This window comes from Diabrotica undecimpunctata, chromosome 2 (assembly GCF_040954645.1).
Source record: "Diabrotica undecimpunctata isolate CICGRU chromosome 2, icDiaUnde3, whole genome shotgun sequence".
Taxonomy (NCBI): Eukaryota; Metazoa; Arthropoda; class Insecta; order Coleoptera; family Chrysomelidae; genus Diabrotica; species Diabrotica undecimpunctata.
This window is the reverse complement of record NC_092804.1, coordinates 10,143,085-10,215,173: the sequence shown is the minus strand read 5'-3', so window position 1 is coordinate 10,215,173 and position 72,089 is coordinate 10,143,085. Positions and strand designations below refer to the sequence as shown.

Genomic DNA, 72,089 nt, shown 5'->3' with positions numbered 1-72,089 from the left:
CATAAGAAAATTATATATTTTCGACAAATTTTTATCAATTATCTTGGTTCGCAGAGACAGTCCCTGACTAGTTTATTTACTAACCTAATAAGTAAGGAGAGAAGATCGAAGAAGATCTGATGGAAGATACGAGGCGTGTTTTTTAAGTAAGTACCGTTTTGGAATTAAAAAAAGACGTGCAAAGATATGGCAATAACTTTATTTTTACATGAAAGCCTGTACCTTAATCTACTTTTCTACATAATTTCCGTGAATATTGAGGCACTTGTCATAACGTGGCACCAGTTTTTGAATACCCTCCTGATAAAATTCTGCCGCCTGACTTGTTAACCACTGCATCACAAATGTTTTGACTTCGTTATTGTCTTGAAGACGCTGACCGCCCAGGTGTTTCTTCAAGTGCTGGAACAAATGGTAGTCGCTGGGCGCCAGATCAGGGCTGTATGGAGGATGATCTAGAGTTTCCCATTTAAATGATTTGATGAGATCTTTGGTCTGATTAGCCACATGTGGACGGGCATTGTCATGCAGCAAAACGATACCCTTACTCAACTTGCCACGTCTTTTGTTCTGGATTGCACGACGCAGATTTTTCAATGTCTCACAATAAGACGCTGCATTGATCGTCTCATTACGAGGCAGAAACTCCACTAGCAATACTCCTTTTCTGTCCCAAAAAACTGTGCACATGATTTTCTGGGCAGAAATTGTTTGCTTAAACTTCACTCTTTTCTTTGTGATGATGAATGTCGCCATTCCATGGATTGTTGTTTCAATTCTGGTGTGACGTAGGCCACCCACGTTTCGTCACCAGTAACAATTTGGTCTAAAAAATCTTCACCTTCACTGTGGTACCGCTCAAGGAAAGTCAATGCACTGCCTAAACGTTGGGTTTTGTGCAAATCCGTCAACATTTTTGGAACCCAACGTGAACACAATTTCCGGTAATTCAAGTTCTCGGTAACAATGCGATACAAAACACTACGAGAATACTGAGGAAAGCAGTCGGACAATGATGAAATTGTAAAGCGTCTATTTTCTCTCACCTTTTCGTCCACTTTCTGCACCAAATTTTCATTAACGACCGAAGGACGCCCACTCCGTTCTTCATCATGCACATTTGTGCGGGCATCTTTAAATGCTCTTACCCATTTCCTTACCATTCCATCACTCATAATATTTTGTCGGTAAACTTCAACGATCTCACGATGAATATCGATCGGTTTTACGCCTTTAGCACTAAAAAATCGTATAACAGCCCGTATTTCACAATCAGCGTGACTCACGATTGTTGGAGGCATCTTAAACACTGGAGTAAACAAGTATACAATGAAGAATCAGACTGTAATGGCGTCAGTGCGTAGACAAGAGATGTAGGTAACCAGCGCTCATGCGCGGAACGCCGACCGTAGCGCTGCGGCGGCGGAATCGCAAAACGGTACTTACTTAAAAAACATGCCTCGGACTTACGTAGAACACGTCAGTAAAGTTGTTGGCAACTTATGGGAAAATAGACAAATGGGAACAAAAGTAATGAGAGATTTAATTGAATCTGTCAATTTACATGTCTATTTAATGATTACTAATGTATCCAATTATATGACATTATTTATTCACGATAAAATGTATATTCACGATTTCATGAATTAATAATTTACTATCGAACAATGTTAAGTAGTAGTTTCATATGATATAATAAATGTTCATTTAAGTTTATTTCATTTTTATTTGATAAACCTTTGTTTGAAATTTCGTTTTAAATGTGCCATTTTATAGTACGTTATTTTTAATTTTCTAAGAAGATATCTTTAAAGCCTAATGAAATTGAATTTTCTTTTTAGTTCAAAGAAAAAAGAAAGACAAAGACACGACCATCACTTGAACTGTTGTATAGCATCCTTTTACAGAATGAAATCCTTTAAACTGAAATAGTTCTGAGAAAATTAAGGAGCTTAGTATTTTACTCTTATTTTATAAATCCTGATATAACGAACGTCATTTTAATTAATCAGCCTAATATAATATCGACGACAAAATAGGCTAGGAAGATTAATTTGATTTACTTTCTAAAGCAAAGGCTGATAATTTTTGAGACAAAAAAAATACTGAAAGATAGAACCTATTGTAAAAGACGAAAAAGTAACGAAAGTATTATTTTTTAATATTGGTACTAAAATATCAATCGATTTTAGTTTTTGAGGTTATGTGAGGTTAAATATACTATTTGTAAAAGAAAGATTTTTTAATTTAATTGATACAGAATAAAATACAGGTGGTAAAACAAGTCTGCAAAATAATGAATAAGGGTTACTATGCGATCCTTCACTTGAAAACTCTATTTAATACCAATCAATTGGTAAGTGTGTACTATGCATTGGTTTATTCATATATGGCCTATAATATTGATGTATTGTGAGAAAACTCTAGAAACTCTTCTAGAGTTTTTATAACTCAAAAGAGAATTCTTAGATTGATATTCAATATAGATAATAATTCAATCATGTCGTAAATATTTTATTGAACACAGACTGTTGACTTTTCATGCTTTATATATTTATAAGTGTATTATTCACGTCAAAACTAAATTTCAAAATTTTACCCTCAACTCTGACTTTCATAAGTACCCGACAAGACACGGGAGGTTGATAAGCGTGTGTAAACACTCCACAACTCTTTTTGAAACTAGTCCTTTCATTTTATTACAATTTCAGAAAATATAATTACATCTCTTCTCATTAATAATGTCGACAAAATTGCTGCTCTTCAGTTACAAAAATTATCCTTCTCCAAGCCAGTCCTTTTTACGTTCAGTTGCAGAAGAAGAGATCTATCAAATTCGTAAAGTCTCTTCACGACATTAATGGCAGGATTCTAAAAGAAACTTACCAAACAGATTTAATACCTTTCAGTCATATTATTAATTTAATTTTGTCAACTAGAGTATTTCCGGAAGTTCTAAAATACTCAAAAGTTCTACCCATTTATAAAAAAGATGATTCTTCAAAAATTGACAATTACAAACACATATGCATTGTTTCTACTTTTAAGAATGTGCTTAAAAAGGTTATCAAACAACAATTAAATTCCTATTTTGAGTCCAATAATTATTTTAGCAACTTATAACATGGATTCAAAAGAGATTCAGTTTGACTGCGTTTCACACATTTTTCTCCACAAATGAAATTACTATGGAATCAGATGCATCCCTCTTAAGTTATAACTTCTTACTATGTGGCAGACACCAGGCGGTAGTGTCTAAAGGTCATCTTTCCGACTTTCTATCCGTAAAACGTGGAGTCATATAAGGTTTGGTCTTAGGACCTTTTTTGCTTATTCTGTATGTCAACAATTTGCCCAAATTTAAGTTTCTATTAAATCTAGCACATGGTTTCCTGCAAATAAACTGAAACTTAACTCCAATAAAACACAAAAATTGTTATATCTTAAAGTAATTTACGTAATGATCCAGATAACAAAGAGACTTGTAACGAAATTATTTTGCTTACCATAGGGTAAGAAGATGGGGGTAGAAAAATTGGGGGCAGAAACTATGGGGGCAAAGATAAGGCAAGCAAAATAAACGTTACTAGTGCGACCGACACTCAGTTGGTTGTTGGAGAGCTGGGGTCGTGGATAAGTTGAAATAAATGGATCGGATTGGGGTATCTACACAATGAATGAAATAAAAAGGTTACTTACATAAATCTCCTGGACAAATGGGCAAAAAAAGACAAGAAGAAATACCTCTAGCTATTTAAAAGGGACGCCGCTTCGAGAAAACTTAATGCTGGAGGAAAGAAAGTTTCTTCCTTCCTAAAAAGTAAAACATACAAAAAGGTTAGGAGATTTTCTAAAATAAATACAAACAATGGATTTGAGAAACAAATCAAAACGTTTATTTTTGTCTCATACAAACAGTTATCAACACATAAATGGCATAAAAAATATACTATATAAATAGTTGCCAAATACAGAATAAAAAAAACTTACATGTGTCCGTTTATAAACTCCGTTTACAAAGGGGTTGGAGATACTACAAAAACTTACAAATGTTACCCCACAGAAATTAACCTTTGTTTAAAACAAACAAAACAAATAAATATCGAAACAAATGAAGCTAGCTGTCATATGTTAGCATTAAATTAAAAAAAACAATTAAAATGACAACTAAGTTAAACCATAAAATTTACAATTTATTAATTATTACAAAATCCTTTTAAATTTTAACGAAAGCAATTATTAATAATTATCAAAAATAACGTCTGTCTTTACTTTAAAATTAATATGTTAAATGTTACCTTGATTTCACTGTTTAGCACTTAACTTTCAAAAAAAACTTGTTAACATCTATGGGACTCTATCTGGACATATTCTCCAACAGGGACAAAACAAACCATTTCCATACTCAACGACGAACAATCAAGAGATGTAGAATTATTTTTTGTGGAGGAAGCAAGCTGACAACGGGGACATCCTATATAATAATTTTCCAAATTTCTTCAGTGCCGGTTCACAAATCTTATGGTGATTACTATGTTCTAAACTGCCATATTGCAGAGAGTATTATCACCTTAACCGGTCTTAAGACATAACACAAAAAAAAATCTTTCTACTCTGGCATCTCTTGCTTCACTCCATTGTAGCACGTCTGCTCTGCTTGGGGCTTAAATGTCGACTCCCCAATGCCTTACATTTTACAAATTTCAACGCAAAATAAATTTCCCTTTACGTCTCACAGCTAGTATTTGCCTACAAACTTAAAACAAACAATCTACCCTTTTTTGACCTCGTTCTTAGCAACGAACAAACAAAAAAACTTCTTGATTATTTACTTTTAAATTGGTTGGAAATTTTTTACCTCACAATACATACCGAGAATAGGGGAATATTAATGTAAACAAAGACAAAAAAAAATATTCTCAGTTAATACGTCTTAGAAAAACCGTATACCTGACTTGCAATATTATATTAGGGGACTCGAAACAACTTTTAAATATTCCAGTTTATTGCATTTTAACGACGCAAGACAAAAACAGCTGAATACCAAAACTTGATATTTAGAATCTCAACTTAAAATGCCATAATATATTGATCGTTTTAAAATTCATTTGCAAACAGAAAAACGAAAATATTCCACCAAATTTAAAACGCTACAGACTGTTAAACTATTAGCAATAACCTTAGATAATATGTAGGTTATCTATATTACAGAACATTGTCAACCTGTCTTTACTAAATTTAAAATTATACTGCTACCTACTCTGTTGATGTTTCAAGCTCTGACTAAAATCCGTAGAAAATGGGCCCATTTAATAAAGCAATCTGATGTTACTGCATCGCAAATAATGCTGTATATTTACAAATTTGACTCCAAATCATTGACAAAAATTAGTTATCTAACGAGCATTCATTAGCCATCTATTTATTTCAAAAATTTAAAGAGGGATGTTTTTCGACGTAATGAAATTGACTTTTCCTTAAACTGAAAGAAAAAGAAATAAACTCGGAAACCGTCACATAAACTCTTGAATAAAATCCATTTGTAAAATGAAATCCGTTAAACATGAATAGCTTAGAGGAAATTAAGTAATACTGACGGTGCGGTTCCTATCTTTGTTAAATGTGTATTTTAATAAGTCAGAGAGATGTTATTCCAGAGCAATAAGATATATAATATGTCTATATTATTATATCTCTATTAATTTCCTGGCTTCGTCTCTCTTTTTCTATTTTTCATACAAGGGTAACATAAGTATCGTAAAACATTCGTACCTGTCGATTGTAATGAGCAATTATTAATAAATAAAAGGCCACTTTTATTAGATAACAACGGTAAAACAGTAGCTTTGAAAAAATGACAGTTTCCATATTTTTAGCTTTTTAACCAGTCTGTGTGGCTTGTCTTTTATTTAAAACGAATTTTCTATAAAATAATTTATAGATATAATCTGGGTATTGATAGAAAGTTCGAGAAATTGCCTACTTGCATCCTGAATATATCAACAGCTATATCCTGAAAGGAGGAAGCCAAACGTAAGAACTTTTGAAATATTAATGAACCGTTTTGTTCAGACTAGGTCAGTTGTATATGAAAAAAATGGGAGAACCAAAACAGGCAAAGAATATGATAGTAGTACTCGTAGGTACTACTGAACACTCAACACTCGTGAAATTTTACGTAAACATGACATAAGCCAAACTTTGAAGGCAAAAATCCTCGATAGACATAAAACGCATTCCTACCGCACACAGTTACATCAAGAATTGACTGTCGATGATTATCATCGCAGATTAGCTTTTTGTCAATGGTCTCAGCAGCAAGTGTAGAGCAACCGATTTTTTTTTTTTTTCGATTATGTGCTTTTTGGAGATAATGAAATATCTGAAAATTTAATAATCTAGTATCACAAATGCTTAAAAGTTACAGATAAAAAAGTTATGAGTTAAAATACCCGTTGACCTACCCAAAACGGACGCCTATGAACGGTACCTTCAAAGAGCTCTAGCTCCCTTAGGAAATATTTTCGAACAAGGTGAATTGGGTTAAATCGTCTTAAAATTATCTGAAGGATCTGCGGTTTTCGTTTGTCAGGAGAGTTTCTTGACACCCTGTATTTTGTATTAGGTATTTATTGAATAAAAATAATTTTTTATATCAGTACCCAAGATTAAATTATTTCAACTTACAAAACTTGAAGATAATCCCGAAATTTGGAGAAAACTAGAAATAATAAGAAATGGAAATGGAAATTATTGGAAAGTTTAGGTATAAGAAATGCTTCGTCAATGATTTTTCAATAACTGTATTTGAAATCTAGATCATATTGTTTACCTGACTATGTAAAATAAATACTTATGTAACTTTTTCTTCTTTATATAATGTGTGTTTATTTTATAGGGATTTCGAAATAAAAATAACCATAACTCGTTAAATATCCTATACAGTTGTGTCAAATCCCTGTCGAAAAATTGTATGTTTACTTTACCACTTAGTTATCAATTACCCTGTGGAATTCGGCATATTATCTAAGCCTGTTTAATGTTGGTATGAAAGTTCAGTGAGATTTGTTTCATATAGAAAAGTCCCTTGACGAAAAAGAGGAAGTAATGAAGAGAATCCTGAAATTTCTAATGAAGTCTGGAACATCAGAAAATATATAAACAGATGTTGACAGTTTATAGGTTAGTGTTAAATGAAGTTATTTGAAAGTAGTTAAACAATAGTGATCAGTGTAGTAGTGTATAAGGCTCGGGAGTTTGAGACCCTCGGAAGCCCTGAAGAAGACATCGAAGAGGATTTAGAAAGTTCGGCGCAATGAAAACTGGCGCGGTTCAACCCGGAAGACTGTTTAATTCTTATACATATATATACATATACATATATATATATATATATATATATATATATATATATATATATATATATATATAAAATTGTGCACTCGTAAGTGAATGGGATGTTATCGGTCTGGAGATAAAAAAGACAAGAGTTGTGCTACTTTATCTATTTATTGAAGACGTTTCGCCTATTGTTCAATAAGCATCATCAGTTCATCTAAAAGAGTGTTATTAGCGATACATCTAATATGAAAAAACAATTAAGTAAATGATCTTACCTTTAAAAGATCTGTAGCATTACAATGTTGTTATTGCAAAGAAACATCAAAAAATTAATATAATAAATATAACAGCAAAAAATATAGAAACACAGAACGCTGGAAGATTCCCAATTTAACTAATTTGTTTTAAATTTCACTTTTGAAAACATTGATTGATTAAATCTATCAAAAAATATAATTGTCAATTTTGAATTGTTATATAAACAACGGCACGGCTAGGGTTCTTGACTGTTATGATCATATATCATGAAAATGAAGTATTTGAAAGCTCGACTGTCAGAAATGACAATCAGCTGGTGAGATTGAAGGAAAAGTTTTATAGATGTCAACATAAATGTTATGATATAATAAAAGAAGTTGAAGAAGAAAACAATAATTAAAAGTAGAATATTTATTATTTTTATTATATCATAACATTTATGTTGACATCTATAAAACTTTTCCTTCAATCTCACCAGCTGATTGTCATTTCTGACAGTCGAGATTTCAAATACTTCATTTTCATGATATATGATCATAACAGTCAAGAACCCTAGCCGTGCCGTTGTTTATATAACAATTCAAAATTGACAATTATATTTTTTGATAGATTTAATCAATCAATGGTTTCAAAAGTGAAATTTAAAACAAATTAGTTAAATTAGGAATCTTCCAGCGTTCTGTGTTTCTATATTTTTTGCTGTTATATTTATTATATTAATTTTTTGATGTTTCTTTGCAATAACAACATTGTAATGCTACAGATCTTTTAAAGGTAAGATCATTTACTTAATTGTTTTTTCATATTAGATGTATCGCTAATAACACTCTTTTAGATGAACTGATGATGCTTATTGAACAATAGGCGAAACGTCTTCAATAAATAGATAAAGTAGCACAACTCTTGTCTTTTTTATCTCCAGACCGATAACATCCCATTCACTTACGAGTGCACAATTTTTTATATTAAATTAAACGGTCATATACCTTAAAGATATATATATATATATATATATATATATATATATATATATATATATATATATATATATATATATATATATATATATATATATATATGTATATGAATTAATAGCTATATAAAAATCAGATAACAATAGAAAAAAAAAACATTTAAAACTCACCTTTAACAAGATCTGGATAGACCTCGATCTCCTATTCAGCTACTAGGCAATTGCATCCATATAGTTGCTCTATTTCCAATCCCATTTCCCCTAAACAGATTTCTCTGTGTATCCTTTTCGACCTTCGATTGGGTCAATCACTCCGGACATCTTCTGATCCCGGCGGCGACCAACTCATTCTGACATATATACACGCCATCACAAAACATTTTCTATAAGCCAACCGTCAGGTTATCTAAACAAAGAATTGTGATGATTTCTAAACGATCTAAAATAAACCTGCTTGCACTTTAATGCACCCCCTCTTCTATTTTCATTGTTGATCAGTTTTGTCCATTTTATTCATCTCCGTTTCTTTCTTCATATCAAAATTCTTTGTTTAGACAACGTTTAAGAAGTACTCGGATCAGCCTTGAACAACTAACCTAAGAGTCTTAAAAGACTCATAGATTAGTCGCCCTTATTGATCCAGAAATTATTAGTGATCCCATTTAACAATCGCATATATTACACTCACTCTCATATCTTAAAATATTAACTAAGTAATTTTTAAATTTCATTTTGGAATATTATTTTATATATTATCTTTTAAATCAATCTTAAATCTCTACCACAAATATACTCTTACCTTTCCCGAATATAACGACCCCGTAGTAACAACTCGACACTGAGTACTGAAACAAAAAGAAGGTTAAGTCTATACAAATAGTTTTAGAAGTAAAATTTGCAAAATTTTAATATGCACACAAATTTTATAGGCAGAACATTAACAAAATACATACAATACACTAAGAGATTGCACCCGAACTTTGAACAGTACATTCTTGTTATGCATTTTCATCCGACCACTCTTCTATTATAGTTGGTATAAAGCCAAAAGGCATAAAGGTACCATGGTATCAACATATAAATAAAAATAAAATATGATCCAAGAGTTTTCCAGAGGTTGTTTGACAATTTTCTGTTGTCTCTGTTAAAGTCAGATTCTGATGAAGAATACATGATTTCATGTGGATTTTTTGCACAGCCCAGTTGGAATGAAGTTTGCCTGCGGTTATGTCTCCGGTCTTTATCTATTTCTGCAATTGAATTGAGGAATTCATGGTTTCCTGTCAGTGCGAACAACCTAGTTAAAATGACGTATTTGTATGTCGCTCGTTGTTTTTCTGTTGTTGATCTGAATTTGATGTTAAAAAAGCTTATTCGGGGATAGCATCAGGATTAAATGGAATGATTTCTGTACTTCTGAATCCCGATATTTCGTTATCCGTCGTAGCTGCTTGTACTCATGTCTTTGTAAGCAGTCCTCCAAACACTAGCCTCGAAATTTTTTTATTGGGATTCATTTTAATGTAGGAATTACAAGCATTGTAATAATAGGATTTTAAAGCCTAAAAATTATCTGTCTATGTGACTGGGTAGACAGAGCAAAACTATCTTATTTTCCTATACAAACTCCAACGAATCCACACTGTTGCAATGGGAGCCATGTTTATCCAAAATAAGCACGACTATTCCCTCAGACTTCCTCGGTGCAAAATGGTTCCTTAGCCACAGAAGGAAAATGTCAGTGGTTACATACGCCAACTTTTGTGACATGAAAAATTTGGATCCAGGGCATACCATCCTTATACTCGGCTTTTTCATTTTTTGCCTTCAAAACACATACTGGAGGTAAAAACAGACCCACTTTATTGCAGCAAGCGATTACAGATATGGTTTCACAGATTCTCTTTACCTTTTATTAAACATAAGCATCTTTGCCTGAAACAATTATAATAGATGTTTTACTTATACCCTAGAAATATGAGTACAGTTTGTTTGTTTTTTCTAATCACTGATAAACCAAAGCAAATGGGACCGAACCAGTCAAAAACAATTGAAATTAGCGAATTTGAAACAGCGGCGCTAGAAATAGGTATAGACGTTTGAAAAGGCCTTGAGTACCATGGGTGAAATGATGAGTAGCACGGCAAGAAGACCACAATGTAGAGGCAACGATTTCTAAGCTATGTTGTATATAAACAGTCTAAGAAAGCAGAATATATCGAAAAATACCTCACAGACTAAGCTACCTGAAGCAATGTCTACAAATGCATGCATTGTATAAAAATTATTGAGCACCAATTTTGCACATGTATCATCTTTTTCATTTTTTTCCTCTTGCGTGTTTTGTTACCCATAAGAAGTTTCTATTTTTATCTTTTTTCCCTACATAATGCCATTTATTCTTAATTTTATTCTAAATTTGTCATGGGACGGGTGTAATTGCTTCAAGTTCACTAAAGTTCTGTTGAATATTAAGGTTGTTGCAAATATATGTCATGTTGGAAAACATTAAAACACTAAACAGTAAAATGTTTAATTTGATCCCTGATTGAATTTGTTTTGACCAATTATAAGTGCTTTCCAAATTTTACATACTTAAATGTATTTAATATTCATTATTATTACTTTCTCGTCCAAAAAGATCAATTATAATAACAATAGGTTGTTGCAAATATATGTTACTTTAGAAAGCATTTATCAGTAAAGTGTAAGTTAACCAAACAATCCAACGGTGCTATCAAGCTTGTGCTGCTAAGACTTGTATCAGCATTAATAATTAATTATTTGTGATCTCAAATTAAACAGAGCGTGGATAAACCTCTCGAACTTAGGACCTTATATTTAAATAAAATTATCTTTTAGAGTGTTTTATTTACTTCAAGATACAATATTTTATTGCAACCAGAGCACGTATCATACAGTTTACTATTTTTAGTTGTCTGCTCAACCATGTAGGACTAATTTTCTTAATTTGCCATGCCCAATTTTTGAGCGTAGGCAGATTCTTTGAATACATATGTGTTTTGTATCATTAAATTTACACAAATATACAGCACCTACAGTTTTACTCATCTACTATATTTAGTGTGAATTGATTGACTGAAAGTACGTTTTTTTGACGTTTCAATTGCCATTTCGGAAATCGTTCTCAAAATGAAGTTCCGAAGGGGACATCGAAATGTTAAAATAATCCTATTTCCAATTTAAATGGAATTAAGTTCCCTTAATTAAGTATATAATATAAAAATACCGTAAGAAAATATTTTAGGAACTACAATTTGACTTGAAATCAATTCCGAATGACTATAATATAGACTACGTACAATGGAACTGTAGTACTAGACCGATTATAGCTTCGAGATTTTTCAGAATCTTTGAAGCGATGATATAAACCAGGGATCCTCACTAGGATTTCATTGAGAGCCTAATAGGTTGAATGAAATTTTCCTCAGGGCCGCAAGTACAAGTGGTGGTATGAAATAACTTTAAATCTATATGATTATAATATAAGTTTATTACAAGTTACGTAAAAACAATATAATTATAAATTATATAGACTGTTTTGCATGTAAAAAGTAGGAAAATGTCTTTTACTTGACTCCAGGAATGTCAAGTCCTGAATTTGTTAATTCTTTGAAGTCGACGGGCAAAATATTCAAGAGCTCTCGAGAATGGCATCTATGTTACCAGGTTGAGAAGTACTTTTGAGCTCTGTATCATTCTCAATTAACTCATTTTTCAAATCCCTAGCTTCGAATCCAAAAATAGAAAGATGAGCTACATTTGCTGTTGTTATTGCCCATGGATTTTCCACCAAGCGAAATGGTTCTTGGAACTTCCTGAAGTCACTAAACCTCACAGATATTTCATCCTTTAGGTCTGCTAACAGCTTCAGTAGGTCAGAAATCTCTTGACCTTCATCTGGATTTTCATCGAACAGTGCTTTAACGGAAAGAAAGCTGGAATAATCTTCATTTGACAATTCTTCAATATACATATTCAGCTTCTGCTCCAGTGAAAACACAATATTCATCATTTTCGTTACAATGTTATTGTAGTCTCCTTGCAATTTGGTCAATATTTCATTCATAATGCTCATTGTATCAGTGAGAAACGCTACTTTAAGCCACCAACCAAAATTATCAGGAAACTCTTTATTCTTTTTAGCCAAAAACAGATTAATCTCATGTCGAATGCTGAAGAAAGGTTCCAAAACGTTACCCTTACTCAGCCATCTCACATCTGTGTGGTAAAGAATGTCCCCATATTGCGACATGCCCCATAAGTTCTTTCAAAAATTCTTGAAACTCTCTATGGTTTAGTTCATTTGCTCTTATGACATTCACAATCTTTACAAGTATTTTCATAACACAGCTGAAATTTTCACCAAAATTAGTAGCTAAGCTTTCTTGATGAATGATACAATGGAAACTCAATAAATTATCATTTCCCAAGTGTTTTTTCAACAGCTGAACAAACCCTATATTTCGCCCCAACATTGATAGGTAACCATCAGTACACACAGAAAAAACGTTTTTCAAATCAATGCTATGCTCGTTAAAAAAAATTATAGTAAATGGTAAATGTTTTTAGGGTCCGTTTATTTTTTCGGGCATGCGTATTTACGAAGTCCAAAAGGTTTTGAAACATCTTTACTGGCCAGCCAGTGCCCCTGTGGTGGGGGTAAAGATGACTAATGCGAAATGCGGTACAATGCATGGCGCCGCTCTACACTATTGTTCTTCTCTTCTTAGAGTGCCATATCCCTACGAAACGTCGGCGACTACCATGCTTATAATATTTTTATACTGATCTCGGTCTTGCGCTACGTGTAGCAATTGGTCCGCTGTCAAACCTGTCCACTGCCGCAAATTCCTCAACCAAGAGAGTTTCTTCCGTCCTATCCATTTCTTTCCTTCGATTTTACCGTTGAGAATTAGCCGAAGGAACTCATATCTTGGTCCTCTGATTATATGTCCAAGATATTCTAGTTTACGCCTCTTAATAATATTTAATAGAGTTCGTTGATGTCCCATTCTTCGAAGAACTTCTTCGTTTCTAGTTCTGCTAGTCCATGGAATTTTTAGTATCCTTCGATACAACCACATCTCAAACGCCTCGATTTTATTCATGATATCGGCGTTTAAAGTCCAAGTTTCACATCCATACAAAAGTACAGACCACACGTAAAATCTTGTAAACTTTTTACGGATTTTCAAATTTAATGAGTTATTGGATAATAGAGGCTTGAATTTTTGAAATGAGTTTCTTGCCTGTTCAATTCTACATCGAATTTCGAAGGATGGATCTAGATTTTGGGTAATCCAACATCCAAGGTATTTGAATCTCTGAACTCTCTGCAGCGGTTGTTGGTTTAATATCAGTTGGGTTGCGCCGATATCCACTTTACTGGTCACCATGTATTTAGTTTTATCGATATTTATCGACAGTCCCCAATTTGTGCATTCCATGTCAACTCTATTGATTAGCTCCTGCAGATCGCCTCCTACACTATTGTAATCTCATTAAATACATACAAAATGTGCATCCTAAGAAAATAGTTATATAAAATTTGGAATTTTCTAGAAAATTTTAAATTTATTGATAAGATGAAAGTTTTATATACAAACATTAAACAATCTAATTGGGTTATCAAGCCTGTGCCATTAAGACTCGTATCAGTATTAAGTACTTAATACCACACTTCTCAAAATAGATGGAACGTGGATAATCCTTTCGAACTTGGGACTATAAAATTCAAATCACATTATCTATTTAAGTACTTTATTTACTTCAAAATATAATATTTTAATAAAACCAACGCACATACAACAGTTTTGCTGTTGCTAGATAATCAAGAGAGTGCACGATTTAGGGAAAATTTCAAGGTTCTTGCATTTTTGGAATATTATCGATTTTTTTAAAAAGGTGCTATTAAGAGGTTAAGTCAAAAATGTTTTGATCAAATTTTAAAACGGTTCCATTATGTAAAAAAATGTCAAACATTAGATAAAAATTATCGCTGAATTTTGTACAACCTAATTAAACTCAATCAATAACGGTGTTACTCATTAGTTACTCCCATGAGTTTATAGAAGCCTTAGATTTGAATACGCAAGAAAAACATAGAAGTTCTAGAGAAACCGTATACTACCAAACTAATAAAAAAGTGATTTCGTTGATTAGTATGAGATTAAAGGCAAACAATATGCTCTCAGCATAATGAAGGAATAAATTTATCGGTTAAAAGCTACTTAAATAGTGTCCTGAACGAAAGAAATACGTGAATTTTGGTATATCGGTGCTGAAGATATCTCTAACTAAACTAAACTAGGTTACTATAGCTTTAAGCCGCGTTTACACGATGACAATTGGCGAGACAATTGTCAGAAGACAACTGACTGGGATGAAATTATTGTCTTCGTGTAAACACTTCAGACCAATTGCATTGCCAACTGCCCTCACAATTGGCCCAAAATTGGAGCCGTGTGAACGGTGTAGGTCAGTAGTTCTGTCTTGTTTTTTGCCAGTTCTCTCACCGGACAGAACAGATGACGAGCAGTCGAGCATGTTTTAACTGTCTACTGCCATGGCAATAGTTGGCCCTGTATAAACATCTTCTCGTCCCTGTATAAACATCTTCTCCTGGACTGGCCTCCGACAATCCGCAACCACGTGATGACAATTGTCCAATGACAATTGTCTTGCCAATTGTCATCGTGTAAACGCGGCTTTATAGCGATGCTGACAATTACTGGACAATAAATGGGAATTGAATCACTACCTCACCTTCTAACATAATTGGTGACGGTTTAATTATCAACTTGAATAAAAAAAATATATCAGCGCCAACTTAGCTGAAGTGACTATAGTATCTGTTTAAAATAAGTATCAATAGAACGTTGCCACATCCACTACCGCGATGAAGGTTACATTTATCCTCGCCCATATTTTGTAGAAAAACATAGGCCGTCTTATGAGTAGTACGACTGCCTTCAAAGGGCTTTTGGATTAAAATGCATAGGAATTCTAAAGCCGTTGAGTATTATGGGATTATATATATATATATATATATATATATATATATATATATATATATATATATATATATATATATATATAATATATATATATATATATATATATATATATATATATATATATATATAATTATATATATATATATATAGATATATATATATATATATATATATATATATATATGTATGTATGTATGTATATATCCTAAAATTCTGAGTGCTTAGTTTTTGCCGATGATCTGGCTGTTTGAGCTAATAATGTCAGTGAAGCTAAATTTCAATTGTCCAGCGTTCAATCTATTGTACAGAAACTGGCCTGAAAATAGCATTTTAAACGCTATTTTCTGACCAGTTACCCAAATCATTAAAGGCTTACCCATCAAGATTACCATCTTAATAAAAATGGACAAGCCAGGTAAAAAAAATTTGCAATAAGCGGAAATTTCATGTGGTGACTTCCAAGATCCTCAGGGACTTAGAGATAAGGTGGAATTAACTAAGAACACTAACTACTCTCACTAACCCAGCTTCTCACTAGCAAGTGATCACAAAAAAAGAAAGTGGAACATTTGATTAAAATAAAAACCTACTGGCAGAGGAGGAAAACTCAGTCATAAGAAAGATGCAAAATCTTAATAGGCCTTAGTAGGTCGAAATGGCAGAAAATATATATTTTTTCAGCAAAATCAGCAAATCAGTCAATATTAGATCTTTTGCAACATCCAAAATAACGTTCAAATTATATTTTTTTAAATTTACTGACTGATTATTTGACTTCTGTCTGTTGTAAGCATATTAAATTTATGTTATATTAAGAGGAGAAATAGTTGCTTTTGCTTTATCTTTCATACAGGCCATTATGTGAATTATATCTCTCTGTGGTGTTCTACCTAACCTCTTTTGAACAACAGTTGTCCAACGATAGCCGTCTATTTCTTTAAGTCCTGCTTTAGATATGCATCTCTGTTTTTCTGATAAAATATCTTTGCCTACCACATCTTCCACTTCTGCAACTTCATTTGTAAACAGCGGAATATCCCTTTTTCCCCAGAAATATGAATTGCAGCCAGTTCTTTTTCACGTTATCTTTTGTTATACTTTCATTTTTTTTAATGCATTGGCAAAACGTTTCTTCTTTGTAAAGTATCTCTGTTTACTTCATCTAGGTTCATCAATATTCGGCAGCAGCTGAAGAAGTCGAGCAAGATTTGAATAAATTAAGTAAAAGTTAATATTCTTCTAACACATTAGATATAAAAAGTATAGGCATAACCAAAAAAACATAATTAAAATTAACAATTACACTATTACAATCTTATCATAAGTTAAAACTAAAGAAACTGACACTAAATTGATTGATGTACCAAGCGTACTGCCATATCGATTATTCTTCGAGTACCGTAGATGATAAGATATACATATTCATCTATAGTATAAAAACTACATCAGGTAAATTATATTACACAATGTTTATCAATTTTTTCGGAAATTATACTTCGACAATTTTTAAAATGGAAAAAACGAGAGAAAAGTTGCATATCAAGGAATTTACCATATTTTGCACAAGTACCACTTATATTGAATTGCACTGTATTCGACCATAGTGCAATATTTCCATTATACGCAAAATTAGAAAGATTCTGAAACTATTTTCTTACGAAAAATACGAAAACGTGCAAAAAAACTAAGAAGAACGAAAGAGAACAACAGAAAGGTGTATACATTTTTTGGTTTTTATCTTTTACAGTATAACTGGTTAGTAAAATAAACATAACTAAATAAAAGAAATAAGATAATATAGGATTTTTTTTTCTGTTACTGCGTACGTTAGACTATCGCTATTCTTTATTAATCTTCTGGGTTATCTCTATATCCTATATCCTAGGTGCTGCCTGGGTCGTCTATGCATCGTCCTTACGTTTCCGTTTACGTACCTTAGTGGGACTATTCAGAGCCTCTCTGGTCATGAAGTTCTGGACGGTATGTATCCTTTATTTGTTGGTTTTACACGTATGTCCCGATGCTGCTGAGGCGTATGTTAGTGTTGGCAAAATTATGCAGTTTGCCATCCTAATCTTTGTTTTAAGTCTTAGTTTACTGTTTTGACCTATTAGTGATGAAAATTGACTCCTAATGATTTATCTTTGTTGACCGTTTTTTTTTAAATGCTCTGTGGAGATGAGCTTTTTATCCAACGTTATGTCTAGATATTTGGCTTGGTTTGACCATTAGATTGGGATATCGAATAAGGATAGTACCCAATACACGACTGCCTGTGTTTTGTCAGGGTTGGCGGCTATTTTCCACTGCACCCACCATGACTCAAGTTCGTTTTATGCTCTTTGTGGGTGTCTCGTAGCTAGAACTGGGTTAATACTGCTAGCAGCTATCGCTGTATCGTCTGCGTACAGGCTTAGCATCGAACTGGGTTCAGATGGTTTGACTGCCGTACATATGGCGACAACACCGCCCCCTGTTGCAGACTAGTTTCCATAATTCCGAATTGACAGGGTTACAATATAAAGAACATTGCAATCTGATCAAACAATACGATCAATAAGCAACTTTTCTCTATCCCAAATTTTTAGTAAAAGATTGAGACTGAGGGCAAACTCAATAGTATTCCTTTAAGTTATGTTAATTTATTGTACAAATAATAACCTTTACCATCACTTGCACTATAGTCTGCTTTTTACTTAACCAACAGGAAGTGTTTCTTACTCTTAAGTGCTCTAGCTAGATCCGTGTTGTCAAGGAGCTAGATGACCTCAACATTGACGTGTTAAAGAAGTCATTGTTCGAGACTCTTGGCAAATTATTCAATGGTCTTGTTAACAATATCCATTTCCAGCTCTGTAGGTCAATGTTCCTATAATACAATGCTTCTTGCATTTTTTGGAATCTCTGGATGATATATAAATTACTCTACTATCATATCCCACAGCCCGATACCATATGTTCATATAGATTTTAGAATATGTTAATATAAAAAAATTTGTTGTCACCAATAAATATCTTTACCGCATAATTTTCTTATAATCGGTATCCAGATAATTTTTAGGTATATTATAAGTACAGTACTTTTGCAAAAATAGCGTTAAATTTATGTTATTTAATTTTTTTAATAGTATATTTGATGCATAAACCTTCGTTGAAATAACGTTGATCATTGGTTTTGGAAGAAAAAGGCAGCAAACTACTTTTTAACGACTGCTGCGATGTCCACGATTGTAACTTATTCGTATGTTTTGCACTTTTTACGTGTTGGTTCATAATAACATTTTTGCTCGCATTAATCTGGAACAACAGAGAATGCAAATTATTTTTAGGAAACCACTAATTTCTATATAATTTCCAAATATACGATTTAATAATGAAATTAGATTGATCTTAATTAGCAGGACTAATAAGAGAAACAGTATCTTTTTTAATAGGCAAAAATAAATAATTACAAGAAAAACAATACCTAGTGAAAAGATGACGGTTTAACAACGTCCGTCATTATCAATTTTGTTAAAATTTTTTACTTTTCCTGTCTAAATGCCTATAATTTACAATAATTTAGAGATATTTTAATCTTATTTATGAACTGTTCCTCATTTTATTACTATACCATCTTACCTGCACATATATGTATATATATATTTAGGGATTCTACAGTATTCACTGCCTTCCCTCGCTCAACCGTTTCCATCTCTCTCTGTTGTTCCATTCTCCATCGTTTAGTCCTCTCTTACTCATGGCGTCGTCTACTTCGTTCCTCCAGGATTTTCGGGGTCGTCCTCTTTTCCTCCTTCCTATGGGGCTCCATTCGGTTATTCTCTTTATCCATCTGCTGTCGCTAGTTCTTCTTACATGTCCATACCACTTTACATATATGTAAAAAATAAAAAAAGCTTATCAGCTTCGTGTACACGGTGCAAAAAAATGTCCTCCTTCTAATCTCAGTTCTGGATACCGTTTGATCAACATTGGGTTACACTTTACTTTTGACATATTATTTAACAAACTCAAACAAATTCAGTGTATCAATACAGTCTATTCAGGACTGTATTTACAATTTAGTAGAAGTAACAAGTAACTATAAATTTGTTGCTGTTAGATTTTTGAAAAATAAAAAAAATTAAATATACTGAAAGCGCGTTGTGCGAAATAAAAGTGTTAAACATTTTTACCAGTGTTTATTCCGATTTTTGAGGTAATAGTGAGAAATAAAATCCAAACTATACGTGAAAAATTGTATGAGGACATAAACTCTCTGCAGTGCAAAGAAAATTGGCAAAAAGTGACCTGTAAGTAAGTTTTAAAACATTTTATTGTATTCAAAACAAAACGACATTTAGAAATTCCAGTTCTTTTAATAACAGATAAGAAGACAAGTCTTGATCAAATTGAATGCGACGTTGCCGGTTATCCAAAAAGTTTCAAAAATCCAAGAAAGGAAATCCGCTAATTAATAATATTAACTAAATAAACAAAATTTAGAAGAAATAAAATATTTAATAAATTTAAATTTCATACTCAATTATTGCTTGAGAAGTTCTAGAGCTTCTGACGGGTTGACCGGAGAACTAGAACTTACCGCTTGCTATAATATAGAGTAAAAAATACATAAAAAAGAAATAAAAATGGATAGCGATGATGACTACACCTCAGAAGACAATAAAAAAAGAAGTCGAAAGGAAGATGATGAAGATATTTTCAACAAGAGCAAGAAACTTACCAGAACACCAACCAAACAACAGAAAGATGAAAACAAAATAGATCAGCTTTTAAAAATGATGCAAAATTTAACAGATCAAACAAAACATCTAACAACGGAGGTAAAAGGAATAAAAGAAGAACAACGAGAATATAGAAATGACCTCAGAGAATTAAAAAAAGAAATAAATGAATTCAAACAAAGTAACCAACAACTAAAAAAGGAAAATGATGAAATGAAGCAGGAACTAAAGATAGTGAAAATGAAGGTAGAACAGCTCGAGAAAGAGAGAAAGGCTAACAATGTTATTGTCCAGGGTCTACCGATGGATACAAATAACCCAAATGTAGTCAACGAGATTATGGCAAATTTCGTGGAAAAAGAATTAGGCATTAAAGTAGAAATAGAAGATGCTTATAAAATAGGCGACAAAACATGTCTTGTAAAACTAAAAAACAGAAATGAAAAAATTAAAATCATGAAGAACAAAAACAAACTAAGGGCATCAAAGCCAGAAATATACATCAATAACGATCTAACGCAAGAAGAGATGAAGATCCAACAAGAAATACGGAAAATTGCAAAATTTCAACAAGAAAAAGGTATGAACACCAGAGTAGGTTATCAAAAATTAAATATTGACGGGGCTATATGGAAATGGAACAAAGAGAAGAATGAACTGGAAAAGGCAAACCAAGACACGCCAAAAAACCGATAAAACAACAAATATCGTACACACAACAAAAAACGGAAACGAAAATGACAAAGGAAAAGGACATGAATAGATTAGATAAGATAAAACAGACGAGCAGGAAAAAATATAATAGAAAAATGAAAAAACGCGATGAACTAAAAATAAGTACGTGGAACATCAGAACAATGCTTGAACCAGGAAAAATGCAGGAGATTGTCTCAGAACTAGAAAGATACCAAATTGATATTGCAGTGATTCAAGAAATTAGATGGGCAGGTCAAGGAGAAATAAATAAAAAAAACTACACACTACAGTATTCGGGACATGGAAAACAAGGTCAATATGGAGTTGCTTTCATAATTATGGGAAAAATAAAAAATAACATTATGCAATTTAAACCAATAAATGAACGTATGGCTTACCTGAGAATTAACGCCAAACCATTTAATATATCAATCATAAACGTATATGCTCCAACTGAAAGTGCTGCTGCGGAGGAAAAAGACAAAATGTATGAGGAACTTGAACGAGAAATGGAGAATTTACCTAGAGAAGACAGAATACTGGTAATGGGAGATTTTAACGCCCAAGTAGGTAAGGAAGACTACATTAACCAAGTAGCAGGTAAACACACATTACACGAAAAAACAAATGACAATGGTCAAAGATTATGTAACCTAGCAGCTAGTACCAATATGATTATCATTAGTACAAATTTCGAACATCCTAAATACCATAAAGTAACATGGATTTCCCCAGACCAAAAAACATGGTCCCAAATAGACCATATTCTGATTACAAGAAGGAAACAAACATCGGTTACGGACGTGAGAACTTACAGAGGTGCGCATGCAGACACAGATCATTTTATGGTGACTGCAAAGGTAAAACAAAAAGTCAAAAGAACTCTAAAAAACACGACAATGAAAGACAAATGGTACGTAGAAAAACTGAATGCTCCAGACATAAGGATTAAGTATGCTGATGACATGAACAAAAAACTAAAGGAACAGTGTAAATATACAAAGGATATAGAAACAGAATGGAGAAATTTAAAAAAATGTATAAATGAAACAGCGGATGTACACATAGGAATAAAAAGAAACAAAAAAAAACAAGAATGGTATAATGAAGAATGCCATAACATGCTAAAAAAGAAGATAGAAATTAGACAAATGTGGATAAGAACAAATAGACAGGATTATAGGGAAGAATACAATAGAATAAGGAATGAATGTAAGAAAAAAATAAGGAAAATTAAACGTGCCTGGTTAGATGATAAGATAAAAGAAATAGAAAAAGAAAGTAAGAACAGAAACACAAAAGCATTTTATAAGAAAATTAGCGAGCAAAACAAAACTTTTAAAGGAAAGATAAAAGGCATAAAAGATAAAAATGGAAAAGTATCAGAAAATGATGAAGAGTATAAAGAAATTTGGACTCACTATTTTAAAGAATTATTAACAGAGCAAGAAGATCAAGACCTAAATGAAAACGTAGAAGAAGAGACAATGATGTTAGGAAACCAGCTAGAAAGACCAACAAAAGAGGAAGTTGAGGAAATTATAAATAGCAGCCGTAATGGTAAATCTTCAGGATCAGACGGGATCAATATGGAACTTATAAAATATGGTGGTGAGGAATTAAAAGAAAAACTGTACAATTTAATAAAAGACATATGGGACGAAGAAAAAATGCCGGAAGAATGGAACAAAGGACAAATTATCACGATTCATAAAAAAGGAGACCAACAAATGTGTAATAACTACAGAGGACTGACGCTATTAAACACAGCATATAAAATTATGTCGACCTTAATACATCGAAGACTGACCAACGCTATGACGAATATCATAGGACACTATCAATGCGGATTTATTAAGGGAAAGTCTACAACAGATGCCATACATACAGTTAAACAAATTATGGAAAAAGCTCATGGATATAAAATAGAAATTGAACTGCTTTTTATAGATTTTCAGCAAGCATTTGATACAATAAAAAGATCAAAATTAATGGTAGCTCTGAAAGAAATGGGAATACAAAACAAATTAAGACGATTAATAAAAATGACAATGAGTAGAACTGTAGTGAGTATAAAAACTCAAGTAGGAGACACAGAAGAATTTGTCATAAATAAAGGGGTTAGACAAGGAGATTCGTTATCAGCAACCCTGTTTAATCTTGCCCTGGAATACATCGTCAGGAAAATAAACAAAGGTACCCTTAGAACTAGAGAAGGACAAATAATAGCATACGCTGACGATATTGTGCTAATAACAAAAAATAGAAAAACAATGGAAAAAATGTTAAATGAAATGGTAACAGAAGGAAAAGTAATGGGATTAAAAATAAACCAAGAAAAAACAAAAATAATGAGATTTGATAAAAACTTCGAAAACAAAAAGGTTAGACTAGGCGAATACATTTTTGAAGAAGTCGAAAAATTTAAGTACTTGGGAATATTAATAACAAACAATGGAGAAAGAGAAACAGAAATCAAAGAAAGGATTATTACAGCAAATAAGACCTTCCATGCAAATAAGAAATTACTAAAAAATAAACTATTGAGTAAGAAATCGAAAATGAAGGTATACAAAACAATAATTCGACCGACGATGATGTATGCAGCCGAAACCCTCAGCATGACAAAAAAACAAGAGGAAAACCTTAGAATACAAGAAAGAAAAATACTAAGAGCAATACTGGGACCAATAAAAATAAATGAAAATGAATTTAGACAAAGAACGAACCTTGAGCTACTGGAAGAAATTAAGGAAGATATAGTGTGTAAAATAAAACAACAAAGAGCAAAATGGCTAGGACACGTATGGAGATCAGGATCAACTACGACGATATTCTCAATATTGGAATGGACACCAGCTGGCAAAAGAAGACGTGGAAGACCAAGATCTACATGGTTACAAGAAGTTGTAAATGATCTCAACAAGGCGGGCATACGACAGTGGAAAGGAAAAACCAGAGATAGGACACAATGGAGAAAAATAACTGAGAAAATTAAATAAGGAACATGAGGACTGATCTACCTCAAAACATAGATCTAGAGAGCGTAAGCGGCGTAACCCCTAAAGGGGTGTTTAGCCACATATATATATATATATATATATATATATATATATATATATATATATATATATATATATATATTTAACAAACACAACTAACTACCTCAACTTTACTACTGAAACTAAAGGTTTCACAGCTTTTAATGACTGAGAAATTTTTATGATTTAATAAAATATCAGTGTACCATTAAATGTCTTCGAAGATAGGGGTACTAATTCCTTAATGACCTACAGATATTGTATTCTAATTATTTTGAAGAACTACTAAGAATGAAATTTTAAATAAAGTCTATGCACTCTTTACGGAAAAATCGTAAACGCGATTTTGAAAATGTTTATTGTGCCATCATTAAAAACTTAAATATATTAAGGGATTTACGATAGTAAATCTATTATTTCGATCGATAGTAGACCTATTGTTAAACTAAAATCACAGATTTTACGAATTCACAAAAAAAATGCAAAAAATGCATTAAAATGCAAGTTGCATATTACCCGCGCTTTAGTCTAAAAAACTCTACTGGCATCAACGTGCAAACATCAGGATTGGTCAAGATAATTCTAAAAAGCTTTAAATGCGAAGAGCTGTAAGACAGGGCTGCATTTTGTCCCCACAAAGATTTAACCTCTATTCGTATTTCGTTTTCAATAAAGCATTGGATAGTGTTTAATGGGAATCAAAATTAATGGCGTCAATATTGATAATTTGAGTACGCGAATGACATGGTGTTAAGGGCAAGTAGTTACAAATAACTTCAACATCTAATTAATGGGATTAATACAACGGTAATCAATAAGGGCTGAACCTAAACATCATAAAGACAAAGATGATGGTTGCCAGTAATATGACAAAACAACCAGAAGTGGTAACAGCTTATGGAAAACAACTAGAGAGAACCAACAATATCACTTACCTTGTTTGTAATCTAAAGAGCACTGGGACATAAGCAAAGAAACTAAAATACGTATAGGAAGTCCAGCGCTGCATTTTTTAAGATAAAGAGGCTGAAAATTAGATTAGTTATAAAAATAAAAAAGATGTTATGTGGTCTCCATTCTTTTATATGGTGTCGAAGGTTGGACTTTAAGGGATACTTCTTCTTCTAAATGTGCCTATCTTCTAGAGATGTTGCCGACCACATTGACCCATCTTATTCTATTTACAGCAGCTTGAAATAGGTCAGTTGACGTTAGGCCAGTCGGGATATACATCTACATTTAGGGCCTCTCTTACCCTCAATCTTGCCTTGTAGAATCAACTGTAGAACTCGCTATTTATTATTACGCCTTATATGGCCGAAGTAAGCCAATGAGCCAGTCTCGTAGATGTTGTTGAATAGTTTCGTAAGAGCTGTGATTTGTTGTACTTCAAATAGCTTTAAAACTTCACTCAACAGATCCTGGTGACTTCCCATCTTTAATTCGCTTAATGGCCATGGTTACTTCTTCGTTTATTATTTCTGGGCCGTAGGGATTGTTTATTTCAGTGGGACTTCGTGCTGCATCTTCTAATAATTATTGCACAATATATTCTTTCCCTCTTCGTAATTTATCTTTAATAGTAGTCAAAATCTGGCCTTCAATGTCTACAACTTTGTCTGTATGGCGTTGTTTTCTGGTGGATGTTTCTTTTTTTGCATATGGAAATCATCATTTTTGCATTGTAGTTTTTCAATTTCCGTACATTTCTCCATTAGCCATGGTTCTTTTGCTTCTTTTATCTCCTTTAGTATGGTCTTATTCAACTTTTTATATTCGTTGTCATTTCTACTTTTTAGTTTTCTTCGCTCTTCTATCATCTGCAATATTGTGGTAATAGTCTTTATTTCGTTTCACTGTTCTTCTATACCCCTAGTAGTGTCTTTAACTATTTGCGAAAAAATTTTATTTATCTCTGTTTTTATTTTTTTTTTGGATTGCCATTTTCTTTTAGTAGTCTTATATCTATTTTTGGCCTCATTTTCTTATGGATTATTTTGAGTCGAATGTTTATATTTGCAACCTGATCTGAGAAGACATCTGCGCCTGAATATGTTTTTGCTTATGCCTGATTTTGGTGCTAGAATCTCTAAACCTTTTGTTTATGTTGACAAAATCAATTTGGTTTCTTATGATTTTCCCTGGGGTATCACCGGGTGCTTTTCATGTATAAAGCCTTCTTGGGTGTAATTTCAAGTGTGTATTCGTTACAGCATATCCGTTTCTTGGCAGAATTGGATCAGTCTTTCTCCTCTTTCGCTTCTTATGCCAAGATCATATGACCGCACGACACTCTCGACTCTACCTTGTCCATTTTGGCATTGAAATCGCCCATGATAATAGTAAGTTCATGTTTTTTGATCAATTTTAGAGAGTGTTCTAGAGTTTGGTAGAAATTTTCTATTTCTTCTTCAGTGGATTCTGATGTCGGTGCGGAGACCTGAATAATATTTATATTAGAGAGACTTCAGTTAATTTTTAATAGCACAACTCTGTATGATATGGGCTTAAATCCTATTACTGCTTTAGCTATTTCCCTTTTTCCTATTATCGCTAATATATTTAATAGATATGGTATTCATCTATAATTCTTATTCCAGAATTTGGCCATTGGCGAGTCATTTCTTGAATACTATTTGCTGCTTTACCTGCTTGGTACATGCTTCGAATGTTCCACGTACCGATCTTTTTAACTTTTGGGACATTATTTTCTGACCGGAGGATTCTTAGCGCCCTCTCCCCACTTAAGGGGTCCTTTTTCCAAGCTGCCTTCAACAAAATTAGTCAGCGCACGATAATCGACCAAGGCACAGGAAGAACAAGAAGAAGAAGGAGTATTATTATTCCTCTTAGCATTTAAAATGGCATATAAAGAACTAACGCTTGTTATATTTTTACATTATTTAAAACCCTTTTTGTTTAAAACACAACATTTACAAATATTTCAAATTTATTAATAAAAATGGCATAATAAACAATGCAAATTAACTTTTTAAATAAGATAACCAAATGCTGGCTCTTTAATGAAGATTTATTGTATGTTAAGTACATGCCGATCACACTTCAGCGATAAAAAAAAATATATAAAAACAATCCAAAAAAAATTCACTTCACTGTCCTGTGTATACAGCAGAGACAGGTAAGTAAGAATTATATTCATAACATTAACATTTTCGTCAACTTGTTTTCATAATATTGAGTTTGGTACATTTTAAAAAGATCCACTTTAGATTTTGATGATAGTGTTTTAAATATTTTTATTCTTGAAAGTTGTCTTCTTGTAGTAAACTCTAAATGAAATTGTTTTCTGAATTTTTTAATGTGCTTTCAATTGTTTTCCAAATATTTTCCAAATCAAACAAAACATTATGAGCAGCCAATTGTTCCTTGCAAAGTGCTTCATAGTATGAGTATAAAATGATTTTTGATTTTATTTTTTTACTTTTTAGTTTTACAATTTCATTTTATTTTTTTACAAATTCCTTTTTATAAATTTCTCGCCGCTGTTTATTTAACTACAATTTTTAATTTTTAAAACGTATAAACTTCATAATTTTGTAGTGGCGTTAATTTTTTTTAAATAAAACGTTTTAAAAATAAATGGACACCGATTTGGTATTCTTTGTTAATTATTTTTTTATTATTTCATCCATAATAAGGTTGAACAATAGAGGACTCTCTCTGTCTTATTCCATTGCCAGCTTCAATAGTTTTAGTTATTTCTTCTTCTACTTTTACTTTTATTATGTTGTTTTGGTAGATATTTTCGATCGTTTTGATTATTCCCAAAGGTATATCTCTTGCTACAATAAGTGGATAATGTCTGTAAGTTGACCCAGTCAAATGCCTTCTTATAGTCCACGAAACATAGATATGTTTGTTGCATTCTAATGATTTCTCTTGCACTTGCCTCATTAAAAATATAACGTCGGTGCACGATCTTCCCGACCTAAAACCTTGTTGTTCTTCTGCTAGTGTTATAAATTCATTCAGTTTATTTATTACTTTGTGTTTAATAAATTAATTCCTCTGTAATTTTTCGGATCCGATTCAAGCATCCTAACACTTCTCTTCAAACAGGTCTCCCTATTTGAAGAACTGTTAGGATGCTTGATCTAAATTCTTGAGGAATTCTGTTGTGTTCTATTTCAATTTCAAGTTCAAAATATCTATTTTCCATTTTTACTGGAACCGAGTAAGCCACAATTTTACTTTAAAAAAACATAATAAAGCGAAATGCGAACAATTCACGAAGTATGAATTGAAAGGTCAAAATAAACAGATCTTAAACTAAAATTTTGGTTAATTTTCAATAAAAATAGTAAATAGTATTAAGATGACACAAGAAAATAGATTTAGAGTAATATTCAAAATATCGACAAACTTTTCTAATCGTTGAGAGGTTTCTTATAGGGTTTTTTCTATATTATAATCTGCCAAGAGATATTACATAACAGCAGAGATAAAAGATACTGTTGGCATTTCTACCTTTTTAATATTAGGATAATCCTGTTTGATTAAAATACAATTTTGTTTACTTTTATTACTTTTAGTCTTAAGTATTTTCGGACCAGTTATTTTCTTCTAAGTTGATTCGTAGGGTTAACGAAACAATTCTAAACAATTAAGTACTGAAATGGTTGAAACATCTCACCAGACTAATTGCACCAAATATTTCTCAAAACTCATAAGTTTCTTTGAAAAAAAGTATTTAACAGTCTTTGTAAAATAAACTGACATCAACTAATTAATAATTTGGTTGTTACAGAATGAAGTTGACAATAGCCATATTGTTGGCGGCTGTGGCCCACACCGCCTTCGCCGGTGTATACACCGATCGTTTTAACATACAGTACCAAAAAATGAAGAACCCAGGCAGTGGATACTTCTCCAGAGACGGTGTTCCATACCACTCAGTTGAAACCCTTATTGTAGAAGCTCCAGATCACGGACACGAAACTACATCCGAAGCCTTCAGTTACTACGTATGGTAAGTTAGCTCATTCTATTTAACCATTAAAAATTTAACCATTAAAGTTTCTACATTCAAAAAACAACCCTAGTAGTAGCAATTTTTTTAACTATTTTTATTTGTTCTAGGTTGGAAGCTTTACATGGTAAAATTAGTGGTGACTTCTCTGGATTTAACCAAGCTTGGGATACATTGGAAAAATACATTATTCCACCAACTGGTAGTCAACCTACGAACAGTTTCTATAATCCTGGCCATCCAGCTACTTTTATTCCTGAGGAAGATCAGCCTAGCCAATACCCATCTCAAATCGATACTAGTGTATCAGTAGGTCAAGATCCTCTTCACCAAGAGCTTGTCGCTGCCTATGGTACCAGTGATATCTACGCTATGCACTGGCTTCTTGATGTTGATAACGTATATGGTTTCGGTAACACTGCTGGAAACTGCCAACAAGGACCAAATGCTCAAGGACCATCATACATTAACACCTTCCAAAGAGGATCTATGGAATCCGTATGGAGAACTATTCCTCAACCAACTTGCGATAACTTCCAATCTGGTGGTCAAAATGGTTTCTTGGACTTGTTCACAAAAGATAACAGTTATGCCAAACAATGGAAATTTACCAATGCTCCTGATGCTGATGCTCGTGCAATTCAAGCTGCTTTCTGGGCAGGTCAATGGGCACAAGAACATGGACAACTTGGAACCATCCAAGGTACTCTTGCTAAAGCAGCTAAAATGGGTGATTACATTCGTTATTCTTTATTCGACAAATACTTTAAACAAATTGGAAACTGCGTGTCTCCACAAGGTTGTCCAGCTGGTTCCGGTAAAAACAGCGCTCACTACTTGTTGGGATGGTACTTTGCATGGGGAGGTTCCCTCGATACTAATGGCGGTTGGGCATGGCGTATTGGAGATGGTACAGCTCACTTTGGTTACCAAAATCCATTGGCTGCTTATGCTTTGGCTAACGATCCTAACCTTAGACCCAGAGGAGCTACCGCAGTATCTGACTGGCAAACTTCTCTTCAAAGACAATTAGAATTATACCAATGGTTACAAACACCCGAAGGTGCATTCGCTGGTGGAGTTACCAACAGTATCAATGGTCGCTATGATGCTCCATCTGGAGAGCTTACACAAAATACTTTCCATGGTATGTTCTACGACTGGGAACCAGTTTACCATGACCCTCCATCCAACAGATGGTACGGCATGCAACCCTGGTCTGTTGACCGTTTGGCTCAATACTACTATGTTACTGGAGACAATCAAGCTAAAGCTCTTTTGGATAAATGGGTTGCTTGGGTCCTTAAAGAAATTAAGGTTATTCCAGGTACAAGTTACCAAGTTCCTGAACAACTTGAATGGAGTGGGGTTCCACCCAACGTACACGTGTCTGTAAAAGCATATTCCGGTGACGTAGGTACTGGAGCAGCTACCGCTAGAACTTTGTCCTACTACGCTGCTAAAGCTAACCATGCTCAAGCTAAAGAAGTTGCTAAGGAAATTTTGGACATCATGTGGTGGAAGCACCAAACCGATAAGGGTGTAGCAGTTGAGGAAGTTGCAGACACTTATCATCAATTCAACGAGCCCGTTTATGTACCCCCTGGTTGGACCGGTAGATACCCCAACGGAGATGTAATCCAAAGTGGAGCTACTTTCCTTAGCATTAGATCTTTCTACAAGAGAGACCCCAACTGGTCAAAGGTAGAGGCTCATTTGAATGGTGGACCAGCTCCATCCTTCACTTTCCATCGTTTCTGGGCTCAAGCTGATATTGCTCTTGCTCAAGGTTGTTACGGTATTTTATTCAATGAATAAATAATTATGTGATTTGTGATTTGTTATTCTTAAATATATTGTTAAATATACTACTTTTGTTTATTTTTTTAACAACTGTTTATGATAACCAATTCATTAGTCAATATTAATGGAAAATGACTAGAGCAAAGTATGAAAAACTAAGATGATCTGAAAGAAAAATAATTTTCGGACATTATTTGATATAGAACGATTTCCAAATTGCAAACCGAGACGTCAAATAAACTTAATTTTAAGTAAAATTGTGGCTTATTTCCATAAAAAATAGTAAATTATTTGATATTATCACAAACCAGTTTATAATAAGAACAAATACCAAAATTTAAAAAGATTTATAATGATGTTGTTAAAGGAATTTAAACCCAATTACTATAGTGTACAGTACTCTCAGATAAACTTCATAATGAGGAACTTGTGCAATTGGTTTTGGATGAAGTTTGTACAGAAAGAACTACACTTCAGTGTTCTTGAACTTAAAGTAAAGTTCAAGGGAAGTTCTTGAAAATCTTGAACATCACTTTTTAAACGTAGTAGAATACCATGAAGATAAAGTTTTTACTTCACTTTACTGTGGGAGATGGAACACCAAGCTAATTGGAAAAATGTTATACAGTCAGCCAATGCCTACATAGGGTTCCAGTCGTCAGAGACGAAAATGTCACTGAACCTCCAAAAATCTTAAGAACAAGCTGAATTTTACTAAGAATATTAATGCTTTGACCCCAAACAATATTCAATAAAAGGTTACTACTTCCCTCGAAGGAGGGTGAAAAGAATCCGATTTGCCAAGAGTCTCTACGCAGAAAATAAAAAAGATTTCAAATAAAAAATGTAGCTGAGTCTGGACAAAAATTTTTATTAGCCCTTTGGTGACCCGGTGTAGAATGAACCGTTCTCTCAGAAAAAAAACGCCGGAATTGATAAATTTTATTGATCTGATGAGAAATGTTAAATAGAGGCAAAAATCGCCAAACGGTTATTTATTTAACACTCTTATAAAAACTGACATTACTTACGACAAAATACAGAAATTGCATACAAAAGCTGCTCTCTTCACCTTTAAAACGCATTTTGATTTTTGTCCCTAGCACACTCTGATCAAAAAACAGGTATCGAATTTTTATCGAGTGGACTATTAAACGATTTTACCTATTAAGCATTTGGGAATCGCTGTGTTGGGAATTAGAACTATCCTATCCTCGTGGATATTTAGGCATACAACAAACCAATTTTTTTGGGCAGTTGCAAAAAAAATAAAGTATGCCAAATTGATCTCGAATATCTAATGATAAGATCGAACTCGATGAAGAAAAAGAAATTAAAAAAAAAATGTGGAAAAAATTACAAGCTTTGGAGTGCTTTTTAAGTTCCCTTTTTAGTTCAGAATCAATTTTATAAGTATCCTAATTGTAGTTTTTTGTTAATCAACAAGTTTGGGTATTATTTTATTCACAAAAACTTTCATCATACAAAAATATGAGCAAAAAACCGTCGTATCCTGTACTACTGCTATACTAAAGATAGATAATTGACATCGATGTAAAAAAATATCAAACAAATCAAAAATACTTACAAATACAGTAGGAGTATACTGTAATCGGTAACGCCATAGTCCATCCATTGTGACTAACAGTAATAGCCGGTAATTGCAAAGCGCTAAGCTATTATATAAGAGGTAATTGTTGTTAATTGTACAAAATAATTTCCTATGTACAGTAAACTCTCTTAAACAGACAGCAGATAAACCGCATAAAGTTTCTGTCGAATGTATGTGTCCATTTAAAACACTAGAAGCACCAGAGCGGTCATTTTGACTGCTTTTCATTTTTGACACTTTGTATTATCTATTCATAAATGTTTTAGAAACTTGATAATTTATGACTTTTCCTAGATCTATTTGAAGATTATAATTTCTCTTTTACAGGTACTTAGCGTAATTACTTTTTAAGATATGGTAACGTATACCTAGAACTACCATATAGCAGTCATTTTGACTGCTTTCTATTTTCGACCCTCATTAGTCTAGAGTATTACTCATTCATATTTATTTTACAAAATTTATGATTTGGGACTTTATTATTTACTTGAGGATTATAATTTCTCTTTTATAGGTACTTAGTATAATTACATTTTAAATATATTTATGTTGATGTCTACCTAGAAAAATGCGGTCCTAATGACGAGGTAGTCTAATTTTTGTTCTACTTTTCTGGGAAGTTTTTACTTATTTTATGTATAAAATACATCGAAAATATTTGTTATTATGTAGTTTGAGTATACTTTTTGCATGTTCTATCTGTATTTTGATTAATTTTACATTGTGATTTTTATTATTTCTGCTGTTATCATGTCTCGCCGATATTTGACTCAGCAGGAGCTATTAGAGTGTCTATAGAATTTGTGAGAAGATGAATCTGTAGCAGAGTTATCTGATATCCGATAATGAAGTTGACGAGTATGTGCCTAATACAGTTGATCAAGGACATTCATCGGGCAGTGATTCTGAAGGTGAAGTTAAGATTGAGGTGATGCCCAGTACTTCTGCTTCAACTTCGAATGCAGACTTCAATAAATCTTCAGAAATGATTACCAACCAGGTAAGAGGAATAATTCGCAGAAGCAATTTAGAAAATTCTTCCATAGATACCATAGGATGGGAGTTACTTGACAACAATGCTAGTACACCAGGTAAGCAACTATATTATATTAGTAGCTTCTATTTATGTATTCACTTAGGTGTATAATATTTTTGAGCATATTCTTCTTGATGTCACGAATATTGGCGATAATCATTGCAATATTTACCTTATCTGCAGGATGTTTTTCTTCCTGGACCCCGTTTTCCAAATATTTTTCCTTGCAGGATGGCTTGTAGAAGGGCGCATCTAGATTCATTTCGCACAATGTTTTCGAAATATTGTAACTTTCAAGATTTGATAGTGGTCCACGGGATTTGAAGTGTTCTCCGATATAGCCACAGCTCGAATGCTTCCAATTTTCTGCATATATCTTCGTCAAGGTCAACTATTCAACACCATAAACAAGAACAGAGAAGACGTAGTATCGCAGCATCCTTACTTTTATACCAAGAGAGAGGTTATGGCTCTTGAAGAAGGCCCCCATCGGGTTGAAGGTGGATCTAGCTTTTCCGATGTGCGCTCTTATTTCTTGGTTGTTGTTCCATTCTTTATTTATTACGGTGCCATTTATTTAAATAAATAAATAAATGAGTATATACCTGCATACTAATTTATCTCGTTCATTTTAGGAAGGCGTACCAGTCAAAATGTTCTAAAGGAAGCTGCTGGACCAACCCATCATGCTAAGAGAAGCATTATTAGAGATTCTGCAGCTAGTGCATGGCGGCTGTTGATTGATGAATGCATACTCCGTAACATAAAATCATGTACTGTTGCTGAAGGTAGAAGAAAACTCAAAGATGAAAATTGGCAAATTTCTATTGAAGAAATCGAAGCATTTATATCCTTACTGTATGCTAGGGGAGCTTATATGGCACGAAATGTTAGCATAAAGATGCTGTGGTCTGGTACATGAGGTCCAAAATTGTTTCAAGAGACGATGTCTAGAAACAAATTTACACAAATAATGAGTTTTATCCATTTTGATATGAGAAATGCCAGGTCTGAGTGATTATCAACAGATAAATTTGCACTTGCGTCGGGAATGTGGAACCTATTTATAGAGAATTGTATATTATGTTATACACCTGGCGAAAATATAACTATCGACGAACAGCTTTTTTCCACGAAGGCAAGATGTCGCTTTACCCAGTATATGGCGAATAAACCCGATAAGTTTGGAATTAAATTCTGGCTTGCAGCTGATGTCGAGTCCAAATATTTGTTGAACGGATTTCCTTACCTAAGGAAAGATGAACAACGACCAGCCAATCAACTTCTGGGGGAACATGTTGTTAGCCGTCTAATGGAACCATTTATAAATAACGGAAGAAATGTCACGACGGATAATTTCTTTACGTCCATAAAGTTGGCAAAAGAATTACGAAAGAAGGCTACCAGCATTGTTGGAACAATCAACCGAACAAGAAAGGATATTCCACCGTCAGTAAAAAATGAAAGGATGGAATTGTACAAAACAAAAATTTTCAAACACGAAGACTTGACACTAACGGCGTACCAGGGAAAAGTTAACAAAAATGTTCTAGTGCTGAGTTCTTTACACTCGAATGATATTAAAATGGGCACAGATAAGAAGAAAAAACCGGAAACCATCATCTTCTACAACCAGACAAAATACGGAGTAGACGTTGTAGATCAGATGGCTAGACTGTATTCAACCAAATCTGCTTCAAGAAGTTGGCCGTTGCAAGTTTTTTTTTATATTTTAGATATGGCAGGAATAAATGCTTGGGTTCTGTATAAGAAAGTTACGGGCAGTCAAATATCTAGGCAGGATTTCTTACTTCAGTTAGCAGAAGAATTGCGAGAAGATCACATGACTAAGGGCAGGACAACATCAACGGATACAAATCCAAGAGGTACAAAAAAACCACCAAATAATAAACGTAAGCAGTGTCAAACAGGGAATTGCAACAAAAATAAAACATTTGAAATTTGTCATATATGTAAAAAATTTGTGTGTGGGTCATGTACAAGCAAAATTGAAAAATGTTGCTACTGCATAAATTGTACTTAAATAATTAAATAATTTATTTAAATATATTAAATATGTCTTTTATTATTAGTTTAATCTCAATATAGGTTTTTATCAAATAAAAAAGAATACGGCTGGTAATAGAAAATTCTAATATCCGTCATTTTGACCACCGGTGGTGCTTCTAGGTATGCACAAATGCTGGTGCTTTTAGTGTTAAGGGATATAATCACGGAAATAATATTTTATAATGTAAACTACATAGAAATATTTAAGCATATATAGGGGCTTTCTTTGATTACGGCTAAACTATGGAGTATGTAACAAGGTATGGAAAATGTTTTAAACAAAACTGATGTATATCAACGATATCTACGATTTAACATTATTTTAGATTATACAGGGTTGTTAATACATTTTCATACACAATTATGCGCGGTTTGTGTTCCAACAGACAACCTGACGGGATCAAGTCGGCAAGTGACATAATATTGACATTGACATTAACCTAATAATATCCAAGAAGACATCACGTTTTCCTATAATTCACAAATTCACATGTTGTTATAATAAGTAGTTTGTAAAAAGTTAATAAATATAATTATATTTATTCACACAAAGATAATTTACAGTCCACACCAGTTTTAATTTTATTTACCATAAGATAATCCAACAAGGGTTAGTCAGAACAACGGAATGAACCAAAGTTCTGTTTTTTAAATAGACCACCCTGTATATTAAAGCATTTTTGAATGTATTTTTTAAAAATATGAAGAGTTTTTAAAAGAATTTATAGGCCCAAAGTTATTAATTTTTAAAATATTTACACTTCTCTTGAGAAAAAGGGTAATATTTAAAGGGCTGTGGATTTGGTTTACAAGGTAATAAAAATGTTTACATAAGCAACTAGGTTAAAGAAACTAGTATTACTTACGTAAACATGTATTTTCCCAAATTCAAATAAAGTAATTTTCTTCTTTTTTTAATCCAGTGCAACTCGACGAGACAAACCTAACAAACTTTGCTTATAAACCTAAATAAGTTTGCTCCAAACTTATACATTTGGGGGTTTCCTCCTAGGCCATATATTTGGCCATTTAATTCAACAAAGCGATAGCAGCTTTTTCTAAAAGATTTAATCTTTTACACATTTCGTATAGCCCAGAAGACAGAAAACGATATTATTAAATCGTTTTCGTTCATGGCCGCCAAAGCAGGTGGCACCTCTGTACGCTAACCACTGCAGTAGTCAAGTTTTAGGAGACATTCGTTGAACTTTCCGAGTTTGAATTTATATCAGCCTGCGTGTGTAATGATGCAGGGATATTCTGAAATGAGTCATAACACTCTAATGATACCGATTCGAGCACGGGAAGTTTAACGAATTTGTCCTCCTAGGCTATATATTTGCCGATTTAAGTCAACAAAGCGATAGTTGGACTTTGCGAGCTTGAATTTGTGTCAGCCCGAGTGTTTTGTGAAGCAGGGATGCTAAAATGAATCATAAACTCTACTTATTTTCCTCTATTTTTTTCGGTTTCTTGCTTTCTCTCTCCAATTTCTCACGCCTATTTCTGACAAGTCTTGCTTTACTGCTGCCAACCATTTCTTCTTTGGACATCCTCTTCTTTTTTTCCATTTTTCCCTCCTTCAGTATTGTTTTAACATTTTGATTCTCTGACATTCGTATAATGTGACCAAGCCATCTAGCTCTTTGGGCTCGTATTTTTGCCGTAATTTTTGGTATTCCATACAGCCTCACTATGTCTTTAGTTTGTCGACGACTAGTAAGTTGCACTGACAATTTGTGAAATATTGGAAATATTTACACATTCTTCTAATTACAGTGTCTTGAAGAAGGAATAAAAACAATTCCGAAAGCTAGACCACAAGTCAAAAGAGTGTTTCTGTAACATCCCGGACAAACTTTCTGACTGCTGCCCTAATAAACTGTGTTGTTTGTTTATATCGACAGTCAATAATATCCAGTATTTCTTGTATATATATATATATATATATATTCAGGGATTCTACAGTATTCACTGCCTTCCCTCGCACAACCATTTCCATCTCTCTCTGTTGTCCCATTCGCCATCGTTTAGGCCTCTCTTACTTATGGCGTCGTCCACTTTTCCTCCTTCTTATGGGGCTCCATTCGGTTATTCTCTTTATCCATCTGCTGTCGCTACTTCTTCTTACATGTCCATACCACTTTAGTCTTTTTTGTTCTATATATGTTAGTATGTCTGTTTCTATTGATGTTCTTTGCTTTATTTCGTCATTACTTCTCCTATCCATTCTTGATACTCTGCAGCATCTTCTCAGGCATTCCATCTCTGTTGCTACTATCTTACTGCTGTTTTTCTTGTTTATGATCCAATTTTCAGCCCCATATGTCATAATAATTTGCACTAGTGTTTTATAAATCTGTGTTTTTGTCTTCATATTTAGGTGTCTATCCCACCATGCTGAGTTAAGTTGTCGGATTGTTGTTTTGTTTGTCCTAATCTTTGTGTAATTTCTTCCTCTATTGTTGCCTTTTTCATGATTATATACTCCAAGTATTTGAATTTATCCTTTCCTTTGATTGTTACGTTGTCATCAATCTGTAGATCTTCTATGTCTTCTTCACTTGTAGATAGGTACTCTGTTTTCGCGAGGTTAATATCTAGACCAGCCTTGTTATATTCTTCTTGTAGTTTCTTCATCATGTAGCTGAGGTCGTTTTGGTCTTGTGCACTACTTGATCGTCTGCAAAGCTTAACGTATATAGGTATTCGTTCCGTACCGGTACTCCCATGCCTTCGCATTTTCTTTTCCATGTAGTCAAGGCTTTCTCTAAGTATATTTTGAATGGGTTTGGAGATGTGGAACAAACCTGCAGGAGCCTTTTTGTTGTGGTGAAATCTTCTATGATTCTTGTTCTCATTTTAATGGACACTTTATTTTCTTTATACAGAGCTTTTGTAACTTTTCTTCTTCTATTTTTATTTCTTCTTCATTTTAATATATTTGTTACTATTTGTTATGTCTCCTCTTATTTCCATATAAATATTGCGTTTTTGTTTGGTTTATTATTAATCCGTATCTTTTCGGTTTTTCTTAAAATTTCTGTAAAACTTTTTCTAAATGTTTTTTTGTTTTCGCTAGTATTACCACATCATCCGCTTACGCTATGCATTGTTCCCTGCAATTGAAAATAGTCCTGTTTGTGCTTATATTTAATCTTTTTACGATTTGTTCTAATAGGAAGTTGAATAAATTCGTTGATAGAGGATCTCCTTGTTTTAAACCTTTATTTACTGTGAACTGTCTTGAAAAGCTTTCTTTCATTGTTACCGTATTCAAGTATCATTCTCACTAGCCTTATAAGCTTTTCTGGTATTTCTAATATTCTCATGGCCTCATATAGGATCGTTCGATTTAGGGAGTCATATGCTAATTTAAAATCGATAAATAGCATATGTTTTGTTCGTACCTAATATTTTGTATTAATTTTAACATACTTATTTGATCAGTAGTTGTTCTTCCTGATCTAAAACCTCCCTGGTATTCCCCAATTACTTTGTTATCGTATTTTATTAATATTTTCCTAATAATGGTTGCAAGTATTTTATAGACTACTTCTAATAGTGCTATACCTCTATAGTTTTCACATTCCGTTTTGTCTCCTTTTTTATACATTACAATATTAGCAGTTCACCAATGCAACGGAATTTTCTCTTCGGAAAGGAAAAGTCTAGAGTTTGCACCTTATAATTAGAAACCTACAATATGCTTAGAGATATCGGTATAAGTGAAAAACGATTATGAGGTCCAAAGGTTAGACCTGGAACCCGATTATCTTGACCCAACAACCAGATTATGAGTAAAGATCTTTGTTTTATCTAGTATTTTTAAAACCCTTTCTTCTTTAAAAGATAACATTTGCAAATGTTACAATTATATTAAAATTAGTGGCATAAAAAACAATGCAAATTGATCGTTTATTCAAGATAGTCAAATATTGACACTTTAATGAAGATTTATTGCATGTTAAATACAAGTCAATTGAGCTCCAGCGATAAAAAAAAGGTATAAAAACAATCCAAGAAAGATTAATTTTACTGTCCTGTGTATGCAGCAGAGACAGGTAAGTAAGACTAATCAATACTGTGTTACCCTTTTTTCATTTCTTTTCACAAAGTTATTCAATTTAGAAAAACTGCATTTTAACTTTTATTCTTATTTTATCTTATTTGTATTTTAGATTTTGTGCTTACGTTCTACAGTGTTATTTCTTTTATTTTACTACTGTAGTATTGTGCCCCGTTGAATCTGATTTACTCTTACTCTATTTCTAATTATCCGCGTCAACCACGAGAGAATATTGCAGAATTTACACCGTGTAGTTTGTGTATTGAGATACAGTAAGGGGTTATTTTATCCGAATAACGATGGTACCACGGAGGAATACCCTTTCGACAAATATGCCCCTGGTTTAACCTTGGAAGCCTTAACCTAATAATTCGGAAGTTATTTTAATCGTTTTCAACTGATTCTATACACATTCACATTTCGTTTTTGTTGAATTACCATTTAGACTTCATCTAAACTTTACAGTACTTGCCACAGATTTCACAGGGATATTATATCATAAGCTTTCGTCCAATCCACAAATTATAGATAAGTCGATCTATGCTTATCCATTTTTTTTTTATTTAGTTGGGTTAAAGGGTAGATGTGGTCGATGCAAGATCGTCCAACTCGAAATCCTGCTTGCTTAGTGGTTTATATTCGTTTTCGACTAGGGTTTACATATTTTTTCCATATAATCTACTAAGAGTGCTGCAACGGTAATTCTTGCAGTCTACCTTATCCCCTTTTTTATGAATCGGTGTATTCCATCCTTCTTTCCAGCTTAAGGCATATTATCTCTATTTAAGTATATAATAAAAAAATCTGTCAGTATGTTAACCAGCGTTGGTGTTCCATTTTGCAGAAGTTTAACAAAGATTCCTTCTAGTCCATAAGCTTTTTTATTTTACATGGTTTGTATAGGTTTGGCAATTAGGTTGTCTTCGTTAATAATTTCTGGTCCAAAGATTTGTTTTATCTGAATCCTTCTAGATCTTTTGCGCAGTGACTTTTAAATATCTTTATGATAAACATTTGCCTAAATAAATTATGTAAAGTAAAAAATATTGACTAAGAAACTCAAAAAACTAAAGAAAGTTATTTATATATATATGAGTTTGCATACTCTTTTTCCCTAATAAATGTTAATCAACTAATTAATAATTTGGTTGTTACAGAATGAAGTTAACAATAGCCATTTTGTTGGCGGCTGTGGCCCACAGCGCCTTCGCCGGTGTATATACCGATCGTTTTAACATACAGTACCAAAAAATGAAGAACCCAGGCAGTGGATACTTCTCCAGAGACGGTGTTCCATACCACGCAGTTGAAACTCTCATTGTAGAAGCTCCAGATCACGGACACGAAACTACATCAGAAGCCTTCAGTTACTACGTATGGTAAGTTAGCTTATTCTATTTCCCCATTAAAATTTCTAAATTTAAAAAGAACTATAGTAGTAGTAAATTGTATTTAATAATTTTTATTTGTTCTAGGTTGGAAGCTTTACATGGTAAAATTAGTGGTGACTTCTCTGGATTTAACCAAGCTTGGGATGTATTGGAAAAATACATTATTCCCCCAACTGGTAGTCAACCTACGAACAGTTTTTATAATCCTGGTCACCCTGCTACTTTTATACCTGAGGAAGATCAGCCTAGCCAATACCCATCACAAATCGATACTAGTGTATCAGTAGGTCAAGATCCTCTTCACCAAGAGCTTGTCTCTGCCTATGGTACCAGTGATATCTACGCTATGCACTGGCTTCTTGATGTTGACAACGTATATGGTTTTGGTAACACTGCTGGAAACTGCCAACAAGGACCAAACGCTCAAGGACCATCATACATTAACACTTTCCAAAGAGGAGCTATGGAATCCGTGTGGAGAACTATTCCTCAACCAACTTGCGATAACTTCCAATCTGGTGGTCAAAATGGTTTCTTGGATTTGTTTACAAAAGATAACAGTTATGCCAAACAATGGAAATTCACCAATGCTCCTGATGCTGATGCTCGTGCAATTCAAGCTGCTTTCTGGGCAGGTCAATGGGCACAAGAACATGGACAATTGGGAACAATCCAAGGTACTCTTGCTAAAGCAGCTAAAATGGGGGATTACATTCGTTATGCTTTCTTCGACAAATACTTTAAACAGATTGGAAACTGTGTCTCTCCACAAGGTTGCCCAGCTGGTTCCGGTAAGAATAGCGCTCACTACTTGTTGGGATGGTACTTTGCATGGGGAGGTTCCCTCGATACTAATGGCGGTTGGGCATGGCGTATTGGAGATGGTACCGCTCACTTTGGTTACCAAAATCCATTGGCTGCTTATGCTTTGGCTAACGATCCTAACCTTAGACCCAGAGGAGCTACCGCAGTATCTGACTGGCAAACTTCTCTTCAAAGACAATTAGAATTATACCAATGGTTACAAACACCTGAAGGTGCATTCGCTGGTGGAGTTACCAACAGTGTCAATGGTCGCTATGATGCTCCATCTGGAGAGCTTACACAAAATACTTTCCATGGTATGTTCTACGACTGGGAACCAGTTTATCATGACCCTCCATCTAACAGATGGTACGGTATGCAACCCTGGTCTGTTGATCGTTTGGCTCAATACTACTATGTTACTGGAGACAATCAAGCTAAAGCTCTTTTGGATAAATGGGTTGCTTGGGTCCTTAAAGAAATTAAGGTTATTCCAGGTACAAGTTACCAAGTTCCTGAACAACTGGAATGGAGTGGGGTTCCACCCAACGTACACGTATCTGTGAAAACATATTCCGGTGACGTAGGTACTGGAGCAGCTACTGCTAGAACTTTGTCCTATTACGCTGCTAAAGCTAACCATGCTCAAGCCAAAGAAGTTGCTAAGGAAATTTTAGATATCATGTGGTGGAAGCACCAAACCGATAAAGGTGTAGCAGTTGAGGAAGTTGGAGACTCTTATCATCAATTCAACGAGCCCGTTTATGTACCCCCTGGTTGGACCGGTAGATACCCCAACGGAGATACCATCCAAAGTGGAGCTACTTTCCTTAGCATCAGATCTTTCTACAAGAGAGACCCCAACTGGTCAAAGGTAGAGGCTCACTTGAATGGTGGACCACCCCCAACCTTTACTTTCCATCGTTTCTGGGCTCAAGCTGATATTGCTCTTGCTCAAGGTTGTTATGGTATTTTATTCAATGAATAAATGATACAATGATTTGTTATTCTTAAATATATTGTTAAAAATACTACTTTTGGTTATTTTTTTAAACAACTATTAAATACAAAATTTATTCTTATGCAATAACAATTAAGTCATTAAATGCCATTATATGATATTTCTGATTTGATGATTTGTCATTCATTAATATTAAGATTATTTATTCAGTATTTTTTAAATTTTTTTTAAAAATTAACATTCATCAGCTAAAAATGACTTCGAACTGCTCATGCTGAAGTTAGATATTTCAATTTCAATCTCCTTTTTGAAATATGCTTCCAGAATATTTAAGTTTCATTGCTTTTTTATGATAGGTACACTTCAGTTTGATTGGCACTATTAGAATAATATCAAAACTTAACTGGAAATGATCAAAAAGGAATAAAATTGAAGAGAGATTTTCAGTAGAAATTAGGTGATGCGACGCTTTATACTTTTTCGCCACATCTCACCGCATTAAAGTTACTTTCTGAAACAAAAATAGTAATCTAATGTTTAGAAATAATGCCAAAATGCTATATGTTCCGAACTTTACTACATGATTCCAAATCCTAGCGATAGTGCGTCCATATCATGTCAGCGTTCGCCAGCTCTCTGGGGCATCAGTTAGGCAAAACGCACCCTGGTTTAAGTCTAAATTGTGTCGAATATTTTGAAAACATTGAAATTCGGCTGTCTACAATTCACCAATACTTATTTGAAAGATCTAATTTTATTAGTTGTAACAAAAATTAACCCCAACATTCAATATTTAATTTAAAAAATTCAGATTCAACAGCCACATTAACCTCATAAATTATAAACCTATCTATATTAGCAATTATGCGAAATTTGTACACTTATTTTTTTTTAGAATATTTTTTTGGGATGAATACTTTTTTAAAATTAAAATAAGTTTAAGTAACAAGCAAATATCAGAAAATATTATCTTATTCGATTGTTACCATCAGTAATATATCATGTACTTGCTCCGTTTCGAAAAGGTTTGGAATGATATGAGATAAAATATTGGACGTTTACCACCACTGACAGGTGATAAATACGAGTTCAGCAAACATTTAATAATGGAAGGAACCAAAAGGAAATATAAATAATTAACTTCAGTAAAAAATGGAAGGTTTTCAAAAAGGAGACGTAGATACGAGGCGATTGAAAAAGTGATTGTATATGTGGAGTTGAAAAACAATTTTAGCGTTATAAACATTATTTTACTCGTATAATATTCTTTAATGTTTTTGATTATATATGCATAAAAGTTTATAGAGTGGTTTATCAAGATGATTAAGTTATGTAAATAGGTGTTGTTCAGTTAAAATTAACTTAAGGGTTTATGTTTCAATAAAGTGCTCATTTTTTCGTTAAGCTTCTAGTCTCTGATACTAGTATCTGTACATATATTTCTAAGTTAAGTTGTCGTATACCGATTCAGAGATCATTTTAGATATTATTAACCAAGTAAAAATAACCCTGATCCATCAGGGATCAGAGGGATCAGAACAAGATCAGGGACAAGATCAGAACAAACAGAGTATAAGAATGAACACACGGGGAAGATCAGGCTACCATGGATAACGATAAATGCAGATCATTACGTAGAATTTAAGAATACGGTCCTCGTGATTAGAGGACCGATCATGACGATCGCTAACCTTCGAAGATAAACGGCACTCTAAGAAGAAGTTATCGGAGGAAAATTCACTGGAACTAGAAGAAGAGTTCAAACACATAAAATTGGACGTTTTAATTCTCTGTGAAGTAATACATAAAGAAGAAGAATGCATAACTCTGAAATTAGATATAAGTAGTAAGTATTAGATAAGTTTTTCTATATGGGAAACAAAGAAAAATGGGAGCTGTTTTATTTATAAAACATAACAATCACACTAAGAATATTCAACAACTGAAAGGAATAATACTTATCATCATCATCATTCTGGCTTTATAACCCAGGTGTCCTAGCCTCCTCAAGGATTTCTCTCTAGTCGTCCCTATCCATCGCCTTACTCCAAGCACGTATTCCCATATTCCTCATGTCTTTATCGATGTTATCAAGGAACCATGTTCTAGGTCTTCCTCTTCTTCTCTGACCAATGAGTCTATCAAGGATCGTTTTTCTAGCTGGGTCATTTTTTCTAACCGCATTACATGCCCTATCCACCTCAGACGTCCTATCTTAATATGTTTTACGATATCTGATTCCTGGTATATTCTATAAAGTTCGAGGTATCATCTTCTCCACAATCTATTGTCATTCACTGCTCCATAAATTCGCCTTAGTAATTTTCTTTCGAAACAACATGTTTTTATTACTTTTTGTTAGAGTCCAGGTCTCTGACACATATGTTACCTGGGCGTATTATTGTTTTGTACAGTTTTATTTTTGTATTTCTCTGCGATTTATATCTGCGGTAGTATTATTTTTAGTGTTAAGGAGCGCTCCCAGGTATACGAATTCCTTCACTGCTTTAATGACGTCGTTTTCTATAACAAGTTCACTACTTCCATAACTAGTGGTCGTATGATTTGTGGTTGCGTGCTTATTTTTATATACTTCGTTTTGTTGTTGTTTATTATTAAACCCATTATTGTAGCTGATTCTTTTAATGCTACATACGCCTCTCGTACAGCGTTTTTCGTTCTCCCAACTATATTGATATCATCAGCATAGGCAAGGATTTGCACTGATTTATTATATATACCAATGGTTGTGATTTGTGACAGGCGAATTACTTTTTCTAGAGCCAGATTAAACAGCATACAGGAGAGAGGGTCTCCCTGGCCCTGGTCTTTTGTTTTAAAAGGTTCAGACAGTTCTCCCTGAATTCGTACTATACATTCAACTTTCTCAAGAGTTAGTTTTGTTAAATTTACCAACTGATTTGGTATTCCTAGCTCTTTTATTGCTTTAAATATTTCCTTTCTATTCAGAGAGTGGTAGGCTGCTTTGTAGTCTATAAAGATGTGATGAGTATATATGTCATATTCCAGTGCCTTTTCTAAAACTTGTGTTATAGTTGCAGTCGGATGAATTGTCTATTTACCACCTCTGAAACCAGCCATTTACACATTGTCTACAAAATAATTTACCATGTTCGAATGTTAACTCTTTATGTTCGTTTATCCATTCAGTTCTGGTTGGTTTTGACTTTGGCACGTTAATTCACAAATATTTATTACAAAAACCGCTGCAATGCGTATATGAAACGACAACAAACATAATAATATAGTCTCAACAGGGATTTACCTACAGACGAAACGACGCGGACGGGGCAGTCCCGGAAGTATCTCAATATAGGTGCATAGATATAAGCAAAAATATTGACAAATAAAAATTAGCAAAAATGTCGATATAATAAATATTTTTTGACAGGCTTTTATAGACTGTATTTTGAAAAATAGTCATAAAAATGATGATAAATGCAAAAATGATAAGAATATATATAAAAAATAGCATCAAATAAGAACAAATATTCAAAAATGCATATAAATTTTTAAAAAAGCAAAAAAAGCATAAAAAATTGGTGTCAAATGACTTATTTTGCATATTTCTTTTATATTGAAAAAGACAATATTTCTGCTTTTATTATTTACTCTTCGCCGTCTTTTTCTTGTTACCTGTTTACAGATATATTATGTTACAGATAAAAAAATTGAACCCTAAGTATATTGTTATTTTTGAATTTTATTTTAAATATTTGGATTCATTTAGTTTCCATAGGTTGTTTCTAAAAATTTATTTCATTAATTTCCAACAATAAATAATCCTGGTGTAGCTAAATAAAGATAGAGTTTATGCAAATTATGAATGTCGAATATTCATCAACAATAAAAATAGACAATATTTTATCAGTTTTTTAAGTCAATATAATATTTAGTATTTTCAAAAATAATAACAGATGATTAGTGACGTTATTAAGTACTTATCGATAATAAAAATCAAGGTAATAGAAATGATGAGATTAAGGTATACAGATTTTAAGATAAGATATTAAAGTATAAGTTTAGTATATTTTTGGAAATTTTAATATTTTACCAGAAAACTAAAATTAAACTAAATATAAGCGAAGAAGACAGATGATTAAGAAAAAATCTAAAAATATACTAGCTTGATAATGATTAGAATCCAGGTTTTCTTAGTATGGGTTCCAATTTTGAAAATCGCGCAACCTTCTCCCATACTTTTTTTAATGGCATTTGAAACAATGATATTTTCATATATGAAAACTAGTTTACAATTTTTTAAAATAATTTTTTAAATTCAAAAAATATTTGTTAGTAAATTTTTGAAACAAGTTATGTTTTTTATAATAAATTCTTGCGTGATCATAAGAAAAGTATAGGTGGTCACAGCAACATATATAAAAAATACATAAAAATTTAGATTGGCGTTAAAAATAAATTATATTCAAACATATTACAAAACCATTCGTCACTGAAATGGTACGACTTTTTTAAATTCGGCAACTAAATTATCTTTATCTATGTTTAGAGCAAGACCTTATTCAAGAAGAAGCTCCATCAGGTACTCAACAACTCAACTACAACAGTCTTGCAAAATTATCGACCGAAGTATCGATTTTATTATGCTCAGCTTAGAAAATCTTTTCTGACAAGTTCAACTTGTTACAGAAATTGTGGCAAATTTTACCATTAGTTGGTTAAACACTTTACTTAACATTCATTTTCTATTACGCTGAAACAACCAATCGAGCCAGTCGAGAATTTTCGAAGAATTCAAATCAAAATATTCTGAGGTGTATTTTAAATCTTAATATCCTAGCTCATCTTTATTTAGCGATGTGATTTGCTTACTGAATCAATATTTTTTTAGTCTTGGTCAAATTTATCATGTAATGACTTTTCACTTCTTTTTTTATCGTTAACTTTAAATGCATTTCCAGCAGTACTATTTAATCTAGTAGAACCTTGACGTCTTCTCGGCGTAGGAATGCCAATTTAAAGCACAACTGTCTTTTACTTTGAAATAAATATTATCAAATATAGATGGTTCGGTCCTTATTCTTCCGAAAAAACGCTAATTTAAAGCTTTTTCTACATCTAATAAATGTCTATGTCTGGATATTTGCTCTAGCTTTTGCGTCAGTTGCATCATCAACTGTCTCTTCAATGACTTCTATAATGCTTCAAGCTGAACTTTGACCACAAAATCCAATGTGTTTCAGAAAAAGACGTCAAAGGTTTTACTTATTATTTGTCACCTATATAGGAACTAATTGAAAAGAAAAAAAATCTTTGGATTTTCAATATGATTGGCAAAGCGGCTACCAATGCTAAATTAAGGAAATGTACATAGCAATGAATATATTATACAATTCTAATATTTTTTTTTACATAATTCCTGTACCTACACCAGCAAATTTTACTTACATCGCTGAAGCTCCGTCAAAGCATACAGATTCAACATTCTCCCACGAAACAATCTACATTTTTATAGTTTTTTTATTGTTTTTACATTAGTTAAATTGAAACGTTTTAATAATACACTAAAAACAGTAGCAATCTGCTCGTGGCGAGTGACATCAGAGGTCTCGTCTGCAATCACATAAAGAGGCTACCTTTCACTTATTTCTGAATATTCCTTACCTTACAGTTTTGACAGAATGTGAAACATCATTTTAAATGTAGTTGCTAAGATATCTGCAGTTTGTTGAGGCCGATTCCAAGTATGCCTTAAATGTGTAGCATTTTTAAATTCTTTGGTATCATAATTTGAAATCACCCCGTATGTATTAAAACAGCAAAGAATATTTTCAATCCTTTTTGCGTCGACGAGTTGATAATAAACACATTTTTAAAGTTTGTTTATATATCACAGATGCATATTTCCTCGGCATTCTTTGATCGTTAAGCCGCCTAATATTGCGCTTTAAATAAATATTCCCGTTTATATGTTTTGTTTATACCAAGTTGGGTGAATGAATTTTAAAGATAATTACATCACTCTCCGTAAAGCCGCTGTCAAGCGCAGTTGGTTTGGTTGTAGTCCGGATCTTTCTCCTTATTCGTAAATATCTTTTCGTGTTTCCTTTTTGCCATGGAAATGTAGTATAAAGTGACAGTAGCAGTTAAATGTGTAGTATTGAGCAGTTAATAGTTACAGTTTAAGTAAGGTTTGGATGTATCGTTGAACAGTCAAGACGCTGTGAGTGTCGGCGTCAAAAACCGGCAAATTTGTTGAAAAAAGTGCATTACACTCAATCTAATGTGTCAATTCTGAACGAGAAATCACTGTGTTTTATTTTCCATGCCGTCTCTTATCTGAGATATTTGTAAAACGGCGTATACAACAACTTTGAAGGATAACCACATGTTTCCATTTTGCCCATCAGCTTCCATCCTCGATTAGGTTGTCCCTGGTTGTCATCCCAGGCTTTTTTGCAGTGGAGATGAATTTGTTCGTGTGGCAGAGAGTGTAAGTCCAGTTTCGACCCCCAGAAATTTTAGTAAGTTCAGTTCCTAACCCCAGAAATTTTAGTGAAATCCAGGTAACTTTTGTGTTTGATTTTTAAAGGAAAAATAAACATTTTCTAATAATAATTTAAGGAATTGTAACATAACAATTTAAGAAATTGTAATAATTAAAATTGTAGATGCTAGGGTGTGGTCTGGGTCTAGCTATCATATTATTTGTTCTATTTCAATTGACATCTGACGGCTAGCTTTATTTTTTTTTGGCATTTGGTAAATACCTAATCATAATAGAGATTTTGTTTTTACAAAGGTTAACCTCTATGCATAGTTTCACTTAAGATATTTCTTCATTTGTAATAATTTATTTGTGCTACAAATTGTCGCCAATTAACAATTGTAAGTTGTGTAGTATCTCCAAACTTCTAGAGTTTTGTAAACGGATAGAACATAGTAAGTGTTTTTTCTTTGTTATTTTGTATTTACTTTTGTAACTATTAAGATAGTATTTTTGTACTATTTACTTTTGTAACTATTTGTGGTGAGACAATAATAAATATTAAATTTTTCCTTAAACCGTTTTGTTTATTTCTTTTAAATAACTCTCTAAATCCTTTTTTGTGTTTTTAGAAAGGAAGATCCTTTTCTTTCATCCAGCAGGAAGATTCTTCAAAGCGGCGTCCTTAATTTAAATAGCTTGGGAACCTTCTTGTGTTTTGTTTGTTCAGGAGACTTATGTAATTACCCCTTTGTTTCATTTTTGTAGTTGCCCCAATCCAATCCCCTTGTCATTCACTTATCCACGACCCAGTTTTCCAAATAAACCCTGAGTGGTCGTTCGCATATGTTTCGATTTGTTTTGCTTACCCTATTTCCATTCCAATAATTTCTCTCCTTAATTTTCAACCCCATAGTAATACCCTATGTGGTAGGCAAAATAATCTTTCCAAATGTAAGGTCATATTTTTTAAGAATTTGTACAATTTCGGGAAACAATTCTTTTGTTACGTTTCATCATGACCACGAAGAGGTTTTCCACCTTTTACTAGAACTATAATTATATCAAATAGTTTTTTTCGTATAAAATCTAAAAATTTTGGACGCTACTTCTCTCTGGCTTTCAGTTCGGCTTCTTTTTTTTTGGAAACTTAAAGATATACGGACTATCTCACGTTATAACTGTTTCTGTGCTAAATATATGGCAATTTGTATTTTATTGCATTTTAAATCATTCTGTATATTCTGTTTTCATCATTCCATGATGAAAATCCACTAGAAATATACGCAGCCTCTATCAATCCAGGCTTAGTACGGTCGTGCATGCCAAAACATCTGCACGAAAAACAGAAAGCTGCATCTTTTGTTGGACTATATTCCAACCATTTAAAGTTGGAATACTAAGTAGGTAAAAAGACCGACACATTATGTCAGAATGAAAGATGGAATAAAGGCATTGGTTATTAGAAATTATCTCTTAGAAATTAGGTTAATTATTTATATATATATATATATATATATATATATATATATATATATATATATATATATTAATCTAGAACCTAATAAATTAGAGTAACGATAATACTCTAATAATCAATAATCGTAAAAAAGTTTTTGAGATCTATAACTTTTATTTAAACTGTTTTTTTTTCTAAAATGCATAAGAAAAGTTTTGTAGTCAAAAAAATAGATTTTTTACCTTTTATGATGTTTAAAGAGCCGTATCTGGAGAGTAAGCCATGGGCCTTCTAGGCCTGGAGAGCTAAATTATATATCTGGAGAGTATGATGTCTAAATAGTTCATTTCCATGATCTGTTCAAATAAAATTTAGAGAGATGTAAAAAAGACATATGTTGGAAATATCATTGAGAGACAAAGAAAATAATAGGGCATTTGGTGCAACACCAAAAAACAAACACCATCGAATACGATTTAAAATAAAAGATGGAATAAAGGAATTGGTTATTAAAGAACAAATACTGCAATAAAATAGAAATGTCGGCAGCAAATGAGATGGAACGATATATTAAGCAAACTGCAGGCACAGTATATTGCTTAAAAAGAATCCAATACGGAAGAGACAAGCAGCGGATAGAGACAAATGAAGCATGTGAATATAATCTGGGTTGTAGATAGACATATGTAGCTTAGGGAACCTTTCTCTCGCTTACGGTAATTACGGCATTGGGCATTTACTCAACCCTATAGCTATTATAATCTTAACGTTCTTTACAATTCATAGAACATGACTTACAGTGTAGATAGTGAAAAACCACTTCATTCAATTGAAAAAATGATATATACTATTAGTTGCATTTTTTAACAAATCTATGAATGACGATGTATAAAATTATCGACCAACATCCTCCAGTTACTTTTCTAGATATATTTAATTACGTATATAGATATCTAGTTTTAGTTTTCCTGATAAAAGTAAGTGAACTATTGAGAATACCTACGTCAATTTGTATATAATTTTTATAGTATTTTTATATTCTAAATCTATTTCAAGTATTTCATGATAACAGGATAGTTTATAAAACATAACATCTGTATATCCAAACTAGTTCCTTTCCTGTTTTGATGTTCTCAGGAGGTAAGAAATATATTTATTTATAAAAACATATTTTAAAAGCATAGATACATTCCTTTTTTGTTTATATACTATTAAGTATTTTTTTACTCATTTTTTATTATACTTATTACGGGTATATTGGATTATATTTGTGTAATTAAATTTGAAATGGTTCTAAAACTGTTTTCTTTTGGCATGTCTTTAGCCAGTTAAATCTTACGTTTATATGAGATTGAGCCCCAATTATTTGTAATAACAATTACATTTTTTTATTTTTTAATAAAATACCTCTTCAGTCGTGTGTTTTACACTGCAATCTGATCAGAAAGATCAATTAGCAGTTCTGTTCCGTCCTAAATTAATACTAATAAATACGTAAAACTATAGTTACATTCAATCATGTTTCGACATGGTCTCACACAAGTTAGAGAGACTCGATATTCACATGCTGATACAATCTTTGCTCGCGATGGTTGGCACAATTCCCTATTATCTCTTCAACAGTCTCCATCTTCAAGTCTCGGTGAATGAAGCTCTTTTTAACGAAACAAGGGGCATTAACGCTGCTCCTTAATACTTTCTTGTGAAAGCGTTGTATCTTTAAAATATTGTTCTTGCTGGCACAACCACAAATCTGAGGACCGTATAACTATACGGTTCTGAGTATTTGTTTATAAATCAAAAGTTTATTATCTATGGAGATCTTTTAGTTTCTTCCAAGCAACCAGTACAATTTTTTGTATTTTAGTTTAAGTTTTTCTAGTTTTTTCTTTATATGGACCTTCTAACAAAGTCTCGCATTAAGATGATTAGCCAGATAATAATACGAATAGGAATGAAAGAGAAATATTTTGCAGTACTTCCATACAATACAGTAATACCTCGACTTACGCTACCCCGACTTACATAAACTCGGAGTTCGCGATTTTTAAATCTCATCGATTCTTCTTTTGTTTGAGCGTTACAGACTCTCTCGATTATCGATTATAGAGTTACTGACTTCACAATATTGCCCAGCTAATGTACATCTTCGGACTTGTTGAGCGAAATCAACGCATAGCTACAATTTATTTTGTGTTGCGTATTTCTTATGAATGGTTGTTTCTACAGAGACCTACTCTGGTGTAATAAGCTCAAAGCTTATTAAACCTGACGATCCTTTGAATACCTACATACAGTAATGAGAAAAACAACGAGCTCCTTGTTAAAGACTTTTGAAAAAAATTAAATCTTTTGGATGCACTAAGAATCATTGGATAATCTTGAAATGAAAAAACGATGGCCTTTCTATTTCATCACTGATACATACTGATTCGGTGGAATCGACGCCAGAGCCTGATGAAACTGGTAATGCGATTAAATGATGAAACTGGTTGTCGAAATCGCCATGTGAATAAATTTGAAAGTTAATAATGATGACGTTTAGGAACTGCTGGATTCCCACAATCAGGATCTGATTGATGGGCTCATAGAAATTCATGAGCAAGAACAAGGCATTGAAGAAGTTTATTGTTTAGATCCAGTTCAAACAGAATATCAAATGGCGGTTGGAAACTTGACTAAAGGCCTCAGTTCAATTAAAAGGGGTTAAAAATTTTAGAAAATATAGACTACAACGAAGAGAGCATTTCTTCTACAAAACAAGGGTAACACAAGGAATTACAATTATTATTACAATTAACCATGACTGTCATGTAATTCAAAGGTTTTTACAGCTATTTTCGTAGCTAATTTTAACTACTTTAGAAATTTAGGTAAAGATAATTAAGAATAAGTCTTACTCACAGTCAATTTATTCTACCACCGACGACTGGTTTCGCATATTACAATTTTCTATGCATCCTCAGGTCAACGTGACAAGGCCAAAAAAAATATATTTTAAGATTTCTAAACCTTTTGGATAAATTTTAAATATTTTTAATAGAATATACCATTATACACCTTTAGTCTTTACTTCTCTGTAAGTTTTTTAACTATGGTATACAGCCTACCACTGGGATTTTATAGTATATGAGGACAGTTTACTGGAGAAAAAATGTTCGAGTCGTCAAACTACTTAATTAGCTAAAATTGCTGAGTTAGAAAATTGCAATTTTCTTTAGTTTCCGGCCCGAAAATTGCTATATTCTTTATTACCAGTTTATTACCATCCGAACTTATACCCCGACTTGGGGGGTGAATTCGGGGTATTACTGTATTTTAAATGAACTGTAAATATGGTTAGAATAACTATGGTAGTAGTTTAGATAAATAAGCGAGTCAATTGAAAACAATTTTATTTCATTTACGATGTATTTGGGACTGTAAACATTATTGCAATGACCTCTATTAAAATATTAGGGTAAAAGCTCCTTATTCGCGCTTCCTTCATTCGAGTTTTCACTATTCCCGGATTGAAAAAATGCGATCCAATTCCTATATTCTCGGCCCAAGATTTCTTTATTCGCAGATCGAATCGGAACATAAACTAAATAAAAAGCATTCGTCAGCAAGTGGACTAATAAAAAATAAAACTGACCTTATTACAACTACGCCTAGTCTGTGTTTTCAAAAGCTATTAACGTTGTATGTTTGGTTCGGCGGTTCCTTTGAGATAAGGCGCTTTTGTTGCTGTAGGTGTTTTTGAGAATGTGAACAAACAGAATTTTTAAGAAATGTAAATAGAAAATAAACTTATTATTCAAAATAAAGTAATAAATTCTGCCCCAATTAAAAAATATTGTAATCGAGTAACATGGCTTTTCCACTGTATTCCTAATTTATAATCTCTACTAACAAAAATGGAAGAGGAGTTTCGATGTAAAAAAATCAGTGTTAGCGCTTAAAGTGAAAATAGAAATGCTTAACCGTGTACGTCTTGGAGAGTCGTTTGTATACGTATCACGTTCATTTAACAACTTTAACTTTACTGCCAGGGAAAATTGTTCGTGATCCAGCAATAGAAAAATTAAAAGTAGCGTTGTCATTATGGATCGAAGACCACCACCAAAAAAGTGTGCCTCTGAGTATTCCAGTGGTCCGGAAGAAGTCGAAGCGTCTTTACGCATATTTTAAAGGACCTGGTGGTAGTGATGGTGGTATAAGGATAATACAGATAGAGGATTTCAAGAATCAGAAGGTTGGTTCAATAAATTGAAGGTGCGACAATCATTGCATAGAACTAAGATCGTTGGAGAAGCTGCATCTGCAGACACTGCTTCAGCAGAAATATATACAAAAGAATTTGCGAACATGGTAGCTGGTTGAGGCTATACATCTAAGCAAATATTTAATGCAGACGAAACTGCACTATTTTGGAAGAGAATGCCAAATAAAACATTCATTTCTAGAAGCGAAAAGTCTGCGCTTTGTTCAAATGCATCTGGAGATTGCGTTATTAAACGATTGATGCTTTATAGATCTTTAAATCCTCGCCAGTTTAAAAATTAAAAGAAAGACAAACTGCCAGTGTTTTGGCCTGCTAATAAGAAAGCGTGAGTTACATGCGCTATTTTTGTGACTGGTTTCAGAATTGTTTTGTTTCTGAAGTTGAAACTTATTTGAAATCAAAGAATTTAGACTTTAAAGCAGTTCTAGTTTTGGACAATGTACTAGGTCATCTTTTTGAACAAGCTTAATAATCCAGGCCTTTAAGCTCTATTACATTAGACATATCTTCAAAATGATACTAAATAATATGGAATGTTGGAAGAAATTTGACAGTGCAAAGTGCATTGTAAACGTAAAAGAATCGTTGTAACACCTGAAGTCATACACATTGAAATCATGCTGGAAAAAACGGTGACCTGTTTTGACTGCGGGTAATGAGGAAGAACATGTGCAGGTGCAAACATTAACTGCAAATATTGCCTAAATTGCGAGTGAAATAGGACGGGATGGGTTCAAAAAGATAGAATCAAATGACGTTCATGAGTTGCTTGAATCGCAAGATGAAGATTAGACTGAAACCGACTTCGAGGAAATATTAAATTCATAACCTTTTGAAGAAAAGGCTTCAACAAGTACTAGAAACGAGACATTTAGTTTGAAAAATCTAAGTGAAGGTTTAAGAATGGTAAATGAAATTTGTGGTTTTTTATGAAAATTGATCCATGGAACAAAGTCTAATTTTTAAGAGGTAATTTTTAATGCCACTGCTGAATATGAGTCTGAGTTAATCAATATGTATGGTCAAAAAATTCAATTAAACTGATTTTTTATGTATTTGCTTTTTTATTTCGTAACCTAGGAACGTATCTTCCATAACCCTATACAAATTATTACTCCATATTCACGGTGTCTGTATTCGCGGCATATTTACGAAACATATACCTCACGAAGAAAGAGCTTCTACCTTACATATCTACAGGTTTGGAAAAATTTTTACGGAACATCGGATTTTTAATACAATAACTCAGATCCTCTGATTTGTAATTAACCAGCGTAAATTTCAATACAAGGTCGCGATGTTTTATAATTAATTCATTTGTTCGACTAGAGTCTCAATTCATGCCGCGATGCTGCCAGTATAAGTGTAAAAACGGAGCACAACTAGAGTCAATTTACCGAAAACGTACGTATTTATAAATGTAGATATGGAATTAAAAATATTATTTAACTAAAAAAAATGGTTATATTTTATTGCCAAAACAACTTAAAAGAAGAGTAGATTTCTAAAAATAAAAATAAAATAATAATAATACACTATTTTTAATTTGAAATTATAAACAATATTTGGAATAATAAATGTATTTAAGTATAAATTTAATAATTCACATAATACCTAATGAACACAAACAAAATTGATGTTAATAAAACATTATTTATTATCTGCACAAAACCGGACTTTCAGGAAAAATCGGTAGATGTAGCAACGCTGTTGGCGTGCCACATACGCTACTACAAACCGCAGAGGAGGGACAATCCAGTAGAACAAATAAATTAGTTATAAAACATCGCGACGTAATATAGAAATTTACACTGGTTACTTGCAAATCAGGGAATCTTAGTAATTGTATTAAAAATCCTATGTTCCGTAAATAAAATTCCAAATGTGTATGTGTATTTGTATGTTTGTGATTTATGTATTAGTTGTATATGAGTCATGCGAGACATTAAAATTTTTCTCGATAGTCGATCTTCGATAGTTGATTATTAATTGAAAATGTCCATAAATTTACTTTTTGTTGATAGAATGCTGTGAAAATTTTTCAAAATATTTTAATAACACACTAATTATAGCAAAAACTTATAATCTGCTCTGTTATATTTTTAATGTAGATTCAAACAAAACAAAATTTAACTATTTTTCCTATTTTTAGGTACTGTAATCATGAGATTAGGTATATTCTTTATACTTTGTGTAACCAGCACTGCGTTGGCTGGAACTTACACAGATCGTTTTTTAACACAATACAGGAAAATTCATGACACAAACAATGGCTACTTTTCAAAAGAAGGAATACCATACCACTCCGTTGAAACTCTTATAGTAGAAGCTCCGGATCATGGTCACGAAACTACTTCTGAAGCCTACAGTTACTATGTTTGGTAAGGTTAAAGACAAAAAATCATTTTAATTTTATCATGATTATCATGAATATTTATTTCTGTAAATATTGCTAAATAATAGCGAATAAGATTAATTTCATTTACTTAAGCGAATATTCCTCTTTGATTTATCTAAATTGATTCGCTATTTGTCCTCTTTGTGCGTTTACTTCTTCACAATTCTTCCACTATTTAGATTTTCGTTTATATTTTTTAACAATATAATTATTTATGTACACATTTTCCTAAAGTTAACATTCACGGTGAAACTTAACAAGGCTAAGAGCAAATATTGCAAAGAATACGGTACAAATAATTTAATAAGCCATCTATTTATGTTGTTTCCGAAAATCATTCACTCTAGAATATATACCAGCTGAAGACGATTAAAGAAGAATATACATATTTCAATAACCAAGGATATTTTAATTATAAACTGGATTAACAGAAGAACTAACAGCATTAATACATTTAGAAACCAATATACCCAAAACAAAAAGATGGTATTCAACAAAAGCACCCAAAAATAAAATGCAACCAGTACAGTACTCCAGTGGCTTAAATGTACTTCTCCAAAAATGACGCAACCAACATTAAGATTTTTATGTGACTTTGATCCATTACGAAAAAGCTTTTGATAGTGTACTTTTGAACATTTTAAGAACCAAAGGCATTGATGGTAAACACCTACTTATTATAGAAAACTTGTATTGAAAGTAGAGAGCCATCGTACGAGTCGATGAGAGATTCAAACAGGCATCAGACAGGGATATATTCTATCTCCTCTGTTATTTAACATCTGCTCGGATATAATTTTCAAACAGGCTTTGCAAGATAAAGACTTTGAAGTGAAAATCAATGGTAAGCTGATTAATAATCTTAGATACTCGGACGAAATTACGTCAAAGAATGATCAAATACTATATTTAGTCAGAGTTGTTAGATGGCACTGAGACCTGGACTCTAAAGGCTATACGATTAATCAATAAGAGGCGTTTGAGATGTGGTTGCATAGAAGAATGCACTTCAAAGAATTGACGAAAAAAAAGAAAAGCTTGTGCTAAACAGCAAAGAACAAGAAATCCTTTGCATAAGACAATAACATTACAATACGTTCCAAACAAATATTTTGAAGCATAGATACAAAAGAAAAAAATATGTTTGCAGAACACCTTACTGATGTCTTCTTACCTAACTAATCCCACAATGCAAATATTAAAGCAATCAACAGTTCTCAAAATTCCCTAAAATCATCTCCTGTTCAAGCTTTATCAACTACAGATATTCGTACAGGTACATAAAGTAAAAATTTATATTCTTTTAAAGCACCAGGTTACGATACGGGAGACTTATAAATTACCTGTCCAGTAAAACTACTGTACTAGTAATCATAGTTTACAACTTAACTTTAAGAATATGTCAAAGTTCCTTCTTGTACTGCATTTTTTTCCCTATTTATTGATTATTTTAGAATTAGTAATTAATTTTATTATAGTTACATATTCGACATCTCTATTTGCCGTTGTATTAGTCTATTCATTTTTATCAGTAAAACTTGATCTAATTGGAATTGTAAATATTTAACAGCCATACTCATTTTACTAGAAATGGTATTTAAAAATTCTTAATATTCGTTTTTAAAATATTTTCATATAATCTAACGAGTTTTCTTTCTTCAAATTTCAGGTTGGAGGCAGTATACGGCAAAGTATCTGGAGATTTTTCAAGTTTCAACAAAGCTTGGGAGAACTTAGAAACATACATTATACCTGTGTATAACAGTCAGCCTACAAATAGCTTTTATACCCCCAGTCATCCAGCAACGTTCATTCCAGAACAAGATGACCCTAGCCAATATCCATCACAAATCGACTCAAGCGTACCAGTTGGACAGGATCCCCTACATCAAGAGTTAGTGAACGCTTATGGTTCAAGTGAAATCTATGGAATGCATTGGCTTCTTGATGTTGACAACGTCTATGGTTTTGGTAATACACCAGGAAATTGTAATCTTGGTCCAGGTGCTAGCGGACCATCTTACATTAACAGTTATCAAAGAGGTTCAATGGAATCGGTATGGAGGACAATTCCCCAACCAACGTGTGATAATTTTAGATATGGTGGCAACAATGGTTTCCTAGACTTATTTACTAAAGACAATGGTTATGCTCAACAATGGAAATATACCAATGCACCTGATGCTGATGCTCGAGCCATTCAAGCTGCTTACTGGGCTAGTCAGTGGGCACAAGAAAATGGACAACTGGGAACAATTCAAGGTACTCTTGCTAAAGCTGCTAAAATGGGCGATTACCTTCGGTATGCTCTTTTTGACAAATATTTTAAACAAGTTGGAAACTGTGATAATCGATGGAGCTGTCCTGGGGGTTACGGTAAAAGCAGTGCTCACTATTTATTAGGTTGGTATTATGCCTGGGGAGGTTCTCTTACTACTTCAGGTGGATGGGCCTGGCGTATAGGAGACAGCGCGGCTCATTTTGGTTATCAAAATCCACTAGCTGCTTATGCTTTAGTTAATGATCCCAATCTTAGACCAAAAGGAGCTACTGCTGTATCTGATTGGCAAATATCTCTAGAAAGACAACTTGAATTTTACGAGTGGCTACAATCAGCCGAAGGAGCATTCTCAGGAGGTGCTACTAATAGCATAAATGGTCATTATGATAGCCCGTCTAGTGATTTGACAGCAAATACTTTCCACGGCATGTACTACGATTGGGAACCTGTTTACCACAATCCTCCATCGAATAGATGGTATGGAATGCAATCTTGGTCAGTAGATCGTTTGGCCCAATATTACTATGTTACCGGCGATTCTAAAGCAAAATCTTTGTTGGATAAATGGGTTAACTGGATATTGAAGGAAACAACTATTGAAGCAGGAAAAAGCTTTAAGCTTCCCAGTCAATTATCTTGGAGTGGAAACCCACCAAATGTTCATTGTACCATCACCGCTTATACTACAGATGTGGGTAGTGCATCTGGAACTGCTAGAACTTTAGCATACTATGCAGCCAAAGCTAACCACGCACAAGCCAAACAAGTTGCTAAAGAAATTTTAGACATCATGTGGAACAACTTCCAAACTAGCAAAGGAGTATCCTCACCCGAAACCGCTGATACCTATACCCAGTTTAACGAGCCTGTATATGTGCCGAATGGATGGTACGGTACTTATCCCCATGGAGATGTTATTCAAAGCGGCGCTACCTTTATTAGCCTTAGATCTTGGTACAAAAATGATCCCGACTGGAATAAAGTACAAACTTATCTTAATGGTGGAGCAGCTCCAACTTTCACTTACCATCGTTTTTGGGCTCAGGCTGATATTGCCATTTCAAACGGAGTATATGGAATCTTATTTAATGAATAAGAATATATTGTAATTGTATGAATAATAAAGCATTGAAAACTGTATAGACATTTACGATTCTTTAATTCTTCATAAGAAGATATCATCTCACAAAATGGGGTTGGGATTAAATGTATTATATAAATATATTTGAGACATTTTAGTCTTTAAAAACAATCATGCAATTTCAGATGATATTTTGAATGTTGAATCTAACTTACAGCGTTGTAAATTAATACGAATTTTTGCAGTTTCAGTCAATTTGTTTACACATTCTCTACTCAGTGGTTTTAATCCTTCACTTCTCTGCAAGTTTAAACACAGTATTCGTATTTGCTGTTTGCGCTCAGCTATTGTCTTATAAATGGCAGGAAATGCGTGTTGATATCGAAAAAACTCACAATTTGATGTTTATAAACTGGCATACAGATTCCAGGTATGGGGTGCTAATCTACAGAATATATGAAAAAGATCAATATAAAGATTCAACTAGACAGATTTGAACACTCTGTCAATTAAAATTTGTAGTTACAAAAAAGGAAGGAAAATATTTAAACCATCTTTGGTTTGCGTATGATCTAATTATCATAATTAACACATATCAGTTATTATCATAGGTGGAACAAATATAAAACACGCCCTATAAACATTTACTTAAGAAAAGCTATTAAATCAGACAAAAGTTAAATCACCTAAACAAATAAATAGAAGAATTTTAATGGAATGAGCGGCATTTGAAAGACTATCATATACTGGTAAAAATCAAAAAAACACCTTTAAAATTAAGAAGGAGAGTAGTCAATGTAGGTTGCTTACCTTACCAAAATCCACAAGGAAAATAAATTCCTGCAGCTGGCTGTATACCATGTTTCACAAAAAAAGAGGTTTAATTATTTGTAAGAAGGTATATTTAAAAAAACCCCTTAAAAAAAAGAAGGGCTACATTAAAATAACAAACGTTTTCGGAATAATAATTCCATCATCAGGTTAAAAGCAGGTTAATATGCCTGAGCCACCAAAATATTAGGATAAAACCCTTTAGAGAATTTAAAGTTGACAAAAAATGTACAACTTGTTGTTAAAAATGAAGGATGTTTAAGATTTTATTAGATTTAACTTCAGGCAACATATAACCATGCCTCACGTGGTGGAGGGTAGACCTCTTTAAACGGACTTCAGCTGTCAACTTCAGTTGCCAGACGATAAAACCGAAAGTATGTTTTCAAGAATAACACAACTTCAGCTACAAATTCCATCCAATGCCATATTCGTGGAAGCATTTTCTGGAACGTGAGATTGTTTGTAATGTGAAAGTTTAAATTCCGCATTTTTTAGGCATATTTCAAATGCCTCATATCTGTTGTCAAACCTCAAAATCTATAGATTTTAAAGAGTATTATAATGGAAACTCTATAGCGAACAGTCAATGGAAGTGATAAATTTGATTGATCTCATGAGAATCATGACAAAAAAAATGGCAAAAATTGCGCAACGTTTATTTATTTAACAGCTGTATAGAAACTGACTTTATTTGCGGCAAACATTGCATACAAAAGATGTGCTGTTCAACTTTAAAATGCATTTTGATTTTTGTAGATAGGGCATTCTGATTAAAGGATATCGAATTTTTAAAGTCAAGTTGCAATAAATTTTATTTAAAAAATTTATTTCGCACTCGTCACTGACATTCAAAATCGCCGGTCGCTTCAAGCGTTGTTTCTGAGAGAATGATTCATTATACAGAAAAAGAGCCAATAAAAATTTTTATCAAATTTCTTTTCAAACATTTTTTAACGGAGTAAAGATTCTTGGTAAATCGATGTTTTTTGCCCCTCGCCCTCCCTACATGGTGGATTTTAGGACGCCCGGGGAAGGGGTAGCAAACTTTTTTGCATCTTCTTGGAATCACAAAATTGTCATTCTCAGATAAATTCAGCTGTTGGTCTCGTTTTAAAAATCAAATCTCTGACGACTGGATGAGTATGTGTCTGTAAAGGCAATTACTGTAATCGTATTGTAAAATAAACTTTGCATTACTAAAACTAATAATTATTAATATGTTCCACGGAATTGTATAGTTACTATTTTGTTATAACATATTGTTTGTGTATTTAGTTCCCTTCAAAAAGCTAGTATTTTACAGGTGGCACCTTGTTCATGGGACGATAATGGCTACGAATATCATTCCCTATTTTCGACGTAATATATTACTTTCCATCTTTTTGTAATTTGTTGCTTTTTGTTCTTTGAGCCTTTCTAGTTGTGTAATTAATAGCTATTGGTGTTGACTTGGAAATATCTTAAAACAAAGCTTATTGTTTTGATTATACGCTATCTGCATTCATCAAAATTCAACAGTTCGTCGAGTTAAATCTCATCACTATTGTTTTAGCAAGCATTAGCTCTAAAACAATGCCGTCACTTGGCCGTTTTTGTCTTTAATATTCCGCATGAAACGTTTCATTGTTGTCGACGTAATAATTTGTTTTAAGTAGAAAAAGGGCATTAGTTTTTTTGGAAGTACTGTTTAAAGTAGTGGAAAGGAATGCAAATTTACCACGTAAAACAAACAAGTTAAATATACAGTTCTCGGTTGGAGAAAATTTGTTGAAACTGTAAAGTCAGTTTTCACCTAATTCAGAAAATAAGGCTAGTAGAAGAAGTCAAAGTTAGAAGACTATTGTTTTCTTCTTTTAATATTCTTTTAAGAAATGATTGCCCTTGTCATCTTTTGTATAAATGATGCATTCAAACTTAGAAGGTAGATCCAAACTTTCATAACTATCCATATAATCTATCCATATATCGATCATAGTATCCTTTACTAGCTATTATAGTTATATAACAGATATGCTAAATCCGATTGTGGTGATATAAGATCAGGTGCAAGAACTACTTTATAGGATATCTAAAATAATCTTACGCTCTTATTCTTACACTCAATTTATTTTAACTTAAATAACCTTTATACCATAATTTGCTGCACAACGACAGGTCTCCGAGACGGTATATGCTAAAATATAAATTGCCACTATTAGGGTAATGTCAGGTAAAAAAAATAAATTATGCCAGCATTATATGTGCACAGTTTTAAAGATTCACAATTTTTAAGATTATATAACTGTTTTAAAGATAGTTCAAACACTCCTGACCATGGAGCTGCGCGAAGGCGGAGTCAAATTCACGTAAAGGCAAAAAGGTTCTATTGTAAGTGGAATTATACAGTGCATAGTACAATGCGTTTCGCATGGAAGTGGGGACTAAACCAAATTTCGTCTACTGCGCCGTGGTCAGGAGTGCTTGCACTATCTCTACTTACATTTAGAGATAGTGCAAGCACTAGATTTTATCAGTCGACGTTGTTCCATTAATTTCAAGATGTCGCCTTTCATCCATTTATTTTTCTTAATTAAGTTTTTTCTATAATCATTGTTTGTGGAGATTTCATTAGCTTGTTTTTTAAATTCACTCCATAGTTCTTCTGGATCTTCTAGTTGTTCTCCGATGTTTTTTATTCTATTGTTAAATTCTTTTTTAATGTTATGTTTTATGTTCATATCGTCAAAGTTATATACATTGGTTTTTGGTTTTTGTCGCTGAATTCGTTTTAACCTTAGTTTAATATCTGCTACAAGTGGTTGATGATCCAATATTTGTCCCAGGAAATGTAGTGACTTTTTTGATGGCAAAGTTATATACATTGGTTTTTGGTTTTTGTCGCTGAATTCGTTTTAACCTTAGTTTAATATCTGCTACAAGTGGTTGATGATCCAATATTTGTCCCAGGAAATGTAGTGACTTTTTTGATGGCATTTGCTCCGTGACGCTCGCCTCAATATTTTCCTGTAGAGAAAAAAATAATACAACTCCAATATAGAAGCTTTGCTTCAAAAAATGTTCTAGAACTTTTACGAGCCAAGATAGCCCTTTTTTAGATCACGGTTACGTTAACATTAATCATAAATATAGATCAAAAACTCACCTGAAAGTTGGGCCTGCCGCAAGACATTTTGAAATAGTTGGGACCTAAAACCGAAAATGACCCTCTAATCATATAAAATAATTATTAGATGCTTGGTCACATACGCATCACTTATATGGTGGCTAAAAATACAACAAACAACAGCCAACAACAAGCTGCAAAAAATACAGCGGCTAGCTTGTCTGGAAAGCACAGAGGCAATGTCAACATGCTGCACTGCAGTTCTAGAGGCGATTCTGTACATGCATCCTAAGGGAGGCAGTAACTACCGCCATAAAACTGCGATAAACACAAATAATGAAACCTGGAGATTTGGTTGGCTACCTAAAAGTCTTGGAAAAAATTCAACTGGATTCTAAGAACAGGCGGACAGACAAATTTGACTTTGAAACACCGTTTGAAGTGATCATAAAAAACCACCAAATGAGCGAAGAAGTTGAACCGAAATTGGAAGAAGGTTGGGTCGTATGGTATATGGACTGTTCTAAGATAAATGAAAGGGCGTAAGTGGGAATTCCTGGGCCCAATTTCAGCTTTCCACATCTCTTGGACATACCCCAACTATGTTTCAGGCAGAAATACGTGCTATAGACATTAGAGCCCAAGAATTTCTCAACCGAGACACTCGTAGCGTAAACGTCTTTATTTTATCCAACAACCAAGTCGCCTTAAAGGTTATAAAGTTATTTACTTCTAGGTCAAAGTTTGTTTGGGACTGTAAACAATATCTCAAGAAAATGGCGAAACACAACAAAGTAACTTTGATGTGGGTGCCAGGTTACAAGGGAATAGCAGGAAATACGGAAGGTGACAGCCTCGCAAAAGAACTTGGGGTGCTAATACCCCATTTTCGGGTCCAGAACCCTTCTGTGAACTATCAAAAAGCCACATCAGAGAGGAACTACGGACCTGGAAACTCAACTAACTCAATCAAGATTACACTTGTCAAATACACCAATCAAAAGGCAAGCAAAAAGGCTCATAAAAGTGTCGCCTACAAATAGGCAAATCAGAAATTGAAAACTGCCGTTTGTGTGACAACGAAAAAGAAACAGCAGAACATATATTATGCAACTGCGTAGCACTGTTTTGGAAGCGATTAAAATTATTGAGGTCATTCTAGCGCCCTCTGACATAGTCTCAAACAAGTATCCTTGTAAGCTAATCAACTTCATCATCAACTTTTGTATGCACAAAAGATCTCCATGGGTCGAATTGCGGTGAGGCTGCATGGCCTTAACGACCTCATACTATCTACAAGTTCAAGACAAAATATCAGTAGGAAAATGCTAAAACTCGTGCTTGAAAGACCTAAGAAGATGGTTTGACCACCGCTCATCAACAGAAATCTGTCAGTAGTACTTTCCAAACCTATAACTGTCATTTGGATTACCAACCTTTGAAAGGAGATGGCTAAAAAGAAGATTATCGCTACAGCTGTTTCGGCACAATGCCTATCTCATAAGTCATAGTGATATGTTATATTTCGTAATGACAAGAACTTGGTGTGTGGGCTTTGGTTTAATAGAAAACATTAAAGAGAATAACAAAACGGGATCTAGCACTTCGGGAGTGACAGAGTGACCGAATTCCATTCAATTCGATTCAATTCGACTCAAATTTTATTTTTATTTATTTTAGTGTATTGTTTTTGAGAGTATTGACGCATTCTTGTCCAGAATGCGTCCTAAAAAATCACAAGGGTAGTTCTCGTGAACAAAAATCGCCAAAGTAAGCTTGTTTATTTTAAAATTTATCTCCCCATTTATTGAACTTCCCCATACTTTCATTTTATATTACACTATGTGAGCAGAATATTTGTTTAAAATAGATTTAATTCATGAATATATACTTTTCAAGTGCAACATGCTATGAATTTATACAGAAAAGTTATATTTAAACTAATAATCATAATTAATTTAAAGACGGATCTATAAATCGTCTTAGTTTCAACGGTATTCAAGAGAAACTCCCTCATTATTAAGTTATCTCGTTAAACTTTTCATTTATTATTAAACGTTCAGCAAGTGAATTAGCGTCAAAACTCGGCAAAGATCTTTAACTGATACAAATGCACAGCTATATACATATTATACTACATTAGTCTTCTTACCGAACTAGTCTTCTGTGAACGTTTCCAAGTTATAGAAACGTACTATTCTATAATACAGTAGTAGCAGCAGTTTACGCTCTAATGAGTAAGTATTTGTTTTGGAACACATTAGGAGGTAAATTCGAACTAGTTTCTAATGGAAAGAGAGACATCTTAAGGTCTAATTGTTGCAAATGCCGTTGGAACTGCAAGCACGAACACACAAAACCATAAGTATAATAATTATTCCAGTCAGAATTACTTTCTAATAGTAATGTACAGCAACATTGTACCCACAAACTAGATTACAATTAAATGACGCAAAAACCAAATACACAAACAGCATATTATACATATTTATATTATAGCTGAATTAATTTATGAGAATTTACTTATATATTACGGTAGAATAGAAAAATATTTTATATAATAAAAAAACTATAACATTTCTTGAACATGAAATTACCAAAATGTAACACCGTTACTTAGTGGTATTTTCGAAACAAGTGTACAACATACTATGTGTGATAAATGAGAAGATTCATCTCTGGAAAAAGCAACAATTACGCTGTTAAAATTATGCTGGTATATTTTATATTATGGTAGCTTTGATTTTTAGAAAAATCGACATTTCTATTTTAGTACGCTCCAACCGACATATGTCACAACTACTTTTTTTTATTATAGAAGGTTTTAGACCTCATTCCTAATAGCCAAACGAAATTAATACAAAAATAATACTTTTCTAATATATAAATTGCTATGATTTAATTGTTATAAATTTACTTAGCTAAAAATAAAAGACACTTACTTTGAAGTACTCGTTTTTTTGTTTTCTTATCACAAGATTGTTTCCCAGTTAACCTTACTCTGATATTCCTCAGTTAGAAGGGTAAGTTAGAAGACCCTGATGGTTTAACTCTAATGCCACAAATTGGTCGCATTGCTCCTGTGGTGATCCTTTCCCAAGTTAACATGCTCCTTTTCTAACTGCATCGTACTGAAGACGACCAATAGTCAGAAATACGTATGTACGGTTGCCTTCCATCGATATACCTATTTTGTTTTTTGTTTTTTTATTTTGCTAAACATGCAATTACATTTTTCTTTTATTGTTTTGTTTACTCGTATTAATTCACCTGGCATTCCTTTTCTTGGGAGTAGTTATAAATATTGATTTTAACCAGTTGTCTGGCAATTTGCCTTTGATGTATATCTTGTTAAAGAAGGAGGTGAAAATCGCAACACTCTCATTATCACATAGTTGTAACAATTGTGTAGGTATTTCGTCGGGACCAAAAGCCGTCCATCGTTTCGCTTGGTCGATGGCCGTCTGAACTTCTGAGATTAGAATCAGAAATATTAAGAACAGTCAAACCACCAAAAAGAAACAATTAAACATAATTGACAACACTGGAGTTATGGAGTGTTGTCAACGCGACTTGTTTATGGAGTGAGGTTTTTGCGACCAGCCTACCGGCTGCGGAAGCAAAACATCAAACGATCAAACAATAACGCATCGAGAAGTGATTTTACACGTTAAACAGAAACTTTTTGTTGCAAAAAAAATTGATGAAAATGGTTTTAACGGTCGAGGAAAAAGTGCAAATTGTTGTCTGACATGTGAATGGAGTATATGGAGTGTGAATGACAACATGATTAGAGAACAATTTGTAAATATGTTTCTAAATAGGCCGACACCAGCACGATCGACAATTCAGTCTAATGTACGTAATTTTTTAAATTATGGATCCGCGTCCGCTTTAAGAGGAGTTCATAGACGACGGACGGTAAATTCAGATTTGGAACTAAGAGACACTTTGATTTTTGCAAGTATTGAGCAAAATCCTACCCAATCAACAATCCAACGAACAAATACTCTCTGGGGATCAATATCGATGTTTAGAATTCTGTGAAAATGCAATGAAAATGTCACATTAAGATGAATTTTTTTAAGAGAATGTTTTGTTCCCCCGATGAATGTACGTTTTTATTGTATGGGTGTCACAATTCAATGAACGCTCAGTATTGGCCTCGAGGAAATCTTCGTCAGATTTATGTCGCTCCTGCACATAATTCTGGCATCGTCGCGTCAGTGAATATGTCAGTGCGACTTTTCCCAATCGAGTGATTAGTGGCCCCAAAGATATTTTTGGCCTGCAATATCACCCGATCTTGCACCTTGTGATTTTTTATGTGGAAATATAACAGATGCAAACTATATAGAATTGAGGACCATTTATAATAGGTTGGGTTATTGTTCTGCTGCTAATGAAGGCTTGTTTGAAGATTTTTTTGTTAATACATTTATTTAGTATAAAATACGTTTATTTGGAATATTTTTATTTTTGTAGAATTTTTACTTATATAAATTTTTTTGTAAATACATTTATTTTTTTTATATACAACTACAACTTTTTTTTTTAATTTTTGTAAAATTTTCACTTTATTTTCGAAAGTACGACCTTGTTTTTTCAATAAGATTTTTATGTTTTACTTTAAAAACTTCTAATAAATACTGACATAAATGTTTCAAATTTTAATGGTATTTAATTATTGCAAAAATTAACCACTCGCGGGATTCGAACTCTCACCGTCAGCGTGAAAGTACGGTACTCTTACCGCTAAAGCACCAAGCTTCAATAATTCTTTAGTGACAAAAGTGTATGCGACGTCTCAAATCACAATAGAAATTATTTTTAATCAATACTTTAATTTTTAATTAAAAAATTAGTACTAATTAAACTGTTTTTATTTACATTTGTTTTATTGTCTTCAATCAACTTTATGTTAAAGTTTATGCTATATTTAAAAAAACGGGTGTGGCAGTCCAGTGGGATTGCCGGTAGAAGTTATACTTCTATACACGCGTTCGCCGTTAAAAATTTATATAGGAGTCAATCTACACAATCATTACATATGTAATGCTATAGGTAAGAGAGAGCAGAAAGAGAAAAATAATTAGTTATATAGGTATATGGTGCATCTAAGTATTTAAAACTGCCAATATACATAACTTACTTTACGAAGATAAAAATAAAAAACCAACAACTCGAATTATGTTGTAAATTTTCATTTTATTTTAAAATTTATGTTTTTTGCGTATATTACATATATTTAATAAGATTAACGTGAGGTTTTTAAATATTTCAAAAATAAAAAACGCAATTCATAATTGGGATTCGAACTCACAACCACCAGCGTATGAACCAAACACGTAAAGGATTTGCCAATTAGACATGACACTAACGGATTTCAAAATTGACAGTTCTCGGTAAAACAGTGATTATTTTGAAATACCTACAAAAGCCTAAAATAATTATAAACGTTTAAGTTTAAATAATACAAAACATATCACATAAATAATAATATTAATACATATTATATATATATATATATATATATATATATATATATATATATAATATATATATATTATTAAATACAAAAGGAACATTTTATTCTCGAGAGAGGAAGAGAGAGAAAAGATATCTTCTGTCTCTCTCTTACTCATTATCTTACATATGTAATGGTTTCACAAATTCACTCTCATGCAAATTTCCAACGCCGACCGTGCGTATAGAAGTATAACTTCAAAAAATGGTAATGTTTGACGTTATACGTATAATTATTACTGAAGTCAACTAGCTTATAAGCTAACGTCAAAAGGTGGAAAACTATCGATAGGGGTAATGTAATGTAATGGTAAATTATAGGTGTCTATCGATAACTTCTCACCTCTACTAGTTTCATCTCTTTTTATTTCACAATTTATTATGCTTTCCATCTTTTACGGTATTTTTCCAGACTCATCACTATGATTATATATTAACCCTTAAGTGGTATATAAATAACTACGTAAGTGGTATACTCCGTCTGGAAGACGGGTTAAAGCAATTTGGAGAATTATGTAGAATTAACTTTTTTATGGATGTATTCATATAAATAAATACTTTTTTTATTTAATACATGTAATTTATATTAACAGTCGAACATTAAATTTGAAACAAAAGATAAAAAATATAAATAAAATATATTATTTTTAAGCATACATGAACATTTTGTTTGCTTTTTATTCTTCTTGTACGATTGTTTATTCTTGAATACATTTATTGCAAATTTTTTTAGAGCATTGTAAACAAATAGGTTGGCCACATTTGCAACAACAAAATTTTGTTCTTCTTTTCAGTTGGCAGATACAAAATTTACAGGTTGCTCGTTTATCAAGTACGTCGTTTCCCATATTGCACATTGGTGTAGAAATTAGGCCTAACAATCTTGTTATAATCCCTCGAATATCATCTTGTAAATAAACGTTTGCAATTCTGATTGGCATAAACGGTTCAGTCAAAGATTTTGCCATTTTCATGAAATTTAGTCTGGTTATATCACGGGAGTTCTTATAACACCTGTGTAATATATAAGCATTTACAGTACTTTCAGTCTGATTCTTTCAGGCTTACCCGTAGAGTTGTCGACTTCATCGGAATGATGCATCGAAGAAACCACTATAACAGCTTTTGAGGTTTTGTGACATAAGAAAGCAAAATCATTTCATTTGTAAATCATTATATACTAGATTTTTCTAGTCTTCTTCTGTTTGGCAAAAAGTCGCTAGGAATTTCTCTTTTATTTTTCTTCAATGTGCCCACATAGGTAAGGCCTCTTTTCTTTAGCTCCTGAACTAAAAGTATTGAACTAGTTGGAACCAGTTGTCCGCTGTCACTTTATGGTTTGAACCTGCGATTGAGTTTGTAAATCTCAGAACTTATTGTGTGGGCATGGAGTATTTTTTTCATTTTCGGAAAGCGTCATGCCATTATTTCCGTTTCCACAATATGTGTATGCATCATCAAAATAATTACTACTCGCATCAGTAATGCATAAAATCTTTATGCCGTATTTTGATGGTTTTGCTGGAAGTACATTCTAAATTTACATCGACCTCTGAAAGCCACCAGCATCTCATCAACACACACAGAGGATCCAAGAGTAAAGAGTTCTAAAGAATTTTCAACAAGCCTTTGCAACATGTCCGATACAGCAGCTGCTGCATTTTCAGTTTTTCGTTCATCTCGATCATCGGGGTTATCAAATTTCAAGCAAGATAAGAGAAAAAGATAACGTTTTTGTGACATTATGTATATCAAAAATCCCAGAAAAGCGTGAATCTCTAAAGTAGTGGTTTCTTGAAGGTAGCTTGCTGAAGTTTTATTAGTATAATTTCTTTTTGCGTAGTCTATTTTGACGTTGGTCC

General features: G+C 32.9%; 4 protein-coding genes across 4 annotated transcripts; all 4 read left to right on the top strand.

The window, feature by feature from the left end:
- The first annotated feature begins 27,108 nt into the window (after positions 1–27,108).
- LOC140434176 (exoglucanase B-like) lies at positions 27,109–30,931 on the top strand. Its single transcript, XM_072522243.1, has 3 exons — positions 27,109–27,212; positions 28,842–29,063; positions 29,174–30,931. The coding sequence occupies exons 1-3, from the start codon at positions 27,112–27,114 to the stop codon at positions 30,879–30,881; spliced, it is 2,031 nt and encodes a 676-aa protein (XP_072378344.1). The 5' UTR covers positions 27,109–27,111; the 3' UTR covers positions 30,882–30,931.
- Positions 30,932–40,772: 9,841 nt separating this feature from the next.
- LOC140434173 (exoglucanase B-like) lies at positions 40,773–42,879 on the top strand. The gene is made up of 2 exons (XM_072522239.1): positions 40,773–41,032; positions 41,129–42,879. The coding sequence occupies exons 1-2, from the start codon at positions 40,812–40,814 to the stop codon at positions 42,834–42,836; spliced, it is 1,929 nt and encodes a 642-aa protein (XP_072378340.1). The 5' UTR covers positions 40,773–40,811; the 3' UTR covers positions 42,837–42,879.
- An 8,898-nt stretch (positions 42,880–51,777) lies between these two features.
- Positions 51,778–60,831, top strand: LOC140434172 (exoglucanase B-like). The gene is made up of 3 exons (XM_072522238.1): positions 51,778–51,877; positions 57,157–57,385; positions 59,072–60,831. The coding sequence occupies exons 1-3, from the start codon at positions 51,865–51,867 to the stop codon at positions 60,777–60,779; spliced, it is 1,950 nt and encodes a 649-aa protein (XP_072378339.1). The 5' UTR covers positions 51,778–51,864; the 3' UTR covers positions 60,780–60,831.
- Positions 60,832–65,303: 4,472 nt separating this feature from the next.
- On the top strand, positions 65,304–65,744 carry LOC140433609 (uncharacterized). The gene has a single exon (XM_072521590.1). It carries the CDS (start codon positions 65,304–65,306, stop codon positions 65,742–65,744), a length of 441 nt encoding a protein of 146 aa, XP_072377691.1.
- The last annotated feature ends 6,345 nt before the right edge of the window (positions 65,745–72,089 follow it).

Bases quoted from the DNA above. Each gene is read 5' to 3' on its own strand.
- LOC140434172 (XM_072522238.1), top strand. The intron at 57,386-59,071 runs GTAAGGTTAAAG...TTCAAATTTCAG, and splicing joins GCCTACAGTTACTATGTTTG to GTTGGAGGCAGTATACGGCA.
- LOC140434176 (XM_072522243.1), top strand. From the start codon at position 27,112: ATGTTAAGTACATGCCGATCACACTTCAGCGATAAAAAAAAATATATA. The intron at 27,213-28,841 runs GTAAGTAAGAAT...TGGTTGTTACAG, and splicing joins TGTGTATACAGCAGAGACAG to AATGAAGTTGACAATAGCCA. The intron at 29,064-29,173 runs GTAAGTTAGCTC...TATTTGTTCTAG, and splicing joins GCCTTCAGTTACTACGTATG to GTTGGAAGCTTTACATGGTA.
- LOC140434173 (XM_072522239.1), top strand. From the start codon at position 40,812: ATGAAGTTAACAATAGCCATTTTGTTGGCGGCTGTGGCCCACAGCGCC. The intron at 41,033-41,128 runs GTAAGTTAGCTT...TATTTGTTCTAG, and splicing joins GCCTTCAGTTACTACGTATG to GTTGGAAGCTTTACATGGTA.
- LOC140433609 (XM_072521590.1), top strand. From the start codon at position 65,304: ATGTTTCAGGCAGAAATACGTGCTATAGACATTAGAGCCCAAGAATTT.